Here is a 72,089-nt window from a genome sequence, read left to right on the forward strand (position 1 = left end):
AACCGGGATGAAACCAGAGGAGTTTGGTCAGTGCTGTAAAAAGCCAGCATCCCTTGTGCCATCCTGACTGGGAGCAAGCTGCCTGCCTTGGCATCGGCATCGGCACCGGCACTACTCCTTTGTCCTCATTTTATGGGGCAGTTCCTCCATGTACCCAAGCCCTCTGCTCTGCTGGAGGCACTATTATTTCTGTTGCCCCATCAACTGAGCATTTTAATTTTTGTTGCCCCATAAACCCCGCAACTCGCTGTAATTTGTTGGGACCCCGGGGCTGGAAGGGTCTGTGCGGGGCCACTGTGGCGTGCACCCCAACAGGCAGCAAGGACTTTCCCATGTTGCTGCCTCCACACTGGGTTTTTGTTTTCTCAACTGACTTCCTGAGTGCATTACCCAAACCGCATGCACTGCGGCGCCCGGCCCTGTGTCACAGCTCACAGTGAGAAAGAGCAGGAGCCCGGCGTGAGTGGGAAGCCATCCATATGCTCCCATAGGCTGTGCTCCAAGCATCAATGTTGTCAAATTACAGCTAACAGGAGCAGATTAATGCATAGCGTGCCCTGCGCCGCTGGAGGAATTACCGTGCGGATCAATGCGGCACAGAGCCTGTGGCCGCGGGCAGCCCCGGCTTCTGAAAATGCCACAAACTGGGTCTGCTCGGGAGAAAAGCACGGGCACAGCTATGGGGCCCACTGGAGTCATCTGGGGGTGCCACAGAAAAACAGTGAATATGGGTGGTGCGTCTTCTGGGCACAGGGAAGGGGGATATCCCCCCTTAATGGGTTAAATATAATGGAAAAAAGTGCTTTGAAAAATATTTGCTGTTCCTTAGGTGGCTTTTAGCAAGGTCTAGGATTTAGCATAACACTTGCCAAGCATTTTGCAGGCTGGAAGGGTGAAGCACAGCAAAATGGAGCAGCTCAGCTCAGGTCCCCCCTGGGATGCTGATGGGGAACCCCATCCATTTCTGTTCATGCTGGGCACTGGAGGCTAGGGGGGATGCGCTGTTTGGCAGATGCTGCGGGCAGCAATCAAGCAACACACTAAAACCGAGCAAAATCGGAGCTTCACACCAAAAGATTCTAGGGCAACTGGAAAATGAACAGTCCTTATTGCATCTCAGGGCTCAAAAACAATGCCCCCAACTCGCCAGGCACCATCGCAGCAGGCTTTCTGTGCACTAGGGCATAAGATGTGATTGTTCAAATATAATGAGAAAACGCTCGCTTTGCTTGCAGTGAACATTTGTCAGGCTTAAGGGCATTACTCAAGGGGAGTGTTGACAACAAAAATAAGATTATTCAGCATTTCTGTGACATTTTACATGTTCAAGATGCCTTTCAGGTACTAACCAGACATTAAGCATGTGCTAATCTCTTGTTACAGCTTCTCTGCAGCCGTTAGATGGGATTAGGGCTCAAATTGGGTGGATATTGAAAAAAAAAAAATCAATCAAAAATATTCAAGTTCTTTTAACAAATGTAAAAGGGCCTATAGCATGGTCCATGTGTTTCCTATTGCTGTTATGGACAATAATGAGCACTCACACACTTCACATGGGGCTTGTAAGCATATCCTAGGCAATACTGAGTCAGTGTAAGTCAAAACCTGGTCAAAATGGTGGCAAAATCAGAGATGCAAAAAAGTCCAGAAACCAAACCCCAATGCTCAGGGCCTGCATCTCATCTGGGCAGCATGCTGCCCCCAGGGACAATGGGACATGCCTTTGATGGAGCATGGGCTCTGACCACTGCTGCAGCCTGGTGCTGGGTCCCAGCGGAGTGGAAAATGGTCCGGCATCCCAGCGGAGATGGGTAACACTCCTGGGTGGTCCGGGACAAATCCCTAATACCTTGGCTCATCATCTGCAAAGTGTGAGTGGACGCACTTCCACAGGGATGTTACAAAATAGATGCAGTACTAAGGGTTATATACAGATCCCAGCTAATGAGTGAAAAAGTTAACTGTCACCAGTTTGCTTGAAGGCTGTTTTTTTCTGTCCTTATTGTGTTTGTGTGTAAATAGCATTAGGTAGCTGAGGGGACAGCAACACCCATGGGTGATCCCCCAGGGGATGACCACAGGGTGGCTGCCCTGCAGGGCAGCTTTCCCATGAAATCCATTCTGTTCATGGGAATTGCCCAGTTCCAGCCCCTCCTTGGACCGTGCGCCAGCCCAGATGCGCCCCAAGTGCCCCCAGCAGCACTGGGAAGCCACCATTTCCTTCGATGACTGATGGGTCAAGGAACCTCACTTTTGGGTTCAGTGTTCTCAGAACAAAAGCAGCCAAAGGCCATTAGTAACTTCCCAAAGCCGTCACTCGACTCTGAGTTGCCACACAGCTGACCACAGAAGGGCTTTAAAAGGCAGGAGCCAGCATCACCCAGGGTGAAGCAACTCGCCCAGTGCGACACGGGATGTCAGTGGCAATGCAGGGAGCTGACTCAGGAGATCCAGGTGCAGAGTCTGGTCCCTTAACCAGTCTTCTCCTTCCCCTGACCCTTCCAGCAGCATGGCGGCAGGGGCTGCTCCAGGAAGCGGCAATGCTGAAACACTCCTGGTGGTCCTGGCCGCAGGAACGATGGAGGGCACTCACAGTAGGGATTCATGGGACAGTTGAAGGGCTGCCCGATGTCCTCGTGTCCAGAGCAGACCCTGCCTGGGGGCTGCAGCATCACCTCCAAGTGGGGCAGAGCAACTGGCATGTGCTGTTATGTGTGCCCCATCATGGTCCGCTCCACGGCCCCACTTGGCTGGAAGACCCCCGTCCCCCTGGAGCTGGCGATCAGGAAGGCAGAGGGGAGCAGGAGAGAGCACATTCAATAATTCCCGGCCAGAACATTGCCAAGAGGAAATGCACTTCCCATAAAGTAGGCGCTGTTACCGACTTGTTTGCTGGAATTTCTTGAGTGGTAATTATGCTCCCTTAATATTGACATATTTAAATAGTTTCCAAGCATAAACCTTGCTTGGTTTAAACCTTGGGAGCCTTCCCTGCCCCCCCCCCCCCCTTTTCCAAATTTCTGTGGCAAGCTTTTACTTTGAACAATGGATTATCTGGAGGGGTGTGACTTGCCCACGTCTTGTTTATTATTCAGCATGTCCAGATGTTTTGCTCTTGCGCATGGTGCATTCAGATGTGCTGACTGTTTGAGGATGTGCTGCCCTGCAAAGGCGTTACAACCATCCATCAGGCAGAAAAAATATATACATGCAATTCCATTGTATTGCTTCATGCGGAGGCTGTCGCTGCCCACGAGCCTCTGGTCGCAACCCACAGCTCACACCATGATCCCGATGGGGTAATGTACCATGGCGTCAGCATCAGTCCCGAAACATTTGTCTTTCATTCATTATTTGTCAGAAGTACCGAGACACTCTGTCCCAAGCACAGCGTCCAAAAAGGTTGTTCTCTTCCTACACTGTTTCATGTGTAGGCCACTCTCATGAATGCTGCCGAAGGAGGCTTTTCTTCCCAGAAAGAACCTCTCATGCTAAACATGTGGTAGAAGTCTGGGTTACTCAATGTACGGAGCGGGCACTTGGACCAGCGCTTAGTACAGGGGAGTCTGTGAGCCGTAAATGAGTGACAGGTTGCGAGAGATGAAATCAGAGAAACACCTAATCCAGGCCTGAGATAGGGAAATAGTGGGGGTTAATGGTGCGCTCACCCTTCCTGCCCCGGCCGGCTCCTGGGGGCCCTGGTTTCCTTCAGGGATGTCCCACACTGGGACTTGTTTTGTAGATACAGAGCCCCGAATTCAACACCTTCCCTCGTCTCCCCCAAGAAAAATTCCCTTTTCTCCTACATGGCATTGCTGCATTTGTTGTCCCCATATCCCTCCATCCATCCACACAGAGAAATGCCCCGGGCACAGCTTATGTGGACTCCCACTCCTCCCAGCACTGTGCAGCCTCTGGACTGACTGGTGCCTGCAAACATCTCCTGGGGTTTTCCTCTCCACTCTGAGATGGGATTTTTCTGTCATCGCATGTGCTGTGAGCTGGGCTGACTCAAAGGTAACCCCTCTCTGACTTCTTTTGTTCCATACCCGGGCTTGTGGTCCCCATGCACAGAGGCTGGATGCCCCATGGGGCAGCTCTCCAGGGGACAGTGGTAGCAGTGAGGGGCCTGCGCCCTCCCCGTGGGTAGGACGGAGACCAAACCCCTGCAGAGCATCCTCCCTTCCCCAGGAGGCCGCGGCTTTGCAGCCACCAACGCTCACCTTGGTCTGAGGGCACTTTTCACTGAAGCTGAGCATCATGTTGGCCAATTTTCTATGTCCCCTTGGGGCTAAAAGAGTTTCCCATTCCTGTTTGATGAAAGCCAAAACAAGAACAACTCTCACATAGGACACAAACCACTACGGCAAAACTGGGCTAGAGAACGAGCTATTTCCCTGGGACTTTCTGTAAAGGACAAGAGGCTGCTCATTCTCCTGGGGCTCTGGTTGGGTTGCAGTTGCTTGCATGAAAGGAGGTGTGTGTGCATTTTTACTTTATGTCTGAGGGATGAGAAAGCAAAGAGAAAGCCAGCAAAATGCCAGGGCAGTAAAATGTACCAGAGCTAGGGAAATGCAACGTAAGGAGAGGGAGCGGGAAGGCACCCAAGGGTGCTGGGCACACAGGAGTGGGTCAGGGCAGGCTCGGGCTTGGGCTCAAGGCTGTTGCAGCCCATTGGGTCCTATGGTGTTCAGGGCAACGGGACTTTATGTACTTTCCCAACTAATACATGGAATTGCGTCAAAGAAATACCTGGCTGTTATCATCAGTGTATCCTCCCAGCAAAAACAATCTTGGCAAGATCTTGAGCAGGCCCAGCGTCTCAGGCCAAGAGCCAACAATATGTTCGGCATAAGTTTCTTCACCTCCCCGTCTTTCATCATCTCCCATACTCACCCCCACCAATGTGCTGTCCTAAAGGTTACTGGTGAGGTAGGAGAATGCTAATAGGTGAAGAAACTCTTAAAACTTGCAAGGGCAGAGCTGCAAAGGCACCAAGGAAGAGCCTGATGCCTCTCCACTCCATCTAGCCTTGCACTGGAAGTGCAGGGTGCCAAATCGTCCTCTGAGCTTTTTAAATCAAGAGGATTCTCTAGGCAATTTCCTTATGGTCCATAGTGAGGGATGGGGGCACTCCCTGGAAGAAGGGACAGGACTGCCTGGCCACAAGTCCCGACTTCATGGCCCCAGACCCAAGCCCCAGACCAAACAAAAAGCCGTGGGTCCACCAGTCACTGCCAGCAGGTCTCTGTGGGCGATGATTTGGGACATTTCAGAGAGGCTCTCCATCGTACTTGACCTTTTTTGGTGGGGATGAAGTAGGGTAGGAGCCTACCATGGCACAAACAGCTTTTTTTGGTGATGGCTGATGTCGAGTACACACATGAGGTGAAAGGAAGGGCTTCCCAGGACCAGTTCCTGAATTGTTTTGACCTGAAGACAACTGTCAGCCCTCAAAGCTTATCAGAGACGGCCATTTAGCTGAAATCATTTGGCTGAAATACCTCAGCATCGGCACAAGCTGTTTGCTCTCTGTGGGCTGCAGAGCAGGCCGAGGCCACAGGATAAGACATGGGATTTCAGGCCTGGGTTGGAGGGAGGGCGTTGGGCCCCGATGCTGCGGGCTGGGGATGAGCTGTGCTGCCATCCCTGGAGCACGAGGAGCCATCAAGGAGGGGGTTTCTTCCTTGCTCTTAATTTCAGCGGGAGCAGAGGGTTACACAACAGCGAGGCAGATGGAAATGTCACAACAGTGAGCTTGGCAGCTGCACAAACACAACTAATCTGCCCTCGTTTAATGCTCATAGCCACAACATAAACATACGTGCTGCACAAGGTAATAGATGAGGTAAATCTGTCGTTGGCAGCCTCATTACAAGGGGCGCTCTGCCGTGCCGCCTGCGGATCCCGCTCCCTGGCACCCTCCTGCTGCCTTCCCAAAGCCATGCGCCGCAGCCAGCTTGGCCACGAGGGCCAAATCCAGCCCCTTTCTGCCCCTGGTGTCCCCCAGATGTCCTGCCCCAAACCTCCTGCTTTCACTGCTACTGATAGTCTGTGCTCAACCATCACCTCTTTATAGAGAAAGACTGTGTAAGAGAGGGTCACCCAACCCAACCAGTGGTGTGCCTCTACTCATAGCCCTTCGACAGACAGGGTCATACCACAAAAGGGAGGCATTGTATAGAATAAAATAATTAATAATAATGGTATAGCATTTTGACAAACATGTAGATGTACATACTTGATACAAACATATATACATATGTGTGTCTGTGTATATATATATATATACACATATATATGCACAGCCAAGCTGCCTGTCTAGTCTCAGTCCCTTCCAGATCAATTTATTTTCTTACTGATTATAAGCTCTTGAGTCAGGACCATGGTTTCTGATTTATTCTCCAACACCATTCTCCCATGTACTAACTGGACTTTCATTTGTCTGCACAGAGTCCGTGACAACAAGTGGTGAAGTATTTCATGAAAATGGCTGTTTCTTACCCAAATAGTGGAGAAGCACCTTTCCCATCTGTCTCAAGTACACACCCACCATGGGCACACCAGCAGGAGGTCAGTACCCTGCAGTCGCAGCTGCGATTGCTCTGTAACAAGGCTTGGAGATGGCTCAGGTCTCTCAAGCCTCTGGCTTTAACCAGTGGGTGAACCCAGTACTGAGGGGCTCAGTTACATTTCCTTTGGTTCATTAGCAGCTTCTAGTAACTATAAAAATCAGTGAAAACAGCCCTGGGCATGAGTCTGGGCTGGTGCAGTTCAGGATGGGATGTCTGTATCTGCTTTTTTTGGTATCTATGATTTTGTGATACCTAATGTGGCCTTGAAAAGAGCTGTTCTTTTCAAAAAGTGAGAATTCAGAGTATTTTCTGTTGGTGTCTAGTTTCTCTTGAAGGGCTTCCCAGGTGGTTGAAGAACATCCGTACCCAGGAATACTGTAGAAGACAACACCAGTTTATCCCACGTTCTCATCCCTCGTCTCTCCCCATCCTGTCATCTTCCCACCCTTATCATGCTCCAGCCTCCCGCTTCCCTCCCTGCTTTGGGGAGCCATGGGCCAAAGTCTGCTCTCCTCACCTTGTTGCCCCTTTTCTAGGACAACATCATCTTGGGCCAGCTTGGGCCCCTGAACAAGCAGGTCCAAGACTGGCCAGACTCAAGAGGCTGCGTGAAGAGTGGGAGCATTTGTTAAACTTGATTCCTTTGGTCCTGGAATTTTAAGACAGTTTTTGAAGTGATGATGAAGGATTATGCTGTGCGCTTCAGCAGCATTAAAAAAATGTCCCTCTTTTTAAAATCTCATTCAAATTGTCCCACTTTGGCAGCTCGGTGGTGTATTTGATTTGTGATTTGGAGGGCTTCACTGACAGTGACATTTTCATTTATCTGAGTACATGATTGTGCTGGCACAATCCATGGGTGGTAGCACTGTCTTCAATATTAAATGTGGCTACTTGAAGTAATTCATTTGCAAGAAGGAAGTATAGGCCTAACATATGAAAAGTGTCCATCCAGCAATAACATAGCATCTATGATTAAATGCTTACAAGCTTTTTGTGCTGTAATCTCAGCTGGAGCCTTGCAGTTCGGGGTAACTGCTCTCAAGGAGCAAAGTATTTATAACACTGTTACTCCACAGAGGTCCCAGGTCTTCCCAGTCACGGGGAACACACAAAGGGATGGCAAAATTTCCAGTGACATGCTAAGGAGAGAGGTAGCTCACATGCTGATGCCTTTCACGCCTCAGCTAATGCAGTCATGCAGCCATGCCCATGATTACCTTTGGTTAACCTTCAACATTGCCCCTGCAGTACCTCCCTGCTCTGCTCCTACCGAATCGTTACACCCAAAGTCACAGCAGGAAGTATGGCTCTGCAGGTCCCGCAGTCAACGAGATTGTGAGGGTTGCCCTTTTGTCTTCGAACAGTCATTATTTTCCAATAACAGAACTGCTATCAGTGTAGCAACTAACCCCAGTGATGTAGCCGAAGTCTCACACACAAGGAGGAGCGCCCCAGGGCACTGGGGCTGTGTCGCGGCGATGCCACAGCAGCATGGGGATGTCCTGCCAATGGGATCCTTCCCTGGAAGGGGATCACCTTTGTGGTCCTTGCCCTGAATCCTGGTGCCATGCACATGCTGCTGCCCCCTGAGCATTGCTGATGAAGTTGTCATGAATGAACTGTGCAAAGCATTGTAAATGAACAAACATTAAAGTATTGCTTAGCCCAAAATAATTGCTGGCCCCATCCAGAATAACCCAGACAACAAACCCTGTGAAATCTGGGACATACTTCCCTGCAGAAATTAGCCTCAGTTCCCTTAAAGGGAAGAGATCCTTCTTGGAGCCTTTCAAGTGTGGGTATGTGTTTGATACAGAAATTAACGCAATGTTGGAGAAACCTCAAAGGTAACAACCCTGATGCAACTTTCAGGAAAGGTAAAAGCTCCCTAAACTGAAGGTCTCTAGCAAGATTAATGCCCTGATCCAGATCTTAGCGCCCTGATCTGGGCTTGGGGAGGAGGCGGGGATCCCATAGCTATGAAAAGGAACAGAATGAGTAAACATTTCCTTTCTCTGAATCTGATAACTCGGTCGAGGCAGTTATGTGTTGCTATCAGTTGCACAGCTGTTACTTAAACACTGCAATGGAAATGTTAGCAGAGTCTACTCTAGCAATTAGCCCTCCAGAGAACAAATCAACAACAACAAACAAAACACAAAAGCAGCTGGGACCCTGATTTTTACATATTACAGGCACCAGTGGTACAAACTTTTACAGCTAGCCAGATAAGGTGGCCAAGGCCTTGCTAACGGGTGAAGCCTGAACAAGATTTACAGTGGTCAGGCAACGATAGAATTGCTATTGTATAGACAGCTCCTGGTCTTCAAGCACAGAAGCTGGGGTTTTCACAGCCTGAGCCCAAATGATCAGGGGAGAGCACGGGGTTGACTACCTACAAGATGGCATTTGACCTTCAGATATCACAACATATAATAAAACTCAACTGCTCAGTAAGAGAGGTTGTAGGAAAGGCTTTTGAGTTTCCAAAGCAGTGAGGGGGATGTTTGCATCTCCCTTTCCTGTTTAGCTGGTAGATCAACAATCTAGCAGGCATGCTGGACACAGTTTGAAGAGTATTAGGCAAGTTACAGGAAAGAAACAGTTTTAGGCCAGTGCAGTCTTATTTTTTCTTGCCATCAAATCTGGAGGATTTTTGGACTGCTTCTGTCAAAGCTGATGATTCCTGTCACATTTGTAGGGCAGCAGGGAAAAGGAGTTGTAGCTTGCAACCTGCCACCCCATTTTCACAGGGAGACTGGAGTTTCTCTCGATTACCTGAAGTCCTTCCTCACATGCCCAGCCTCCCCTACACCAACAACACCTACAGTAACTTGGCTTCCTGCCTGTTCTCCTGAGAGCTTTGAATCCAAAGGAGACTCATGGGAGGGATCCTGAGTGAGGGCAGAGCAGACCTCCCTTCTCTTCCCCGCGCCAGAAGAAACTGACGCTACGCAAGGAGCCTCAGCAGGCAGTACCACTGGTGATCAGCACTTGGAGCAAGAATATGGGCAGATCAAGGCTCAGATCCGGGTATAACCCCCCCCCAAAACCAAAACAGGGAGACACCACCTGCCTAAACAGTGTGACCAGAACAACAGGAAAGAGCAACTGCAGGTGCAGCCCCCCTGTCGTGTCGGAAGGGGACAGCCCTGCTCCGCCCTGCTCCCCCAACAGCTGCACATCCCCGTGCCTGCCCTGAGCTGTCCCTGTCGCCACCCCAAAAGCTGCAGAGTCGGTGAGAACGCCCCGTTGGTGGGATTCAGCGTGATGCTGCAGCATGACACGTCCTCCCTTTCACCGAGCACAGATTTAAACAGTCGCCCACTTAATGCAATAAACACAGTGATGTTCTCTTCGTTGCACATCGCTGAGTGTGCCACAAAGCCTCACACACGCCAGCTCTGCGCAGCACGCAGGCTTGCAGGCCGAACGTCACTGTGTGGCAGCTAGTAGGTAAAACAAACACAACTAGAGCCTGCATTTACTGTTTTATTTATTTTTTATTACGCATAATAAATCTTTCATACTAATGAAAAGGATCCCTAAGGTGATACTTTACAGATCTGAAGGAAAACAGAGTATTTGTGAACATGCCAGATTGCAGACTTCAGGACACTGCCAGACCCATATAATGCTATACTTTTGGAAGAGCCAATCAGACTAGCATGGATTTCGGCATAAATCTTGGTCTGGCTCCACTGCTTTGACTTTGGATTGTAACTCCAGCTGTTCCATACCAGCTGGGCCCTGGGAGCATTGCATATTAATTAAATGCACAAGGAAATTATGCAATCAGAACAAACCTGCTCCTTTTGCACTTCAGTTCAATGTCATCAGAACAAGAGGACAGCAAGAAATAATTTACTGTGTGACTCCTACATTGATTTAGCAGCTGGTTTGACCTATTCTAGCAGAGTGCTGCTTTATGCACCCTTTTCTTTATAAAAAGCCTTTTCAAAGAAAATCAAGTTATCTCCAGCTTGACACCTGGCAGAAAAGCATCTGCTCGCTCTAAGCCCTCATTCATGAAGCTCCACTTCTGTGGAAGGCAGCAGGGTGGAGGGTGTTCACCTCGGAGCAGGATCAAGTGCTCACGGGTGGTTAAGTTGGATGAAAACTGAGCTACCCCAATAGTTTCAGAATCCAGTTTAAAAGTGCATCTTCAGACTCATTTTTCCAAAGGCTATACAGCTCTGCTGTCTCACAAACACTCTTAGTCTTAATAAAAAGACAAAATTGCAAATCACTACAATAACCAAGTAGAGTCATTCCCCTGTAACGTTTGCTCAAAGAAAAAAAATATACAAAAACGTAGCATAAACATACGTGCAGCACAGTTATGGAACATTCATTTCTCATATTTTCCTAAGAAAAAAATGCATCTCCAGTCTGACTGTTGCTTCATCTCAAAAGTTCCTGCCTTCTTTAAGTCTCAAATGCTCCTGAGCTGTATCTGTCTCTCCGTAGATAATATTTAAATAAATATAGAAAGCTTTTTTTTAAAAAATAAATAAATAAATAAATAACACAACAGCATTTCCATTTGTGTAGGACTCAAATGGACTTCCACCTCTAAATTAGCAGATAAAAGCAAAGTACAATTCTAGCATAACCTTTAGGAAAAAAAAAAAAAGAAAAAAAAAAAAAGGTGCAAGGAATTCTATTTAGAGCCACTCAAAGGACCACCTGAAAGCAATTACAGCCAATTCTTCAGGTTAGTAAACAGAACATGCTGGAGCAGGCAGTGAGTGCAGGGGGTTGCCATGTATGTTTAGATACTAATTCCTTGATGTTTCTGTTTTGGCATGCGATGCACTGGTGACAGTACTCCACACAGCAGCGTGTGGGATTAGGAGAGTGTTTGCATACATGTGCAATGAGCACTGTCAAGAACTTCCCCACAGAAGAAGCGATCCTCATTCTGAAAAATGAGATGTTCTTTCAAAATCAGGTCAACCCATTTCTTTTGTTCTTGCAACTGCAGAAACAGGTATATCAGGAAAGGACACTTAAAAAAAAAAAGGAAACAAAAAAACAGAAAAGAAGCATTCTACATTCAGATAAATTTATACTTCTGCCATAAAACCTTTACTAGCAAACGGGATTTTCAACAGAGAACTTTGCCAAGGATCCCCACAACACAGTGTCGCCATTACACATTTTTACAGGACATTGGTCTATTTTACAATCTTATAACTATTTTCTTTGGAGATTTTTTTCACACGTTCAACTTCCAGGGACAACTTTTGCACACAAGCACAGTAAAACAAGTCTGTAAGGGACTTTACTCTGAAAGCTGGTTTTTCTAGCCCTCTACAGAATATTTGTCAGTCAAACAAAAAAGAAAGACTTGCTATTGAAAATCCTCCCACAAACATTTTGACATCTAAATCAAGTGTTTTGAGCCTGCCTGGGAGCTAATTTGATTAATGTGCTGCTTGCTAGTTCACTTGGATGACAGTGTAGACACCAGCTGAAGGACTGCAGCCTTGACAGTGTCACCAAAATAAAGGGCTGTGAGTGAAAGCATGGTATTAGGTAATGAGCAATCCACGGCAGAATCCAACAGACCATAGAAAGCTTGACCCAAAGAAGCTGCCTCGCTTTAAAGAAATGAAAATACAAATGCTGCTTCCAAATCAAAGTCCACAATCTCTTTCCTCATTTACCCAGTTAAAAGAACAATCAGGTGTGTGGTCGGTAGTAACATTATACGCCATGTATAAGGCCTCATTTTCAAACAAGCTCCAGGTTATAGGACTATAAATACAAGGTTGCATATAAGCCATCAGTTCCTCACACCGTAGCCTGTTGCCAGGCTGTCTGTGGCAATCTGCTTCTGAAACACTGATGTTTGACTGTACACGAGCAGCAAGCTTCATTCTCTGTAAGCTCTGGGGTTGGAGGGTGCACACTGGAAGGGGTCACGTATTCACATGCAGTGCAGAGTTTCATTTTCTGTAAGACAATGGAGTTGAGCTGGCTCGGCTGGGGCATCTCCTTCAGCCAGAGTCCATAGTGAAGAGCTGGATGTCGTGAGGGTTCCAGTACAGGGCCACGGCGGAGTTGTAAGCCAGAGACCAAACATAGGGAATGAAGAACTCCTCAGGCTGCTCCTCCTCCACGTACTTAAACTTGAGCTCAGGGAACTTCTGCAACAAGAAACAAAAGGCCGCTGAGGGGAGGCTCGCGTGTCTGTTTGCAAACATGCGGCCCACATACACGCTGAAGAAAGAGGCCTGGTGAAAAAAAAAATGGAAGGAACTGAAACATTAGACCCAAAGGAAAATATTTACCATGAGGGATAAAGAGATCATTTATAATTTCTTCTTTGAACTGCATGCTACACTGGCATGTTGTACTCAGCCCTTTTACTGTTGGTCACACTGTTAACAAAGACTAAACGTGTGAAGCCTCTTGCACGTGTACAGGCCTGCTTACTCCAGTATTCCCTGAAAAGCATTAATATTAAATTAAAATTAAATTTTAAGTTTTTATTTTTTAATGATTTTTTTTAATGAAAAGCATTAATATTAATTGTAACCAGCCCCTTAGCAGAAGAATCCTTTGGAAAGACCCTAAGAATAACCAGTTTGCGGTGTGTTGTGAGTAACAGCATTAGGGCACGCTGACTTCTTCCCTCTAATTCTCCAAGATTTTCTATATGCCGAGGTTTGAGGACAGGAACACCTCCTCCACAGGGAGCACAGTGGGAAGCACGGTCAGGCTCCATGCATGGGTTCTGGCATCCTGGGTGCCCTTTCCAGTTTTGCTACAAGTTCCTCGTCTCTGTGTCTTGGCTTTCCGGTTGCTGAGGAGCACACAGAGTGACTCTAATGGCATTACTGTGCAATTAGGGGACAAAGTCCTGCAAGCTCTTCAACTGCAACGTGCTACGCATCTCTTCCACCTCAGCCCTGAAGGCCGTCATCACAGTACCTGTGTACATAGGCATTATTTATTGCCCATCCACGGAGGTACCTCCCTCTCCTGGACAACACAGGCTAGACAAAGTCATTTCCACAAAAGCCCTGTTTTTCAGTACCAGCTTTAAGCAAAGGACATCCAGAATTAACATGTGTTGGATGCGCCAGCCCAGCCTGTCCCAACTGGAGAGAGATGCTGCACCCTCAGCTTTCCCATTTTCTCCCATTTCTTCCCTCCCAAAGGCACACATAACACAGAGGTGGTTCAATGCAAAGCCACTGTGTTCACCCTTGGTATGTGCGTGCTTTGGGGAAAAGTGGAGCCTATTTTTGTGTTGTGTTATACAATCATTTTATCTATTTGTAAATGTTGCCTGTGTCAAGAGCTTGGCACAGTCTCAGATTAAAGCCGCATTACAACGATCACTGGGGTAAGATAAAACATGACTCTTTATTATTTATAAGGCTGTGGCTAAGACTAAGAATAAACGCTATGGGGTGACATGATCAGAACTAGTACAGCAATGGCTAAGAATCCTCTTTGCCCATTAATAATGAAGGGATGCCCTATCATCTTTCTCGAGTGTACTGTTTCCTCATGCTAGGGCACAGGACTCTTCTGGCTGGAATGGTCTCCTTTGAAGGAGCACTTCTTGGCCACTTGCCTGTCAGGGTTATTTATCTAACCTTTACACACCCAGGCTTTTTGTGTTCTTGGGAGTCACAAAACATGGAAACTATTCCACTCTTTCCTTGCGTCGCTGCTGTTATTAGAGCAGTTTGGTGCAAATACCAAGCACGCGGTTATGCCAAGCCACAAAGCTGCCACCTGCATCATGCTTTATGAGGAAGGCGTCTCCATAGGCAGCTTTTTCAGCTTCACTCAACCACAGACTTGGGTGACAATGTGTCATTGTACTGATGAGGACATCAGTGTCACCTTGCAGCGTGCTCCAGTGTTCTGGAGCTGCTGTGGTCTGGCCCTGCCAGGCTAACACTGGCACCCAGCTACACAGGGCCCATTTTGGGCATTGGTGTGGCTGTTATTGTATTTGCTGCCTTCAGAACAGGGGGCAGCTCATCCTTATAAGAGGCAGAGGGGGAAGAAGGGCGGTATGGTTTCCATCACTAGTATCTCTGTTTAAGGACCTGAAGCTGTTACAGGACAAGGTTGTTAAAGACACTTCTGTCTCTAAAAGTTCAAAGCCCAGAACTTCAAAGGTACATCAGCAAGTTTCATATCCTGTGTCAGACATGAAGCTTGTGGTAGAGAAACTCTCCTTTTGTGTCCCTACAACCTCTGTTGCCAAGTTTGTTTTGACCAGCCTGTTTATCCTTCCACATCATTTTGTTCCCTCACTTTTAGGTGTTCCTCCACTCATAGTCATACCCAATGCTTAATTTCCTGTCTCCTGGTCTACTCCCTTCCCCAACCCCATTCCTATACCGTTATGGCCTCTCTTTAGCATATCTTTCTATGTTGCAGTTGCCCACATTTTCTTTTTTCCTCATCAGCCTTGTGAGATCCTCTGTTCCATTCCCAGTCCTCAAGCCTGACTTCCCTATGACATCCCTCCTCTCAGGATGCCACAACTCTTTTGACAGGTTAAGCCTCACTCCAAACAAACCTCATGTAGATTTAAAAAAAACCAACCTGATATTCTACTCTGCTTATCCTCAACGTAATCTTCCCCACTTCCCTCCTAAATGCTTCCTGACTTGTGGTCAGTGTAGACAGGAACAGCATTACATCAGCAGAATGAATGGTTAAACCTCATGATTAAACCATTGTAACATTTCCTACCATAGAAAAGCCCTTACATAGCTGTCATTCTTTACCCCAAAGGTGGCTGCATGCCAGTACTGCAGTGTGTAGCAGTCCTTCTGTGAGGGAAGGGGAAAAAAGTGATTAAAGATGCTAATTTGACTTGAATTAAACACAGATAACTTTTCTCACTTTTAAGGCCATAGATTATAGCTACTGTTTTTGCAGGTACTCAGGGTACCAGTCTGGGATCATTCTGGACTGTCATGCAGCTTAACTAATGTCTTTAGCTTTAAAGCACAAAGTTAAATCATTGTATTAAAAATTCCAATAGCTGCATCTGAGATGCTCAGCTCTTACTATACCATCAGCTCTCTGCTGGAAAGACAGCATAAAATAAACCAGATAGCATTCACATTTTCAGGCAAGAACAGTCGTCCATTGATTTTATTATTAAGTCTTTCTTCAGACTGATCAATGTTGCCATCTACTGTGATCGTACCGTAGTAATTTAATAATCAATTTCAGATTAAAGACTCACTGAAATCAGCCTGGACACTCTCACACTCACCATATGCCTTGAATAGTCTGTAGTTTTATCTTGGGAATGCAGACAAGGATAATGAGATTTTTAAGGAGAGAGAGAATATTTTCTGTCAGTGACTATGTGCATTGCCGTTACATACACACAATTTCATATATATATTTAGAAAAAGAAGGTAAGTAATGGCAGAAATGTTCAGTTTTTTGACAGCCCACCTGAACAGTGCACCCAGGATAGCTCAATACATTGCAAAAAAAGACATGGAGAATTTGCCTTCCAGGTTGGTAACTCAAACCCAACTTCTTTACATGACTGCAATGATCCCTGGCTGCATGGTGGCCATGTTTCCACATTCATTAAGAATGAGAAATCCTAGAGGTCCAGCACAGAGAGAACTTCTGTATCAGCATCAGTCTTGCAAGGTTTGGCAGTCATCCATTTTTTAAGATTAAAAAAATACCCTACCAATACCATTTCATTTAGAATTACTAGGGTGTTCACTGAAAACAAAAATTGTTAATATTCAAAATCATCACATTTAAGTCACTTCAAAATGTTTCTGACTTAGCAGACTGACTTTAAAACAACTTATAACAGCAAGGACTAAATACCACATAAAAAGTTTGACCAACACTATAAAGCTTTAAGATTTTGACAGATGGTAGTTTAAGGAATGTTTAACTACAGCTCTGTGCCATTTATGTCTCCTGCATTTACTGCCTCAAAATGAGTGAGCCTTTGCCATGTGCTGCAGACATACAGGAGATGACACCAATGAATGTTTTAGGAGAGCTGTAAAACAACAAGGTCACAGGAGTCTCAGAGCACTCCTGGAAACACTGCAGACAGCACTGGTGAGGCTTTTATCATCAAGTATGGCTGCTAACAAAATTCCCAAAGCTGCAACGCAGAAAACCATTTTCTTCTGCTTTGCTGTTATTGTGTCCAACTTAATTCTAGAAAGGCATTTGCTCCCTACCTGGTGACACCTAAATGAACCTGATTTGTAGCACTTCCTGAAAAGAGGCACCACTCTAGGGCATCTTAAATGGTAGTCCTAATAATAGGGGAAAAGTCTTGGCATGTGATAAATCGCCTTCCTGTTTTTCCTTCACAGCCCTGTTCACTCAGCTGGATATGAACCATGGTGCTGAAAGATGCACACATTCTTCATCACCTCTGTGCTTTGCTGTTTAAGTTTTTGAACTCATTGCCCTGACATAAACGGGTCCAGTGGAGGCATTACCTGCATTTCTGTTCAGTCATTACCAGAGGAGAGAGCCCCGGCCAGTTTAAAACAAACCAACCTGAGACATTACTTCAAACTTCAGAGCTGGAGGTAACACTAGGATTTGAGCTGCACAATTTAAATATAGACAACACTTATCAGCTCTGGGGAATCAACTTACCACAGCACCCTATCTTGTTTTCTTCTGCCAGACAAAGCAGAAGTCAGATTTAGTGGTTGGGACAGGGGTATAAACTAGGCAGACCAAGAACTTTGCAGACGGTCTGCACTGTCAATCATACGATTCAATGAAAAACCACAGGAAGTCCGATGAACAGATGCAGAACTGAACTGCAATAACTCCGCCACCACAAAAGTTCAACATCTTTTTTGCAGTTAACAATTAGGAAGATAGCATCACAGCCAGCCAACAGCACCTGGCATGGCTCCAGGCAACTCAGTGGCATTTGAGCTAGAAGACTTGAGCCATACATTTAAAAAAAAATAAATCCCCTTCCCTTCACAAATTAACCATCCGAGCTGCTGTTGGGCTGCAGTGTCACATCAGTGGGTGATCTCCAGTCAGATAACATAAGCTGGAGCTGCTTTAGGAGAGAGAGTGAATCTCTTTCTTTGCTTTTTGGTGATCTAGATATTTCACTGAATGAAAAGCAGAGCAAATAAAAGAAGAGGGGCAGCTACTGTGGAAAAGAAAAAAATCAAAGAGTTGGATTAACATAAAACTGGAGAATCCTCTTTTCCTCAAGTGCTTGGTTAGAAACACTTGTTTCTGGAACAGCAATTCAATGTGAGTCAGTATTTTCAAAAACATGTGAATGGTTTAGGAGAAAAATACCATTTTCAAAGGAGTCTTACACATCTGAGAGTCAAATTGACATTAACTTTCAATGAATCTGAAACTTCAAAGTCTTTCTGAAAGACATTTTCATTTGCGTGCATTTGAAAATCTTACCATGAACCTTGTTTGGTAACCTAATGACATGCTGGCAAATTATGTTTCACATTGCTTCAGCTAAATATAGTAGCATTGCCTGGGGAACATCTACAGGATTGGACCTTATTAGCAATATACACAAACTGGAAAAAAAAATGAAAAAAAAAAAAACACAACCAAACAACAACAACAAACCAAACACGCAAACAAAAAAAACACCTCAGATTCAGCACCATACCAGGTTTTCATTAGAGATGCCAAGCAACGTTAAGTTTTACAACCTGCCTTGAACCAAAAGTACCAAACTGTAAGGAGTTTGGGCAGAGGAGGAACATTTGTATTTGTCTGCAAAATGCACAAATGTAGTGGGTTTACGCGGCAAGGTTTTGGTAGCAGGGGGTCATGGGGGGGGGGCTTCTGTGAGCAGAATCTAGAAGCTGCCCCATGTTAGGTAAGGGCCCCACTGCTGACCAGAGCTGAGCCAATAAGCGATGTTGTTTGTGCCTCTGTGAGAGCATATTTAAGACAGGGAAAAAAAAAAAACTGCTACGGAACAGCAGCTGGGAGAGTGAGAGGAGTGAGAAACAGCCTTGCAGGTGCCAAGGTCAGTAAAGAAGGAGGGGGAGAGGTGCTCCAGGCACCAGAGCAGAAATCCCCTGCGGCCTGTGGTGAAGACCATGGTGAAGCAGGCTGTCCCCCTGCAGCCCATGTGTGGTGGTTTTACTCAGGTGGGCAGCTGAGTTCCACCATGGCTGCTCTCTCACTCCCCCCTCCTCAAAGAGGAAGGGGGAGAAAATACGACACAAAAAGCTCGAGGTTTGAGATCAGAATGATTTAATTAAAGGGAAAGTGAAAGTGAATGGGGAAAAAAAAAACAAAAAAACAAAACAAACAAACAAAAAAAAAAGAACAAGGCCGTACGGAAGCACAGAGAGAAAGGGGAAAAAAAAGTTATTCTCTACTTCCCATCAACGAGTGATGTTCGGCCACGTCCTGGGAAGCAGGGCCTCAAAACGTGTAGCGGTTGTTCAGGAGGACAGCCCCCTCCCCCACGAGAGCCCCCCTTTTTATTGCTGAGTGTGACATCAGGTGTTATGGAATATCCCTTTGGTCGGTTTAGGTCAGCTGCCCTGGTGATGTCCCCTCCCCATCACTTGCCCACCCCCAGCCTGCTGGCTCTTGGGGGCTTGGAGGGAGTCCTGATGCTGTGCCAGCACTATGCAGCAATAGACACAACACTGGAGTGATACCAGTGCTGTTCCAGCTACGAGTGCAGAGCACAGCACTGTGTGGGCTGCTGCAGGGAAAGGTGACTCCATCCTAGACAGACTCAACACACCGTGGAGTACCACAGCAAGGTTCCACGCTGCAGCCCATGGAGGAGACCATGGTGGAGCAGGTGGACCTGCACTAATGGAGGCTGCGGCCTGTGGAGGACCCCTGCCGGAGCAGATTCTGGGCCAGACCCGTGGAGAGGAGCCCGTGGAGAGGAGTCCACGCAGGAGCAGGTGACCTGGCAGGAGCTGCCGCCCGTGGGGAACCCAGGTTGGAGCAGTTTGCTCCTGATGGATGGACCCTGTGGTACGGACCCATATCTGCAGCAGTTCTTGAAGAGCTGCTGCCTGTGGGAAGCCCACGCCGGATCAGTTTGGGAAGGACTGCATCCCGTGGGAGGGACCTCACTTTGGAGCAGGGGACGAGAGTGACCGAGAAGGAGCGGTAGAGACAAAGTGCTATAGACTGACCATAACCCCCATTCCCCCGTTCCCCTGTGCCGCTCGGGGGGAGGAGGTGGAAGAGGGTGGATGGAGGGAAGGCATTATTGATTTCCTTCCTTTGTTTCTCACTTCTCTAGCTTGTTAGTAATAGGCAATAAATATTACTATCTCCCTACTCTGAGCCTATTTTGCCCGTCACGATAATTGTTGAGTGATCTTCCCGTCCTTATCTCAACCCTTGAGCCCTTTGCATTTTATTTTCTCCCATTTCCCTTTGAGGAGGAGGAGTGAGAGAGCGGTTGTGGTGGAACTTGGCTGCCCACCTGAGTAAAGCCACCACAGCAGCACACCACTTTAAAATCCTGTCCCCAGAATCCCAATCTGTGTTAAATTAATGGCCAAAGAAAAACAATTCAACAGTCATGCCTGGCCCTCTGTTCCTGGTACAGATACAAACATACATATGTAAATATTTGTATATTTCTTTTTTATATAAGTATTTAAGTGCTTTGACAGCACAATTTATTGAATAACATTTTCCAGTACTTGTTCTAAGATACTGATAGTGACTTGCAGAAAATGGACTCCACAATCAGTAAGATTGTAAAGTAGGTATGTTTATTCCGCGCTGGGCAGCACGGGGGGGGTAGTCCCGCCAAAGTCGTGCGCGCCTGACGCGGCAACTTGCCTTGGTTATATGCAGTAAAGAGTTACATATGCATGAAGTTTCACAATACGCCTATACACATTCATAACCTGTCCCCGCTTCGTATTAAAATTAGTTCCAAGGAGTCATTTCCATAAACTCCTCCCATCTGCGCTTGCGCAGTGTATTCTGGTGGTGGTCGTCGGGGGTCGTGGGGATGAAGATTGATGACGCTTCCTCGTCACCGCTAGCTGACCTCTTGTCTTTGCACAGACTCAGTTGCTCCTTGGCTCTTGTCCATCCGCAGGACCAGTTTCTACCAGTTTCTTAAGACAGGCTCACTCTCTTATTAGGAGACTGACCTCGGTAAGGGGCCCAAGGCTTCCTGCTTTAGTTAATTTGCACAATGCACCATAGTTAGCAAAGACACTAAGTAGCATCCTAGTTTAATGCCATCAGCGCTCTATCTCTACTTGATAAGATTCTCCTAACTCCCTCTCTCAGTCCCCCCTTTTCTAAAAAGTTAGTAAATTCTTTCACTATTTCTACTGTCAATATAGTGTTTCTCTATCTAACACTCTTTCAAAATATCTGTTAGACTCCAGTTTCCGTCTGAGTTGGTTCTTTTTTCACTCGCTGTAGGAGTTTCCCGTACTCTTAAAACACCATAAGGTACATCGGATCACTACACAAAGAACCATGAACAAAACCACGACCACGATTATTGTGATAAACAACTGTTTCAGCCAGGTTAGGTTTGGCAACCAGGAAGTTAATTTTTCTACCAAGTCTGTAAATCCCCAGGATGTATCATCCTGAGCTACTGCATGCAAAATTTTATTCTTTTCCCAAATCTTCTCCAGGTCAGTCTCAATCTGTTCTTGTTGACATATACACAGCAAGTTTGGTTTATGACTGTACACAATCCTCCCTCCTTGGCTAAAAGTATATCTAATCCCATCCTATTCTGAAGCACTACTTTGTGTAGGGAGGAAATTTCTTCTGAAAGAGCATCGGCTGTGGCATTTTCACTAATTTCTAATGTGGCTGAGATATTTACGACAGCTTTTTCTAATTCACTTATTCCCAGGGATGGAATCAACCACCTTACAAAACTATGGAATCCCGTGGGTCTCATCATGAGGGAGTTATTTGAAACAGTACGTGTTTGTCTCCATTAGGTCCGGACTGTTCCCGGAGGTGGTTCAGTGAATATACCCCCTCGAGGGCTAAGATAGCCCCCAATACAATGACCCTTCCAATTTAAGGATAAGCTTTTTCTAGCATGATCATCTCCACATAGCCAATAGAATCCTTTTTGTAGCTTGCAGATTTGCGTGAGAAAATTGAGGCCGTGAGATCCTGAGTTCGTTGACACCTACACCATAATCTCTAATTTTAGTAAGATTAAAAGTTCCTACATATTCTGCCATACTACAGTTGTCAGGTTCCTGGGCTAAATAACTAAGCGGACCTGTACCTATGCATGGGGTTTTATCGTTTAAGCATCTGGTGTATATGTTAACATTTTCGCGTGGGAGTAGTTCAAATCTCTCCCCTAGATGTTCATGATGCCAAATGGACATGTTCCATTTCTTGGGTGCGCAAAGGTCAATGTCCAATTCATACTGGGTATGCCCCATACGGGGAATTCTAGGTTGCCTCTAGGCTGCACTGTGCACACCCAACAGTCAGAAAGGTTGAAACTATCACTCACTGCCTGGGTGAGTTTCACATAGGTATTGTGCACCCACTGTTCAGTTTCCTTGACCAATGATACCATTAAGACCGTGAGAAATGTAACCTTCCAGGTCGCACCTGAGTAACCTTCCATGGGGCCTTGGGTGCCTTTTTCACTCTGTTGTGATGGATCCAGGCATTCTGCTCCTTGATTCTGATCGCTGTGACCTGGAACGGTCCTTCCCACTGAGGTTCCAAGGTCTTCTCTGCAAGAGACTTGACATATACATAATCTCTAGGTTGTATATTGTGCACTGGTCCATCTAACCCTCTACCCGGAGTCCCACTCACATGCTTTCCAATTTCATTGAGCTGTTTACCTAAGGCCACCATATAGGAGGTCATAATTTCATCCCCAGCTTGCATGGATATCCCTCTTTGTATTCCATAGGGTTGTCCATACAAGATTTCAAAGGAGCTTAGCCCTTCCTTTGCCCTTGGTATACGCAAAAGGGCTAAAGGAAGAGACTGAGGCCAGACCAAATTTGCATCTTGTCCCAGTTTCACAATTTGCTGTTTGATTAAGTGGTTCATTTTTCTACTTGGCCACTCGACTGAGGGCGATATGGAGTATGAAGTTGCCAGTCTATACCCAAATGGTGGCTAATTTCTTGTACCACTCTTGAGATAAAGTGTGGTCCCCTGTCAGAGGATATAGCTTCTGGAACTCCAAAACGTGGTATTATTTCTTGTATCTTAATTACCTCCTGAGCCTTGGCTGTTCTAGTCGGGAATGCTTCTGGCCATCCTGAAAAGGTGTCAGTTAATACTGATAAATACTGATACCCCCCTTTTCTTGGGAGTTCAAAAAAAAAAAATTGTTGCTGTTTGGAGCTTGATTACTTTTATACCTGTCTAACAATGGTATACAAATTAGGCCCTATCCATTTTCTATTTAAAAACTCTTATACTACTTCAGCTCTCCAGCATGCTTTATTATGTTCTCCAATTACCATTCAATTTAATATGGTATCACAATTCTCCCATCGGTTATTTACGTTAAACCTGCAGGTAACATTTTCCATTTACATCTTAGAATATTCTACTTCATTTTCTAAAGCTTTTGTTAATTCCTGGTTTTCTGTTCCTGGTACTGGTACTGGTGCCAAAATTTGAATCTCAGATGCCCGTTCTGCCACCCCTTTGGCTCCTGCATCAGCCAATCTATTTCCCTTTTCAATATCAGTATCCCCTAGTTGATGTCCTTTAATGTCAACTTTAGTAGGCAGGTATACTGCTTGGAGTAATTTCATTATCTCTTCTGCATGTTTAATTGAGGAAGATAAAAGTCCTCTCTCTCCTTCCAAATTGCCCTGTGTGCATGCACCACACCAAAGGCATATTTCAAATCTGTCCAAACGTTTGCCAGCTCAAAAGCTCTTAGCAAGGTGATGATTTCCACCTTTGGGGCTGATGTTTGTTACCGCATATCCTGTGAGGCGAAGTCCCTGGCGGACGAAGCTGCTGCCATCTATATACCAATCCTCCGCATCTTCTAGGGGTGTATCCTTTAGGTCTGGTCAGCTGGAGTATACGGTGTCCATGGTCTTGATGCAATCATGAATGGGTAATCTGGAAACTCCGTTACTAAGGAAAGAGGCTGGGTTCACAGTATTAGTGCCGAAAAAAAATTAGTAAACTAATAGTCCATTATACACATTCCTTTTCTTCTTCGTATTGCAACAGTGTCCCCTTTTCCCGAAGGGGACTTTCAAGCTTCAAGATCACAGGCTAGTTGTTTCCCGAATATGGTGGGGCTATTCTTGAACCCCTGTGGTAACACTGTCCACGTACGCTGAGTTTTCCGTCCTCTATTAGGATTTTCCCATTCAAAGGCAAAGAGTTTCTGGCTTTCAGTTGCCATGGGCAGGCAGAAAAAGGCATCCTTTAAATCTAGTACCATGAACCAAACTTGACTGTTTTTCTCAGTTTGTAATTCCAATCATTTTTCCCAATTTAAATTTCAAGCACTGCAAAAAAAAAACGCCTTTTCCTGTTGGCCAGTTGCTCCTATTACATTTACAGACTAATTAACACAGAGAAAGAAGCTCCCGTAACCAACAAAAAATTCAAGCCTCTGTCTTCGTTTCCTAGCTTTATTTCAACTAGTGGACCTGCTAGGCTAGATGCCCCAGGTCCCCGTCATTCCTGACTGTTGTAAGTTTGTCCTGCGGCCTAAGACAATTTCTTTCTGATATCAGGGGCCGATTGCCCTAGAAAGAGGCTAGCCAATTGCCTCTGTTTGTTTTCTGAAGCCAGGTCCAAATTTTTGTCTGTTTGTTTTAGTTTTTTTTTTTCTTCATTGCATTTCAAAGTTGGTCCAAAAGTTCAAAAATTCCATAGGGGTTTCTTTTGGACCTTGTTGGAACAGATTCTCAATTCCCAGTTTAACCAGACTTTGGTATTTACATAATTTCCGGGGTGATCAGGGTCTCGGTGGGGGGCGTCGGTCAGGGGAATGCAATCGTTGACAGTTCCCTGAGCGGTCCCATTGGCAATCTGAGCTCACACATGAACTCAGGTTGCTTTAAGAGTTAGCTGCTTTTCTGTTTCCATGACAACTCTCTCGGACCCATCACGGTCCCTCTGCCCCAGAGGGCTCACACCCGCGATTTTGAGATCTCAGCCTCGGGTTGAGGCGGAACTATTAACATTCCTACATGCTCTCTCCCTGCTCATTCAACTTCAAACAGCTCTGTTAAATACTACATGCCACACAACCTTTAACGCCTTCAACAACCCTTTTAACACTTCCTTTATCTTTCTCCAGCCTGTACTTTTCTAATGCCAACACCAAAGGCTCAGTCAGGGGCCAACTTAATCCCATACCTTTTCCCTCCACGATGCTGAAACAACATATCAGTATACAACATTTCATCCTATTTTCCTTCTCTCCTCAAAAACAACATTAATTGCAAGATAGTGTTATAGTCGATTGATCCATAAAGTGGCCATTTAGTTCATATAGTGGCCACCGTTGACTGCAATACTTAGTGGAAGTCCTCTTGCTTTCTGTGCCCCCATTTCTAATAATATCCTTCCAATGTTCCAATATGCACCCAAGGAGGCTTTTTTTTTAGGACGTCTTTGTTTTGGATTTTACCCATTTCCTTGATTTCCCATTCCCTTTTATTTATTTATATTAGTTACTGTCCCTTGTTTCAATTTCCGTGCAAACCTTTTTGTTGCAGGTTTTTACTACCTTTTCCTAATCTTCTTCCCAAATGTCCCAGTTCTCTGGGATTAAACTCTTCTTTCCACATACAGACTGTTATAAATTAGTAGCTATATCGGGGGTTGTTACATCTACAGTGCACTGCCTCTATTCCATAATCCTTCCAACAATCATAACAGGGGAACTCGGTTAAATCCTTCCCACAGGATGGGCAATCTTTCCGATTCTCCTTGGTATATATCATCATCAGCGCTGCCCTTTTGGCTTCCTGATCAGCTAGGTTGTTTCCCCTAACTAATGGGTTCAGTCCCTTTTGGTGTCCTCTCAAATGTACTACTGCTATTCCTATTGGCCCTCTCAAAGCCTGCAAAATTTCAGTGATCAATTCCTGATGAATCAATCCCTTACCTTGAGAGTTTATTAGGCCCCTCTCTTCCCAAATTTTTCCAAAAGTATGCACTACCCCAAAAGCATACTTGGAATCAGTGTATATGGTTCCAATTTTACCTTTTAACATTTGTAAGGCCCTTAATACTGCATATAGTTTGCATGCTTGGGCCGACCAACTGGGACTCAGAGGTCCTGACTCTATAACAAAGAAGTTTTCTCCATTGATAATGGCATATCCTGACCTCCTTTTTCCCTCGACCACCCTCGACGAACCATCCACAAACAGCTTCTCCCCTTCGGCTAGTTCCTCCTCCTCTAGGTCTGGCCTAATTTTTGTCTGTTCTTCTATATTACGCAAGCAGTCGTGGGATATGTCTCCTTTTGGTTCCCCATATAAGAATTGCGCCGGGTTTTGTAGAGCTGTCGTTTCAAGCTCCAATTTAGGTGAGGAGATTAAGATGCCTTCATATTTCAGGAGCCGCGCATCAGTTATCCATTTGTCAGCCTTTTGCTGCAGGATCCCCCTTATATTGTGAGGTGACAATACGCTTAATTCACCCCCAAAGGTGATTTTATGCGCTTCTTCCACCAAGAGCGCAGCAGCGACCACTGCCTGGAGACAGGTGGGCCATCCCCTACTCACGGGGTCCAAAAGTTTAGAAAGATATCCCACGGGTTTCTTTTTTCCTGCCCAATCTTGAGTTAAGACCCCGAACGCTGTCCCCTCCTCTGTGTTAATAAATAGATAAAAGGGTCTCTTCACATCGGGTAAATTTAACACGGGAGCATTCACTAAATCCATTTTTAAGTCTATTAGGCTTTGCTCATTGCTTTGGCTCCATTTCATTAATCCTTCCCCAACCAGTTTCTGATACAAAAACTTCACCTTACTACTATAATTTTCAATCCATTGCCGACAATATCCTAACAATCCCAGAAGCTGCCTAACTTGTCTTTTGCTTTTTGGCGCTTGTAGTGACAAAATCCCATTTACCCGTTCGGCGTCTAGTTTCTTAGTGCCCTTACTTAGCCAATGTCCTAAATATTTCACCTCTTCCTCCGTAAATTGTAATTTTGACTTTGCTACTTTTAGTCCCTTTAAGCTCAAGAAGTTTAGTAGCTTGATACTTTCTGTCCTGACTGCCTCCTGACTCTCTCCTGCTAACAACAAATCATCCACATATTGGACTAAGGTTACTTCAGGATTCGGTTCATAGTTCTCTAATACTTGTTCTAATGCCTGACCAAATAGGTTCGGTGATTCTGTGAATCCTTGGGGAAGCACGGTCCATCTTAATTGTTGTTTCCGATGGGTTGCAGGGTCTTCCCACTCGAAGGCGAAATAATCCCTGCATTCCCTTTTTAAAGGACATGCCCAAAACGCATCTTTTAAGTCTATGACACTATACCATTTCTGCGCTGGGGACAGCTGGCTTAGCAAGGTATGTGGGTTAGCTACTACAGGAAATCTGGGTATTGTTCTTTTGTTGACCTCCCTCAAGTCTTGGACTAGCCGATAAGAGCCATCAGGTTTCTTGATAGGTAATATAGGAGTGTTATGAGGTGACATGCAAGGCTCCAGTAATCCCTGTTGTAGTAATCTCTTAATTACTGGGTGCAGCCCCTCCCTGCCTTCTTGAGACATTGGGTATTGTTTTACCCTGATGGGAATCTCAGGATTCCTGATAGAGACTTCAAAGGGACTAATATTTAAGCGGCCTACTGATTCGGGAGAATACCACACCTCGGGATTTATTTTTGCCTCATCCTCTACCGTGAGGGTGTATAATTTAACTTCAATCCCTTTATTCTTCACCTCCAAATTAATTTTTAGCTTAATCATTAGGTCTCTTCCCAACAGGTTATATTCAGCTTCTGGTACTAATAAAAAGGATCCTGTGCAACTTTGGGCTGGGGTCTCTATTTCCACCCCTTTTATTACTGAGACCCTAAAGGGCTCTCCTTTGGCTCCTATCACCTGTAATTTCTCCGAGGAAGGTTGACATCCCCGGGGTACCATTTGAACAGTCGATCTTTCTGCCCCAGAGTCCACAAGGAACTCCACTTCTTGATGCTGGGGACCTAACTTCAATTTTATCAAGGGCTCCGTTATACCAGAAGTCCCCAGCAGATGGAGCCCCTGACTCCCCTAATCTTCTTTAAACATTCGCTCATCTTGTAAGCGTTTTCTGCAGTCCTTTTTCATGTGTCCCTTCTTTTGGCAATAAAAACATTCTACCCGTCTTAGATCCCTCTGATCACTCTGGCTCCTCGGAGGTCTTTTTCGTGGTAGCGGAACACCCATTGGGCGAAGGGGGAGCCCTTTTTGTCCTTCCCGGACCGCTGCCACTAGAATCCTGGCCTGCCTTTTCTGAGTCTCTTCTTCTCTTCGCACATATACCTTCTGAGCTTCTCTCAGCAGTTCATCCATCCCTCTATCCTGCCAATCCTCTAACTTTTCTAATTTCCGCCTGATATCCCCCCATGATTTTGCCACAAATTGCGTTTTTAACAAGGCCTGTCCCACCGGTGTACCAGGGTCCAGTCCCGAATAAAGCTGGAGGTTCTTCCTTAATCTCTCCAGCCATTCTGTGGGAGTTTCATCCTTCTTCTGATGTTCACTAAAGGCCTTATTTATATTTTGTCCTCTAGGGACTGACTCCCTTATACCTTGTACAATAATAGTCCTTAAATCCTGCATATGACCCCTATCTTGTTCATTTTGGTTATTCCAGTTAGGCCTCTGTAGGGGCCATTTAAGATCTCCCGCAGGACCCTGCTGGTGTTGCTGGTCCCAAATTCGCATTCCAGCCCTCCGAATCATGTTCCTCTCTTCTGCAGTGAATAATATACCTAAAATGGCCTGGAGTTCTTCCCAGGTGTAAACATTAGGCCCCAAGAACTGGTCTACTCGCTCAGAGACTCCAAGAGGATCTTCTAAGAGATTTCCCATTTCCTTCTTGAATTCTCTGACGTCTCCCATATTTAGGGGGATGGAGACGTATCCCATGCTGGGTTGGGGCCCTCCCATTGCAACCTCTCTTAGGGGATATAGTCTACCCCCATCTTCTCGATTTCTAGTTTGGCTCCAAGTTACCCGTCTAGTCCTCCGAGGGGTGTCTGTGGTCAAATCGGGATCAATATGGTAATTTGGAGCCGTGGGGGGGGTTGGAGGTGGAGAAGGAGATAGATAAGGGGGGGGTGAAAGTGGGACTTCCTCCTCATTTCGTTCATTCCTTCTCCTCCCCCCTTTTTCTCTTAATGGGTATAAGTTGGCTCGGGTCTCAGATCCTATCCATAAGGATGCATACTCACTCTCCTCTAGGCTGAAAGGCTCCTTCGAATTCACATAAATGTTTAGAGCCTGACAGATCCAATCCTCAAGGGATCCAAATACTGGCCAATATAAGGGGTCTCTCCTAATTTGCTTCCCACCCCAGACTTCCATACAATAATGTATCATCTTAACTTTATCCTTACCCCGCCTAGAGGGGTAATCGTTCTAATTTTTAATCATTAACCCTAATGGGCTTTCCGGTGGTATCGGGGGCAACCTAGCCTTGGGTTCCGACCCACCCATGGGACCAGAAGACTTGCTCTTCTTCTGTCCCATCTTCCAGAGTGCCTTCACACACATACACAGTCTTCACCTCCCGTTCGTGGCCCAGTCCCTTGTGGGAGGTGGGAACCGCACTACCAGGGAGTCCGCACTCACTTCGTCCTCGATTGGACGTCTCACACAGGCACACTCTGGGCTTCCCAACCCCAACCGAACGGATAACCGGCCTATACTTACTCACTCCCGAGTCTTCGTTCGGAGCTTCGTGCACAAAGATTAAGGGGTTACCGGTTGTTTATTTACTTATCGCTGGAACTTTAGGTTCGTCGGTAGGGGTGCGTTGGCTTGGGGACCTCCAGACAGGGACCGCAAAATCAGCGGGGCGCGCCTCCCCTGGGAGGGATCCAGCCAAGCTACCACTATCCGAGTCACGGCACCAATTTGTTATAAATTAGTTTTGGTAGAAATCATTCCCAACACATCGTGGGTAGGGTAGATCGAATTTTAATTTATTCGAGCAATTCAGCAAGCAGTGATAAATAAAACAGCGCTGGGCGGCTGGGGAGTCTCCTGCTCCGCCAACGGCACACACCTAAGCCCACCAGAGTCTTGATTTATAGCCTAGTAGTTCTGGGTTTAGTAGCACATCCTGGTGTCTTCTACGACTGCGCGGCCTGTTGCTAGGGGGTCTTCATCAGTCCTCTGGTGGTCGTGGGGATGAAGATCGTCGTCGGGATGAAGATCGTCGTCTTCCTCTGTGTTGGGGTCATGTCTTTACTGCGGTATGTGTGTTCCCATGCAAGGAGGAATGCCATTTTGCCCTTATTTGGAGCTGGTTTCTATTGCAATTGTTAACAGGAAGTTCCCATACTTGTTTTTTTCCTTCAACAAGATATTGGGGGTATAAGCAGTCAACCGTTGAAACCCCCCTATCAGCAACATTTAATGAACAAACAAGGCTTTACCCATTACACAGACTTTACTATTTCAGATTATTAATGAGCCCCGTTCCAATCATAAATCCGCAGGACTTCGGGAAAACACCTGAAGCACTCAGCCTTCCATCTTCTGGACAAACAATAACACCTTTTCCACAAAATTTACATTTCAACAGGACCGAATTTCAAGCCGAATGCTAATTTTTCTCATGCACTTTGTTAGTAAGCCCACACAAAACAAGGAATCACTCCTGCGTATCCGTCAAGATGGGGGTTTAAAAGGTATTGAGGCCTAAATAAATTCGCTCTCCCCCTTCTTACCAAATTCCCAGGGCTCAGGCCCGAACCACCAAAGAAGTGACTCTCCATTCTACTGCTTTGATAATCAGTCAGCCCCCCCGCCCCCCATACTTGGGAAACTGACCAAACACCACTGCAGATATACCAAAACTTTTAAACTGTTACTTAGATAATGCTCCCACCTTCCTCCTTGTCACACTCAAAACATTTAAGAACAAAATAGGATTACAAGATGCACCGCCGGGCCCGTATATTGGGCACCACTGGGTGCCCAATCAACACTGGGATCCCAATCAACACTGGGATAAAACAGCACTCCTTTTCGGTCTGTCATGCGCTTCATTTGTCTCCAGCCGCTCCCCTTGCGGAGAATACCGAACCGCGGATCCGAACTCCGCACTCGCTTTGCAGCGATGCTGCGTCTCACTTACTCACACAGCACAATCACGCAATCACACAGAGAGGCCCCTTGCACTTCTCGTTCATACCACAAGAATATATCACTTAAAACAATAACCAAACTTGTTTGTATCGTCTCCAGCCGTGTTCCTCGTGGAGTAATTCACTTCACAACAATACTTTGTCTCAAACACATACACAAATGCTTTCAACATGAGATATCCAGACATCCGCAAATAAGACATACAATTATTAACACTCCAATTAATATCCCTCCAGCAGCGGCAAATATTACCCAGATAACCTTGTCACAATTTTGGGAGGCCCGCTTACCCTTCTCCTGCTTCTTATACAGTCATTAGCAGGTCCGTCCTGGCTCCCAAAACTGGGATGCAGCGGTAACCTCGGATTTGCTCGATCTACTCCCAAGATTGCTAGCGGCCGCTCTATCGGTAAGCAAATCCCCCTTGACTATCAGCCACCAAATCTCCCTTGACCGCTCTATCGGTCAGCCTGTAGGGTACCCTCCTCCCTTACGGGGACTATGCTGCACGCCAGATGTCTCTGCGCGATTTACCAGCTGCCCCGGCCATGCGTACGACTTACAGGCCCTTCCTGTACTGTAAAACATACCGTTTGTCCGCAGCTTCAGGAGGTCCTTGTCTGCTCCCGCGGTGAGCGGCTGAGAGTGGAGGCTTCTCCGAGGAAAATACTCGGGGTGCACCTGGGGGCATCCGCTCCGCAGTCGATCCCGCAGCTGAGCAGAGCGCCTCCTGCCTGGCTCGCCAAACGGACTTGCGGAAAACGGACTCCACAAACAGTAAGATTGTAAAGTAGGTATGTTTATTCAGCGCTGGGCAGCACGGGGGGGGTAGTCCCGCCAAAGTCGTGCGCGCCTGACGCGGCAACTTGCCTTGGTTATATGCAGTAAAGAGTTACATATGCATGAAGTTTCACAATACGCCTATACACATTCATAACCTGTCCCCGCTTCGTATTAAAATTAGTTCCAAGGAGTCATTTCCATAAACTCCTCCCATCTGCGCTTGCGCAGTGTATTCTGGTGGTGGTCGTCGGGGGTCGTGGGGATGAAGATTGATGACGCTTCCTCGTCACCGCTAGCTGACCTCTTGTCTTTGCACAGACTCAGTTGCTCCTTGGCTCTTGTCCATCCGCAGGACCAGTTTCTACCAGTTTCTTAAGACAGGCTCACTCTCTTATTAGGAGACTGACCTCGGTAAGGGGCCCAAGGCTTCCTGCTTTAGTTAATTTGCACAATGCACCATAGTTAGCAAAGACACTAAGTAGCATCCTAGTTTAATGCCATCAGCGCTCTATCTCTACTTGATAAGATTCTCCTAACTCCCTCTCTCAGTAGCACCTTTATGTGCCTCTGAAAATTTATCATGCATTTGTCTTTTGAAGTGTGTATATCTGCACGTCAGTGCTATTTGCACAAAAGTAGCATTTTCAACAAATGTCTCTTTTCGAAGAAATGATGTGTAGCTGTATGTGTGTGTATACATTTATGTTATACCAAGTCAAGTAATGGGATTTCATGATAAATTACCATGCATTTTTCGTAGCAAGTTTTATTCTCTGTTCCTTCCAACATCTTCCATGTCCAACTTGACTTATTCAGAAAGGAATGCATAACTAAAATTTTTGAATTGCCTAGAAATTCTGTATTTGCTGTATTTGGTTTCCTTGGGAAACCTACTTTACAGATCTCAGTCACTCAAATTAAGATTTTTTTTTTTTTAATGTGGCTAGAGAGAATGTCTTTGGATTGAGACCAATCTCCTTCCTCTTGGGAGGTGAAGGGTGGGAATACTTAAATACAAAATTTGAAATTGCAGTTTGTGTACCAAGAAGGAACATCCTTCTGAACAACTGCCTGGTGAGATTGTAGGGGAACAAACCAACTGTCTCTCTGAATTGAGCTTGTTAGTAGCAGCTCAAACAACCTTTTTTTTTGTGCACAGCTGCATGTGTATGAAATATGTTTCAAATATAGTTCAAACTAGACTTTTGAGCCAAAATCATTATCACTAGGTAGGTGGAGGTACTCTGCTAAAATAGGTTGTAATGCATTGTCAAATCAACATACTGTGTTTTACGCACTTCTTACATAAAAACAAAAAAATGTTTTTTTTTTATTGCTTTTTCCTTTTTTATGGCCTCAGAGCACACTGAACACATGCCATCTAAACTTTTTGGAAGACAACAAATATTCATATCCTTAATTACTGATCTTAGATTCCTGTGGTACTCATAAGACTATCTCAGTGGTTCACAAATGTGAAAAGTGGTTCAGTCCAGAAAAAGCGAAATATGCCTGGATTTGGATTTGTAAAACATTATTCTTCATCATGAACAATTTAGAAGTTATCTACAAATGCACGTGCAGAATCTTTCAGAATTTCTTCCATTATAGGGTTTTAGAAGTCTAGAAAAAATGCATTGTTATGCAAGAGACATTCCTTGCATTGAAGTTTGTTTGGGAGCACTTCTTAATGGTGAGACCTATGTCTGGTTTGGGTCTTTGGTTGTTTGTCTAACATCTTTGGCAATAGCTTTATTGTAGAGTTCTGATAGGCCCAACTGATTTCTTCATTTCCTCTAGAAAATGTTTCAAGTTTGTTAAAATTTGAGAGAGGCTTCATGTCAATAGTGTAAAGAGATCTTTTTGGATGCAGTTTTGAAGAAAAAGAAAGGGGCGGGGGAAAGGAAGCAAAGGCATAAGACGAAGCCAGAGTGTACTCCTAGCAACGTTTTTTCCTACTACTTCTGTATTTAAATTGTTTTACAGAACTAGGACAAATCCATGACATAATTTCCAAGGTTCAAAGGCCAATGCAATTAACAATTCATTTTAACAGTGTGGGGGCAGTGAAAAGTTGGAATGGCATGGAGCACATCACTGCAAAGAAGGTGTAGGCGATCTGCAGTGCCAGGGGTGGGGAGGTTTTGCAATGGAAGCACGGTTTAAAACTCATGTTTTGCTCAAGCCTTAGTGTAAAGAGGACTGTTAGCAATGCCTATACTCTGTGATCCTCAGTGTATGGAATGAGTCTGTTAATTCCTAACGTGGATCCAGGTTCATTTCCACGAGAGTGAGTACCGAGAAGCACAGCAATTTTCTTTGTAAGCGCAGCAGTGACCTGAATACGAGTGCACACAGTGCATTTGAGCAAACCTGATTCGTGGAAAAACTCTACAACTCAAAGCAAATGAGTTATAAAGTAGGTATGTGGTTTATTTCGGCGCCGGGCGCATGTGGGATAGCTCCCAAAGGCATGCGCGCCCTAATGCGGCAACTTGCCTTGGTTATATGCAGTAAAGAGTTACATATGCATGAAGTTTCCCAGTACGCCTATACATATTCATAACCTATCCCCGCTTTGTATTAAAATTAGCTCCAAGGAGTCATTTCCATAAACTCCTCCCATCTGTGCCTGCGCAGTGCCTTCTGGTGGTGGTCGTTGAGGGGTCGTGGGGACGAAGGCTGATAACTCTTCTTCATCACCACTAGTTGACCCCCTGCCTTTGTACAGACTCAGTTGCTCCTTGGCTCTTGTCCAAACCACAAGGTCGATCTCAGCTGGTTTTTGAGACAGGTTCCCCATTTTTGTCAGGAAACATCCTCTGTGAGGGGCCCCGAGACTCCTTGTTTCGGTTAATTTGCACAGTAGTAAGCAAAGACACTCAGCAACATCTATTTTAATGTGATTAAACAAGCCCCCATTCTTCTAACCCTGGCTTCAAACCAATATCAAGTAAAAGTTGCTCAAAGGATAAGGATTTGTCCTTAGGTTGCATGACAGTGATGTTTCTTTCATTTTCTTCTTGTTGTTTCATTGTTCAGAGTCTGTGTTGGGGGGGGGGGGGGGGGGGAGTTTTGCTCAGACTGCTTTCTCCAGCAATTTCCTCTGATTCTCACCCACAGAGTTTTGTCCTAATTCAAGACAAATGTCTTCTCTCAGCAGCTATGAAATGCTTACTCTGTTGAATTAAGAGCGAGTGGAAGAAATGGAAGAATTGTGAACCCTGTTGTCTGTTCAATTTTCTTATAAAATATTACCAGGACAAGTACAGGGAATGCTAAAAGGAAAATAGAATCACAGAATCACAGAATCATCTAGGTTGGAAGAGACCTCCAAGATCACCTAGTCCAACCTCTGACCTAACACTAACAAGTCCCCCACTAAACCTTATCACTAAGCTCTACATCTAAACGTCTTTTAAAGACCTCCAGGGATGGTGACTCAACCACTTCCCTGGGCAGCCTATTCCAATGCCTGTCGGTAAAGAAGTTCTTCCTAATATCCAACCTAAACCTCCCCTGGCGCAACTTTAGCCCATTCCCCCTCGTCCTGCCACCAGGCACGTGGGAGAATAGACCAACTCCCACCTCGCTACAGCCTCCTTTAAGGTACCTGTAGAGTGCGATAAGGTCGCCCCTGAGCCTCCTCTTCTCCAGGCTGAACAATCCCAGCTCCCTCAGCCGCTCCTCATAAGACTTGTTCTCCAGACCCCTCACCAGCTTCGTTGCCCTTCTCTGGACTCGCTCAAGCACCTCCATGTCCTTCTTGTAGTGAGGGGCCCAAAACTGAACACAGTACTCGAGGTGCGACCTCACCAGAGCCGAGTACAGGGGGACAATCACTTCCCTAGCCCTGCTGGCCACGCTGCTTCTTATACAAGCCAGGATGCTGTTGGCCTTCTTGGCCACCTGAGCGCACTGCTGGCTCATATTCAGCCGACTATCAACCAGTACTCCCAGGTCCTTCTCTGCCAGGCAGCTTTCCAACCACTCATCTCCCAGCCTGTAGCGCTGCTTGGGGTTGTTGTGCCCCAGGTGCAGGACCCGGCACTTGGCCTTGTTGAACTTCATACAGCTGACCTCAGCCCATCGGTCCAGCCTATCCAGATCCTCCTGCAGAGCCTTCCTACCCTCGGGCAGATCGACACACGCACCTAACTTGGTGTCATCTGCAAACTTACTGAGGGTGCACTCGATCCCCTCATCCAGACCACTGATAAAGATATTTAAAGAGAACTGGCCCTAGTACTGAGCCCTGGGGGACTCCACTAGTGACCGGCCTCCAACTGGATTTAACTCCATTCACATTCATGCCTTGGAACTCCTATGCCAGATTCAAGGATATTGTGCTATGAACGAACCTTATAATCAGTTTGACCCTTCCTGAGTTTTTACAAACGTATTCTGTTTATTCTGGACTGCATACATTTTCCCCCATAGCTTTAAGCCTTTCTGAGTTTAGTTTGCCACATGCCACTCTGTTAGAGAAAAATACAGCAGATGCATAGCACTTGGCTAAGTGTTCTGTCAAAATCTGAAACTTCTGTGGGATTTGCATGGGGGACTTTAGTCTGTTGTAGATAGCTGTCGTGTTGTTCAGTTTATACTTCAATACACTATGGAGTTAGTAAGATGTTGTTGTTTCCAGGTAGTACTCCTCATCATTGCCTGATTCCATCCTTTAAGTAGAATTACAAGGATGCTATTTGGCATGCCAGACAAAAGAGGAATGAGATTATCTGTACCCATATACAGGGGAAGGATTTGCTGCTTTCTGTTCCTTCTCTAGCAATAGGAGCATTCATTGGGAAGTGGCCATGAACTGCCTAACATTAATTTAGGCCTTCAGTTGAAAAATACATTTCCTGCTCTCTGCAGATTAAACTCTAGGCTTACTTTTGTAAATATATACTTCTGTCTCACTAGATCAAATTCCTTGCTTGCATGTTTTTTCTAGTCTCTTTGTCTTTCTGATTCCATTTTAACAGGAAATCCTGTTTGTTAGTGCAAAACCTCCATTAATTGTTCTAAGCTGCTTCTGAATTTGCTTATATACTTTTGTCACAAGTGTGTGGTGACTGCATGCTTTTCTGCTTTATTAGTAAGAAAATTTCTTCTTCTTTCCTCTGGGAGGCAGAATTTGGAATGTCTTTAGCACATCAGTTATAGATCTCTGCTCACTTGTAAGCAGTGGCAGATACAAGTATACTCTTTAAAATTAATGAGAAGCTTTTGCCATGAACTAAAGATATCTTGAAGTACTTCATTTATTACGATCACGTTTAGGACTATAGAATTAAAAGAGTGGTATGCAATGTTTGCTGTTGAACAGGAAGATGGGATGGAAATCATTTGTTTACTCAGTTTACCCAGGTTGCATTAAAATCATTTGTGGTGTTTTGAGATTTGCCCAGAAATAGCAGGCAGCTGAGGTACACAGGGTATTTCCAAGGGGACAAAGTTTATATTTTTGAGGAAGTACTAGAAAAGCCAGAAAAGGTCTGATCACTGAGCTGCAGAGTCAGTACTTGGCAATACCAGCCTAACATGGATGGACCCTTTGCTACCAATAAGTGCTTTTCATTCCTTGGTCCTTTAAATGCTCAGTGGTGAATAAGTCCATCAGTGATGTCTGTACAAATCATTTTATTTGCATAGATGACCTTTGTGGAGGTCGCACACCCTAAGTTTATTGCCTTTGCATCATCTCCACGAGTCAGATGGACCTAATAGTAAGCGTAGCAGACAGTTTTTCAGCAGAAATTCGTGTTTATGCTTCAGTTTTACAAGATTAGAAAGATATGAAGTATGTTACTCCTTTCTGCCTAGCAATTTGATATCTTAATCAGTCAGCTTCTCTTACCTGGGAGCCTAAATCTGCCAGGCATTAGAGTGAATAAGAGCAATGCCTGCTTCCAGTGCTTCCCCCTGCTCTGAGCATCCTCCTGGGTAGACTGTTTACCTCATCCTCACCCACCACTCTCTCAAGCCCCAGGGGCTCAAACCTGTTGTGTAAGGGCACCTGTGAAGGCAGGGCTGGTGGGGAGGGGGGTTGCCTGCGACGTCGAGCATGGACCTGTTTCCATTCCTCCTCATCTCCTAGGCCCCCTCCCTCTGCTCGACAGGGCAGGGGGTCCACCACTGTTTGGGGTGTCTCACCCCGGTGCCTTTCCTTCAGGCCTTGCAGGGAGTTGCTCCACCAGTCTATCTCCCTGATGGCCCTCAACCTCTCCACCTCCTCCTTGAGCTCTGCCACCAGGCTGAGCAGGTCGTCCACCTGCTCACACCTCGCACACACTGTCTCTGCCACCCTCAGAGGGCAGCAACTGGCCCAGGCACTCCGTGCATCCAGAGACCTGAACTGACGCATTTTTAAGCAGGCACTCAGTCTGGGTGGCCACAGACTTTCTAAAAAGAGCTCTCCGCATAGTGATGACCATGGTGGTTTACCTATAGGTAGGTAGCCGGTAGATGAGTCGTTCTTGTGAGCAGGGCGGAACACTCTGCCCTGCCTGAGCAAACTGCCACGCCTCGTACTAGTACTCCCTTGTGAGGGCTGCCGGGTCCTGGCGGCTCCCTTGGCTGCTTCGAGTGGCCTCGATGCCTCAAAAAAACCCTGCCTGTCTCGATTCCCCGCTCCGCAGCAGAACGCGTCTGCCCCGGTACCGGTCACCTCAGCGAGTGTTTAAAATGTTTAATGTTTAAAATTATTCTATATGTTCCAAGTACGGAATTACTTGAGAACTAAAGCACTGCTCAAAATCTTTATTTGAAGCTTGGAATTCCAGACATTCTGTACCTTCTCACCTTCTCACTCTCTTAGTTCAGAAGTAGACTGTAAATAAACTGAACAGCACACAAAACACTATCTTGTGATGGAAAAACAGTTCCATGGATCAAAAAAAATTGATGATGAATGTTCTCAGACATTTCAGCAAAAACTCTGAGCTGTTCCTTCTCTCCACTCTCATACACGTGCCAAAAGTATTATTGTTCTCAATTTTAAAGAATTAAATGTCATAAACACTGAAACATCATGTTATGTAAATACTCCTTAAACAATAGGATTTTACAGTGCCTGCATGAACACCACAATCTCTTATTAGAAGACCACCCCTCTAAACAGCAAGCCCTAAAAATACCTTAGGTTTGAGACCTGAGGTCTAGACGTTAAAACCATACCTTAAGTCCTCATATTTTAGGAACACTTCTTCATTTCAACTTACTGCTTAATGTATTAGAGCAAAAAAAAATAGCGTTATGGCATGAGAACTGTTCTCATGTACTGGATACGACATCTGAGCAGACATTTCCAAGCAAATCACTCGTCTGCTTTAATAGTGATGCATTTACAGTCTCCTTAGAAAGTTGGTAACACACAGAAGGTCATGTCAGAACAAATGCAGCATACTGCCTCATCTGAATCGCAATAAATGCATCACTAGGCCAGCATGGAAGAACTGTGCCTGGGTAAGTGCAGTACTGGCACTTTGGCAGACTTTCTATGGGCATTAGAGAAGTGATCTGTAAGCACTTTAGGAACTAGGCCCTGGGAGAAATCCATTTAACATGAACGAGTGGAGAAAAATCACTAAGTCCCCAAATGCCCATGCCTATTGAAGAGACCTTGAAGCATTTTGCATTTGAATTATCCAAGCTGTAATGTCAGACAAATGGAAATGAGTGAAAATAGCCATGGAGAACTCAAGTGCCTTTCAGGGCAGAGTACTGCGTGGAGGTGCCAATCGGTGCCACAGAGGAGACAGGCTCAGAGCAGGGGGAAGCACTGGAAGCAGGCATTGCTCTTATTCACTCTAATGCCTGGCAGATTTAGGCTCCCAGGTAAGAGAAGCTGACTGATTAAGATATCAAATTGCTAGGCAGAAAGGAGTAACATACTTCATATCTTTCTAATCTTGTAAAACTGAAGCATAAACACGAATTTCTGCTGAAAAACTGTCTGCTACGCTTACTATTAGGTCCATCTGACTCGTGGAGATGATGCAAAGGCAATAAACTTAGGGTGTGCGACCTCCACAAAGGTCATCTATGCAAATAAAATGATTTGTACAGACATCACTGATGGACTTATTCACCACTGAGCATTTAAAGGACCAAGGAATGAAAAGCACTTATTGGTAGCAAAGGGTCCATCCATGTTAGGCTGGTATTGCCAAGTACTGACTCTGCAGCTCAGTGATCAGACCTTTTCTGGCTTTTCTAGTACTTCCTCAAAAATATAAACTTTGTCCCCTTGGAAATACCCTGTGTACCTCAGCTGCCTGCTATTTCTGGGCAAATCTCAAAACACCACAAATGATTTTAATGCAACCTGGGTAAACTGAGTAAACAAATGATTTCCATCCCATCTTCCTGTTCAACAGCAAACATTGCATACCACTCTTTTAATTCTATAGTCCTAAACGTGATCGTAATAAATGAAGTACTTCAAGATATCTTTAGTTCATGGCAAAAGCTTCTCATTAATTTTAAAGAGTATACTTGTATCTGCCACTGCTTACAAGTGAGCAGAGATCTATAACTGATGTGCTAAAGACATTCCAAATTCTGCCTCCCAGAGGAAAGAAGAAGAAATTTTCTTACTAATAAAGCAGAAAAGCATGCAGTCACCACACACTTGTGACAAAAGTATATAAGCAAATTCAGAAGCAGCTTAGAACAATTAATGGAGGTTTTGCACTAACAAACAGGATTTCCTGTTAAAATGGAATCAGAAAGACAAAGAGACTAGAAAAAACATGCAAGCAAGGAATTTGATCTAGTGAGACAGAAGTATATATTTACAAAAGTAAGCCTAGAGTTTAATCTGCAGAGAGCAGGAAATGTATTTTTCAACTGAAGGCCTAAATTAATGTTAGGCAGTTCATGGCCACTTCCCAATGAATGCTCCTATTGCTAGAGAAGGAACAGAAAGCAGCAAATCCTTCCCCTGTATATGGGTACAGATAATCTCATTCCTCTTTTGTCTGGCATGCCAAATAGCATCCTTGTAATTCTACTTAAAGGATGGAATCAGGCAATGATGAGGAGTACTACCTGGAAACAACAACATCTTACTAACTCCATAGTGTATTGAAGTATAAACTGAACAACACGACAGCTATCTACAACAGACTAAAGTCCCCCATGCAAATCCCACAGAAGTTTCAGATTTTGACAGAACACTTAGCCAAGTGCTATGCATCTGCTGTATTTTTCTCTAACAGAGTGGCATGTGGCAAACTAAACTCAGAAAGGCTTAAAGCTATGGGGGAAAATGTATGCAGTCCAGAATAAACAGAATACGTTTGTAAAAACTCAGGAAGGGTCAAACTGATTATAAGGTTCGTTCATAGCACAATATCCTTGAATCTGGCATAGGAGTTCCAAGGCATGAATGTGAATGGAGTTAAATCCAGTTGGAGGCCGGTCACTAGTGGAGTCCCCCAGGGCTCAGTACTAGGGCCAGTTCTCTTTAAATATCTTTATCAGTGGTCTGGATGAGGGGATCGAGTGCACCCTCAGTAAGTTTGCAGATGACACCAAGTTAGGTGCGTGTGTCGATCTGCCCGAGGGTAGGAAGGCTCTGCAGGAGGATCTGGATAGGCTGGACCGATGGGCTGAGGTCAGCTGTATGAAGTTCAACAAGGCCAAGTGCCGGGTCCTGCACCTGGGGCACAACAACCCCAAGCAGCGCTACAGGCTGGGAGATGAGTGGTTGGAAAGCTGCCTGGCAGAGAAGGACCTGGGAGTACTGGTTGATAGTCGGCTGAATACGAGCCAGCAGTGCGCTCAGGTGGCCAAGAAGGCCAACAGCATCCTGGCTTGTATAAGAAGCAGCGTGGCCAGCAGGGCTAGGGAAGTGATTGTCCCCCTGTACTCGGCTCTGGTGAGGTCGCACCTCGAGTACTGTGTTCAGTTTTGGGCCCCTCACTACAAGAAGGACATGGAGGTGCTTGAGCGAGTCCAGAGAAGGGCAACGAAGCTGGTGAGGGGTCTGGAGAACAAGTCTTATGAGGAGCGGCTGAGGGAGCTGGGATTGTTCAGCCTGGAGAAGAGGAGGCTCAGGGGCGACCTTATCGCACTCTACAGGTACCTTAAAGGAGGCTGTAGCGAGGTGGGAGTTGGTCTATTCTCCCACGTGCCTGGTGGCAGGACGAGGGGGAATGGGCTAAAGTTGCGCCAGGGGAGGTTTAGGTTGGATATTAGGAAGAACTTCTTTACCGACAGGCATTGGAATAGGCTGCCCAGGGAAGTGGTTGAGTCACCATCCCTGGAGGTCTTTAAAAGACGTTTAGATGTAGAGCTTAGTGATAAGGTTTAGTGGGGGACTTGTTAGTGTTAGGTCAGAGGTTGGACTAGGTGATCTTGGAGGTCTCTTCCAACCTAGATGATTCTGTGATTCTGTGATTCTATTTTCCTTTTAGCATTCCCTGTACTTGTCCTGGTAATATTTTATAAGAAAATTGAACAGACAACAGGGTTCACAATTCTTCCATTTCTTCCACTCGCTCTTAATTCAACAGAGTAAGCATTTCATAGCTGCTGAGAGAAGACATTTGTCTTGAATTAGGACAAAACTCTGTGGGTGAGAATCAGAGGAAATTGCTGGAGAAAGCAGTCTGATCAAAACTCCCCCCCCCCCCCCCCCCCCAACACAGACTCTGAACAATGAAACAACAAGAAGAAAATGAAAGAAACATCACTGTCATGCAACCTAAGGACAAATCCTTATCCTTTGAGCAACTTTTACTTGATATTGGTTTGAAGCCAGGGTTAGAAGAATGGGGGCTTGTTTAATCACATTAAAATAGATGTTGCTGAGTGTCTTTGCTTACTACTGTGCAAATTAACCGAAACAAGGAGTCTCGGGGCCCCTCACAGAGGATGTTTCCTGACAAAAATGGGGAACCTGTCTCAAAAACCAGCTGAGATCGACCTTGTGGTTTGGACAAGAGCCAAGGAGCAACTGAGTCTGTACAAAGGCAGGGGGTCAACTAGTGGTGATGAAGAAGAGTTATCAGCCTTCGTCCCCACGACCCCTCAACGACCACCACCAGAAGGCACTGCGCAGGCACAGATGGGAGGAGTTTATGGAAATGACTCCTTGGAGCTAATTTTAATACAAAGCGGGGATAGGTTATGAATATGTATAGGCGTACTGGGAAACTTCATGCATATGTAACTCTTTACTGCATATAACCAAGGCAAGTTGCCGCATTAGGGCGCGCATGCCTTTGGGAGCTATCCCACATGCGCCCGGCGCCGAAATAAACCACATACCTACTTTATAACTCATTTGCTTTGAGTTGTAGAGTTTTTCCACGAATCAGGTTTGCTCAAATGCACTGTGTGCACTCGTATTCAGGTCACTGCTGCGCTTACAAAGAAAATTGCTGTGCTTCTCGGTACTCACTCTCGTGGAAATGAACCTGGATCCACGTTAGGAATTAACAGACTCATTCCATACACTGAGGATCACAGAGTATAGGCATTGCTAACAGTCCTCTTTACACTAAGGCTTGAGCAAAACATGAGTTTTAAACCGTGCTTCCATTGCAAAACCTCCCCACCCCTGGCACTGCAGATCGCCTACACCTTCTTTGCAGTGATGTGCTCCATGCCATTCCAACTTTTCACTGCCCCCACACTGTTAAAATGAATTGTTAATTGCATTGGCCTTTGAACCTTGGAAATTATGTCATGGATTTGTCCTAGTTCTGTAAAACAATTTAAATACAGAAGTAGTAGGAAAAAACGTTGCTAGGAGTACACTCTGGCTTCGTCTTATGCCTTTGCTTCCTTTCCCCCGCCCCTTTCTTTTTCTTCAAAACTGCATCCAAAAAGATCTCTTTACACTATTGACATGAAGCCTCTCTCAAATTTTAACAAACTTGAAACATTTTCTAGAGGAAATGAAGAAATCAGTTGGGCCTATCAGAACTCTACAATAAAGCTATTGCCAAAGATGTTAGACAAACAACCAAAGACCCAAACCAGACATAGGTCTCACCATTAAGAAGTGCTCCCAAACAAACTTCAATGCAAGGAATGTCTCTTGCATAACAATGCATTTTTTCTAGACTTCTAAAACCCTATAATGGAAGAAATTCTGAAAGATTCTGCACGTGCATTTGTAGATAACTTCTAAATTGTTCATGATGAAGAATAATGTTTTACAAATCCAAATCCAGGCATATTTCGCTTTTTCTGGACTGAACCACTTTTCACATTTGTGAACCACTGAGATAGTCTTATGAGTACCACAGGAATCTAAGATCAGTAATTAAGGATATGAATATTTGTTGTCTTCCAAAAAGTTTAGATGGCATGTGTTCAGTGTGCTCTGAGGCCATAAAAAAGGAAAAAGCAATAAAAAAAAAACATTTTTTTGTTTTTATGTAAGAAGTGCGTAAAACACAGTATGTTGATTTGACAATGCATTACAACCTATTTTAGCAGAGTACCTCCACCTACCTAGTGATAATGATTTTGGCTCAAAAGTCTAGTTTGAACTATATTTGAAACATATTTCATACACATGCAGCTGTGCACAAAAAAAAAGGTTGTTTGAGCTGCTACTAACAAGCTCAATTCAGAGAGACAGTTGGTTTGTTCCCCTACAATCTCACCAGGCAGTTGTTCAGAAGGATGTTCCTTCTTGGTACACAAACTGCAATTTCAAATTTTGTATTTAAGTATTCCCACCCTTCACCTCCCAAGAGGAAGGAGATTGGTCTCAATCCAAAGACATTCTCTCTAGCCACATTAAAAAAAAAAAAATCTTAATTTGAGTGACTGAGATCTGTAAAGTAGGTTTCCCAAGGAAACCAAATACAGCAAATACAGAATTTCTAGGCAATTCAAAAATTTTAGTTATGCATTCCTTTCTGAATAAGTCAAGTTGGACATGGAAGATGTTGGAAGGAACAGAGAATAAAACTTGCTACGAAAAATGCATGGTAATTTATCATGAAATCCCATTACTTGACTTGGTATAACATAAATGTATACACACACATACAGCTACACATCATTTCTTCGAAAAGAGACATTTGTTGAAAATGCTACTTTTGTGCAAATAGCACTGACGTGCAGATATACACACTTCAAAAGACAAATGCATGATAAATTTTCAGAGGCACATAAAGGTGCTACTGAGAGAGGGAGTTAGGAGAATCTTATCAAGTAGAGATAGAGCGCTGATGGCATTAAACTAGGATGCTACTTAGTGTCTTTGCTAACTATGGTGCATTGTGCAAATTAACTAAAGCAGGAAGCCTTGGGCCCCTTACCGAGGTCAGTCTCCTAATAAGAGAGTGAGCCTGTCTTAAGAAACTGGTAGAAACTGGTCCTGCGGATGGACAAGAGCCAAGGAGCAACTGAGTCTGTGCAAAGACAAGAGGTCAGCTAGCGGTGACGAGGAAGCGTCATCAATCTTCATCCCCACGACCCCTCAACGACCACCACCAGAATACACTGCGCAAGCGCAGATGGGAGGAGTTTATGGAAATGACTCCTTGGAACTAATTTTAATACGAAGCGGGGACAGGTTATGAATGTGTATAGGCGTATTGTGAAACTTCATGCATATGTAACTCTTTACTGCATATAACCAAGGCAAGTTGCCGCGTCAGGCGCGCACGACTTTGGCGGGACTACCCCCCCGTGCTGCCCAGCGCGGAATAAACATACCTATTTTACAATCTTACTGATTGTGGAGTCCGTTTTCCGCAAGTCACTACTACTTAAAAAAAAAGGGGGGGGGGGGGGAAATGCAGGATAACATCAAATAAAATAGTATATTAAGTAGTTCTCAATACCGAGATCAAGTACAATCCCTATTACTAAACATTTCCTGTAAAAGCATAACAATGTACTTCAAAAAGAAATATCGCATGTAAGAATGGTCTATATTGTTCACTGTAATGTCAACATTAATTCCCTTTGTTGACTTTCTGTCAATTTATGTACCTATGTATAAACGTGCAAAATTGCAGCTAGTCATAAATAAATCTCTTTCCAAAGGAAAATTAATGTCAAAATAGATAGGAAATAAAAATCACGTCTTTTCATCCTGAAAAATATCCTCGTCATTGCATTGAAAGAAAACATTTACTAAGAACGCCAATTGGGAAAGTATAGTTTTTGATAGAACTCAGTCTGCCCAAGCCCAGGCAGTGAACACTGTTCTGTTAAATGCTTCACATGTAGATGTGTGCTGCATTCAGAGTTCAGGTACTAGAGGATAGAAATGATCCTATCAGCTAGAAACAAAATACACATTTTTGTGATGTAGGTGATTATAATGTCTACAAACAAACACAAAACAGGAAAGCAATTGTGAAACTTTTTCTTTCCTTTCTTCTTTTTTTTTTTTAAAAAAAAAAAAAAGGATGCTAATATCCAGTCAGATTCTGACTGGAACAGATACTGAACAAAACATAATGAGGCATTTCATAAGAGTTCAATTCACTATGGAAAAGCTATAGTTAATGATCTGCATGGAGGTCAGTTTGGCTTTAAGAAGCCCAAGCCTGGCCTTGCCCACGTCAGTAGAAGTGCTGTGTCAGCTTCATGGGAAGCAAGCCCACAGCATTTTCTTAATTCCTGTTATTCAACCTTTTCCTTTAGAAGACTTTTTATCAGATACAGCCCCTCAGCAGCACACACGCCCATTCCTATGTGTCTGTTAGAACATAACTACAGTGCCTTTCATCTGCTTCATTTTCTGTGCATTTTTATTATGAACAGTAAAGCTGACCTTCCTAACATTGCCAGTTGAAAGCTGGGGTGATTTTGGAGAGTTCAGTGATTTCCCCCCTCGTTCTATGGCTCTTGAAAAACATAAAAGAGAAAAACGACCTGTGCAATTGTAGAGCAAGGACCTGTAATGGTTACAAATGCAACTCCCACGCACTCCCCTGAGTGCAGCATATACATATCAAGAATGTAATGCAGTCTGTAGCATTTACACAACATTTTGGGAAATATATTGCAGACACTTGGAAACTCTCTGAACTCCTTGTCATAGCAGGAAGATGGCAGGAACAGAACAGATCATCTGGAACCCTTTAAGGAAGAAAAATGTTTGGAGTCCTGAATTTGCACAGCTTGTCTCCATCACTGATATTCCTCTCACAGAAATGACAAATGCATGCAATCAAAATCCCTGCAGCACATAGCAGGAAAAGGTTTGTCAGTGCTACTGAAGGAGCTCAGCCTTAGACTTTCCCTCCATCTTTTATAAAAGTAGTTCCTATGTTTAGCAAAAAGCACATCTTATCCACGCTTCATAATCCAACCTCGACAGAGGTTGTAATCACATTTCTTCACTGTAATCTGCCTATTTGGTTTTTCAGGTTTGTTATTGAGTTTAAAAGATCTTAGAGACATTACCAACAAGATTTAGAAACATTATATGGGCATGAAGAACCCTTATGCAAGAGAAAGCTGATTTTATTTTAGGTACCACTTCGAAATTATTGATCGTTACTTTTTCAATAGGAAAAAGGTTATTTCCCACATACACTGACATCCTAAATAACCTTATTCATTACTGAATTTCACATCCTAAAGAGAAGTTATTTTATTGCCCTTAGACAAACACATGCAGCCCTCACAATTGGTGGGAAAATTGATACAGATTTGATTTAATGATTCATTTCAGCATACCTGCAGTTGTGCAATATTTTTCCATCTTGAGAACCAACATGGTATTTTTTTATTTTTATATTTTTTAAGTCCCAGTCCCTCAAGTTGCTCAGTAATTAAATTTACATTGTCTCCAATCTATTCGGAAATTAACCTCATTCCCACAGAGAAAAGAGGTTGGGCTTTTGCACTTTGCCTCCCACACAGATTCATACATCTTATTCCCTCGTGTAATTCTCTCTGCCTCTATCAGCTCAAAAATCCTCCCAAACTCCTGAAACATGTCCTCCCTAAAATGTACTTTTTCAAAGACAAAATTCAGTGATGTTCCAGGTCATTCTGTGTTTTCCCCAAAACAAAGGAAACACAACCAAGAAGAGAATTAACATCACCAACCGTTTTCTCTTCTATACTGTACAAAAAGCAAGTACAGACCTCCTGGGATGTTAATGCCCCTCCACCTTAGGAATCAAATGATAGAGTAGGAGCATGGGACCCAAATACAAACTGTATGACAATGGGATATAAAGACAGTTATTCAGAGGAGTCAACATGGCTTTCTAGACACATGCAAATGTATGTCTGAATTTAAATTTATCTAGGTGACAACAAAAGGTGTGCAGGGATCCATTTTTACAACCCTGCTGGTGCGATCTGTGGCCCAAACTATCTGGATAGTAAAGCCATTTGCAAATGTAATTATCTACACAAACTCTTGAAAGAACAATCAAGACAATCACAGTATTTTCAAATTCAGCCAAATTGTGGCAGATGCTACAATTGCTACAGATGAAGCAGAGGCTAAGTGGACAGGGAGGTGGCTCACTGGCTGGACTTGGAGAGCTATGGTGAGCAGCACAAAGCCCAGCTGGAGGCCAGTCAGTGATGATGTACCCTATGTGTTGATACTGGGGCCAATGCTGTGTGGGAAGACCTGGACATGCTAGAGACACTGGCCAGCAGGAGCCTCATGAAGCTCAACAAAAGGGAAATAGAAGATCCTGCATGCTGGGGGCTGTCCAGCTGGAGAGCAGCTTTGCAGAAAAGGACCTGGGGGTCCTGGTGGGCACCCAGTTGAATGTAAGCCAGCAACGTGCCCTCGTGGCAAAGAAAGTTAATGGCACCATGGGCCATTAACATTTAAAAAAAAGGTTGCCCAGATTGTCCAAACCTGGACAACCAGCCCTGCCTTGGGCAGGGGGATGGATGTGACAGTCTCCAGAGATGCATTCCAACCTCAGCCATTTGGTGACTAAAATCACCATGAGCATGGCTAAACATTTATCACAGCTGCAGCAAACAAATGCAGTAAATGCTGCCTGTTGGAGATGAACAAGTCAATGTAGAAACTTCCGCAAAACCACAATTACACTACAAAACATCTTGGGAAGAATAGGAAATCTATTTCAGGATAAAATCCTACAGTAGCAAGAGGGTGGCTTGGTGATTAATTGGAAGAATACAACATCAAAAGGTCTGGTTTTTTTTTTAAATCTAATTACCAATTTTTAATTTCTGCTAGGCAAAAACCAGATTGAAAGTCATTCCAAGGACTTGCATCTTCTTGCACTGTGGAGAAAAGTAACATACCTACATTGAATTCTCTTAAAAACTACTCTGCAAAACTGAGGAGCAATCACAACAGAGTTGACGGTAAAACTCTTATGTAAAGAAGCACAGCACTTTGTAGAACTGTGTGCGACAAACACATATCAAGAGCTTTAGTGATGTCCAACAGTCAGTAGCGTAGAGGTTTGCCTTTCTGAACCCACTGTTCCCAGGAAGACCACTAAGCTAGACTGCACTTCAATCTGGCTGTTTATACAGCGTAGGGGCAGAAATTTCACCAACTGATGGTCAAAAAATCCCATCACTCTATTCCTGATAAGGCTGCCCTGATGGGTCACTTTCCCTTAATGTACCTTGCTTTATCCTACCCACAAAATTGGATTTTCTTCTTCCATATAAATGTTTTGTTAACTAATAAGAAATACAGATGCAACGTGATACTGTGCACTATGCACCCAGAAGTATTTAGAGTAACAGAGTACATGAGGCAGGATCATTACATAGGAACTTAAAAAAATCTTCTCTCATTAATGTACACGTATTGAACTAGTTTTCAGCTAGGCTGATGCCCCAGAAAACTTTTCCAGCATTTAGAAGAAAAGCCAAATACTAATCACTGTCCTGGAGGTTACACTGGGGCTGCAGGATTAGTCATCTTTGGAAACCAGTTGTGGTTGTTCTTATTTTCCTCTCCCACTGTTTTTTCTGATCTGCGGCTGATGCAGTGGGAGCATTCTCATCAATGTTTTCTCACAAGTTCAGCGTACAAACATGAAAGAACAAAAACACTTAAGAACAGCTCACAGCTCTCAGCCGCTACATCCTGCTGTACCGTGGGGATCCAAAACCTCCTTACACAAATTAAATCAATCCTTTGGAGGATTAGAAACAAAGAACTGACTAGTTTCACCCCTTTTTTTCACCTCCCCATTTCTCAGTCAAATAGGCTGTGATTATGAATGGTATTACCAAAATGCAAGAAGAAATGATGGTTCTTACTGTTTGATGTTCTCATTAGAAGCTGGACACAAAAAATGCAAGAAATAGTTCTTACAGTATTACTAATTCTGCAAAACTGGAATGGTCTGGGTAATTTAGATCGGTATGAATGGATCTGGATGCCAGTTTCCAAATCTTCAGCAGCTACACCTCAGTGAAGCAAGCTAGAAATGTTCCCTGCTCACCCCATGCAGCTCCTTTCCTCCCCAGCATCCTGGGCGCTGTGCAGCCTCTGTGTCCTCTCCTGAGCAGCCGGGCCAGGTCTGCAGGATGCACCTTTTCTGCAATGTGCCAGCAGCAACCCTCGGGTGACACTTTGCCTGCCTCTTGCATGCTCAACTACTCGTGCTAGTTGGAGCAAGCAGTTAATTAGGAAAATGAAAACTCTCGGGTGTTTTCACTAAGTAGTTCTAGCCTGTGGCTCCTTGCAGCCCATCTCTGCAGCATGTCACAGCTTCTGCTTTGAGAGAGTCTGAGCTTACTGAAAAAAAATCTGGATTTTTACTATAAAAGGTTTATCTTTTGGACTCTCACAGACAATATTACTTCTAACATGCCATTAAGCATCCTGAAGTCAGCCAGTACCTGTAGAACAACTGGGTGTGCTTGCACAAATCAACCCCAAAGCAGTAAATTACTCAGTCACACATCTTGCACACACTAAACCCAATAACCAAATTATACTTCAAGTGAAAGCCACCTACAGTGTTAAGACTAAGTTGTCTGTTTTTCCTTTTCTCCTCTTTCTCTTTAACTGCACTATTGATTGTTGGGTTTATTGATTAAAAATTACCACTGAACTAAGATTTTGTGAGATACCTTGCATGCAACCTTAAAAACAAATGCCTCCTACATTAATGGCATAAATCTCGTTTGGTTCTTTGGAGTCCTTTGCCAAAACTCCATTCATCATCAATGCTCATATGCATGATTTGAATCCCTTAACCACCTACATCTTTGTCTCCAAGAGATAGCTACAATTTCTGGAAATTTATTTGCTCCGTCGTTCTTCTGGGGTACTCATTAATCATTTGCTGCTCAGGTTTATGAAGTTCCTTGGAATATTTTAGTATGTAAGGCTCTGCGCAGTGCAGGTAGATACCCAAATATGTCTGTAGGCATCCATGTGTGTGGATTAAACATTCAGTTCTCAATTTCACTGGGGGAAGTAAGTAATTCACAGTATTCAGAGGAAAAAAAAAGTATATATTTTGATGCTTAACTTCAGGCATTCTGGTTGAAACATCTTAATCACAATTATCAGTGTATATGCTAGCTGCAGCCAGTAGTTTCCAGTAGTTTCATCTGAACATAATGAGTCCTGGAATCACAGCTATAGCCTGTTCATTTGCAACAAGAGCTCATGATGAAGAGGACTTCTGCATAAGCCAAAATGTAGCTTTGGTGAGAATCTGTGCTTTAATTTGACAAATCAGAAGATGTTTTGAATCAGTAACATATGTTTGTTATTTTCCAAGTGAATAATTCTCTATATTTAGGAAATAATTACACATTTTACTAAGCTTCCTTCACTAACCAAAATTCATGCAACGCTGTCTGGGAAACCAAAACAGATAAAAGTGCATCACCTAGGTGGACAAAACAAAGAATACACACACAGAACATGCTGCCAGTGACGACATCTTATTAAAGCTGCTGGAGAGGCAATGTTCTGCACCCTAGGAAAGTCAGCAGATACTATAGAGGCATAGAACTTAAGGAAAGTTTTTTGGTCTGAGCAGAAGATTGCCTTACATGAGCAAAAATTCTGATTTCTGCTATAAACTATTAAACTACATTCAATCTAACATTCATTTTTATTAGCATTCTCCTGAACTCTTTCGGCAAGCTATAGAACGTTTCTCTTTTTAGTCCACAAGCAATAGCTTATTTACGTATTTTATAAAAGAATAAAGTAAAGTACCCTCCCAATCCTGATTAATTGCCAGACATTACATATGAATGCAACCCCCCCAGTCTCTGAACATACTGCTACAATGGAAATGTGTGAAAGTAATTTTGTTCCAGTTTCATCTCATGGGAATGTGGGCTCATAAGCATTCAATTAAAAATAATTCTGTCTCATCAGGATGTGTTTTAATTTCACATGCTAATGTGGTAGAATGCATCTAGATCATGTCTGTGATAAATTTTTACCAGGGTGGAAGAAATAAAGAAAATATTATATAGAAAGAACATAGCTCTGGCAATTTTTTCCCCTCTTTTTTTTTTTTTTTTTTTTTTTTTTTGGTGCATGAGAATGTAGCACTTTGGTAGCATGTGCTGTTTTGCACTATTTGGGTCCATTCACCTGGGGGACAGTACCTGGGATGACAGCATTTGTATTAACAGGAAAGCTCTAAATCAATATGCAGTCTTTTAACGAAAACCATAAGACAAACAAAACAAAATCCTGCATAGCAATCTGCCTGTAACTCAGATTTTTAATGCCAAAAGAAGCCACTTTGATCTGCTAGTCTGACACAAACCATAGGAATTCCCTCAGCTACTTCCTTTTTCGAGTTCAATAGCTGTGGCTGGACTTGGACATATCTTTTCGGAAAACATCCAATCTCATTTAAAAATTCCAGTCTTGGTAAATCCAGAACCCTTGTTAAACTATTCCAATAAATCATGCACCATGTAAAAAATACGAACGAGTCTGAATTGGTTTTGCTTCAATTTCCAGCTACTGGAATGCATTATGCTTGTGCATTCTGAACAGAAGGGCCCCTTATTGGAGAATTTCTTTACCTTTAATCTCCTGAAGTAAATCTCTCTCAGAGCAAACTCATAAAACCGCCCAAGACAACTTCTAAGTCATTTCAAAGTCAACGCTTTCTGGAACTTTTTATCCAAATGCATGACCTATGTGCATGAAATTATACTGGCTCTGAAAATACATCTTGCTGACACAAAGCTTAGTTGGGTACTTTTTTGGTATCAGCAATCTTTCCCTTTCATTGATCACTAATTCCCTAAAAAATATGCTCAATATGATGTTTTAAATAGGTTAGGAGTTAATAAACCAGTTGCCCTGGTTTCAGTTAGGACAGAGTTAATTTTCCTCCTAGTAGCTGGCAGGGTGCTATGTTTTGGATTAGGATGAGAAGAGCGCTGATAACATGCTGATGTTTTAGTTGTTGCAGAGCAGTGCTTACACCAAGCCAAGGACTTTTCAGCTTCTCGCTCTGTCCTGCCAGCGGGCAGGCTAGGGGTGCAGCAGGAGCTGGGAGGGGAGACCCAGGACAGCTGACCCAAACTGGCCAAAGGAGTATTCCATACTATCTGACATCATGCTGAATAATTAATATGGGGGGGCTGGCCGGGGATAGGCTGGGCATCCGTTAGCGGGTGGTCAGCAATTGCATTGTACATTACTTGTTTTGTACACATTAGTAGTAGTAGTAGTGCTATTATCATTATTATTATTTTTTTCCTTTCTTTTCTGTCCTAATAAACTGTCTCTTTCTCAGCCCACAGGCTTCATTTTCCTGATTCTCTCCTCCATCCCAGAGAGGGAAGGGGGAGGGTGAGCAAATGACTGTGTGGTGCTTAGCTGCTGACCGGGTTAAACCACAACAACACCAGTGCACAAGGGCTTCTAGTAGACATGCACCCACTTGATGAATAGCCAGTTGAACTGTATTTTGAGATCTACAATTTTTCACCCACCGTATGGCCACTGCACTGATTTTATATCTCACTGGTTTCTTGATCAATATGCTGTGCAGTATGAAGACAAATAATTTGTAATAGATTTATCAACAATTTCCTTCTACCAAGTCACTCAATGTTGAGTGTAAAGTGATCTTTCCATAATTAAAAAAAAACTCTTCAAGAAAATCACCAGCAGCTGACTAAAAAATTACAATCAAAAAGCAATAAAACATTAAATTGTAGTAACTCAACAGACCTCTGCAGAAATTTCATGGTTTGTTGTTTTTCTTTTTTTGTCCCAAAGGAAAATAATTAATTGAACTGGATTTCAGGGAAATGTTGCTCCACAGCATTGCGGTGGCCAGAGAAAAAGCCTCATCTCCTCACCTGTGACCCCAGATCAGGAACTGAACCCACTAAACATCTTTAGTTTAGCTCAGTTTCCATTAAAACTTAGAGGCTGCTCTATAGAAATCTCAGCGTGATAATAGTATCAAAAAACCCTGCATCCTCAAAGAAATATTAACATAGCTTGTCTTTTTTTTTTCCTTTGATGATTTTACTTTATTGCTACTTTTATTGACTTATTAGGTTAATTTAATTTTGTCACTTGTGCCATGGTCTACCTAGGATTGAAATTTAAATACCATGTACTGTAACCTCTGAAATTAGTGATCATTACAGCAACCCACAGCACAATTTGCACAGAAAACAAAGTAAAACAATGGATGTTAAGCCCTTGAGGTAAAAGGCCATTTTGAAGTCTTCAGGCAGAACACAGGCAACTGCAGCAGCTGAAATTTGTCAGTGTACAGGTGACCATGTGAACAATTACAGCAGCCCCTCACACAAAGCTTAATTTGGAGGAAGTAAATGACAGAATGGACTTGGCCTATCAATTTCCTGCAGATGAATTTTCTCCTTTGTATCTCACAGACTTTCCTATAAGATAACAGGCATCTCTGCCCGATAAAAACCTCTCCCTGCATTGCAATGCACACAAAAGTGACTATTAAAAAAGAAATGTTGATTTAGAGGTGTCTGTACAGAAAGATTTTGTTAATTGTCACAAAAACGTGTAATCTCCAGCTTCTTCATTAGTAGCTGGATGAATAACAGCAAATGTCTCAAAAAAAATTCCCAGCCAACCCATAATTACACACTATGATAATGCAATGATATTGAAATTCCTGAATGGGTACCAATTCTGTTCTCATCAGCCTTCTGGCTTGGCAGATGCAGAGCGGCGTGCACAGAGTAGTGCTTGAGGTAGCAGAGAGGAAAAAAGGGAAGGAGAAGGGCTTCCCATAGACCACGCTGGGCCTGGATGGCTCATTCAGATGCCAGTTAAAGATGCAATGTGCAGAACCTTACTAAAATGTCCTGCAGAAAAAACTTTTACTGGTATTTTCCAAAAAAAAAGAGCATCAAGTTAGTCTACTATAGGGAAATACTTAAATCTACCAAAATTTTTAGACATTTTATTGCAAAAATAAAACTTTGTTGAAAAAGAAGAAATTCAAATTTTAAACTAAGTTATCCCCCAATCCAAAAAGTTTGCTTTAGTGATAAATGAAGCGATTCCTCCCCTGTGACAGGTCCAGACTCCCATTTTCATTATTCTATTTTGAATCCTACGATGCAAGTGAGGCTATGCATAAAATGTGAGAAAAAACAAGCCATTTGCCAAAACTTATTAAGACTTCAAAGCTTTTTAGATAAGGTCCAATTACTCCATCACAAATTATTTTGCTTCTCTCACAGATTTTTACTGAGTTATTTACTAATAAATGTTTTCAGTAATTCCCGTGACTGGGGAGCTGTGAGTCTTATCTTCCAAAGCAGCTCTGCCTCAAGTTCAGCAGGACATAAGCACTTAGAGCACAATTTTCCTGCAAAAGTGACATTTTGTCACCTTTGGAAACTCTTTCAATCTCAATCAATTTCATCTGCCTACAGCAATTTACTACATCCTTTTTGTTTTCACGCACAACTGTGGATGAAAGCCTGCTCGCACCAACTCCACATTGCTCGGGAGACTTGTTTACCAAAGGTTTCATACCAACTGGACACCTTTCCACTGAAGGATCCTAAAGTCAAAATAATATTGCTCCTCTTGTTGATTTCTGTCAGTCCTCTCATAGCAGAAGGCAGAGCTCAGTTCTGTGTCTATACTTTGTCCCACCCATTAGATGCTTATGATACAATTGATAAGCTCCCAGTGAAGTAAGGACCAATATTTCACACTTTGTATTTAAAATATCACAAACAGCTGGTATCAGAAGCAATTCAATGTATTCTCAAAAGTTATAAATAACCTTGAGTGCTTTAACTGGTAATAGCAGGAAAATAGGAAAGGACCAGGTTTCAGCAGGCTGAAGGGTATTTTGGAGAACACCTCGGCTCTTCTACCATCCAGCTATTACTTATGCAAGGCTGAAGTATTGACTGTTTTATTTGCTCTAACTTAGGGTGAGACTTTTACATTAACTGCTTAAAACCTGAAGGCAAACAAATGCTCAAAATGCAGTACAGAATCAGAGAAAACAATTCACAGCAGTCCAATCCAATTTTAAACAGCACTAAATAATCAATGCGCTTCTCCATATTGTGCAAGTCCACACAAAAATCATTTGAGGTTCAAAAACAAACACATCTCTTTCTCCCAATCTTCCCTACAGAGACTAAAGCCAAAGAAAACATGTCAGACTCACAAATGTTTTAGCTGTTTTCAAGGACAATACTCTGACACCTTTCCTGTTTGTACTCAAGGTCGGGCCAGTAATCTGCATCATGATGTGGGATGGTCTATATGTTCCTCGAATCCAGCCCCAAGCCCCAGCACAGCTCCCACTCAGGGGAAAAAAGAAGTTTGAAACCGGATAATGAACACAAGTTGGCTTTAAGCAGTACTTCACCATTGCATTGCAGCTACAGAAACATTCCTGGTAATCAGTAGTATTTTTCAAAGCTAACCTCCAAGGCCCTGATCCCGCAAAGACTGCACATTCTTAAATTAATGTAATTGCATAATTCCATTGAATATGATGGCATGGGAGGAATATGGTTGCAAAGCTTATCCGCTACAAGCTTCAGACAATGTGCCAAAACACTTCTGAAAGGGAGTATTAAAATCTTATTAGATATGTTTTGCTGTTTAAACAAACCTAGTATTAAGTAATAAAAGATAGGAAAATGGGTAAACCGTGCAAATTTGACATCGCATTTCTTTGCCTTTCTTCTCTGGGCGAAAAACTTAATTCACATGAATCCATATAATTTTTCCTTTTGCTCTACTGCTTCACGAACATGTTTACTCAATTTACAAAGCTCAGCAAAACCATTTTTCCTATTTTCACACAATGTCAAGCTAGCTATGAAAATAAAACCATCCTTAATTTGTTTGGCATCCCAAAATAAATCATTGCTTGTTAGCTGCCTTTTGCTAGTACATGCACTAAGCCAGTTTCATTTTCAAAAATGATTTCCTGGGATTGATTACAGCCCAAACAGGTTTAAAACAGACAAGTAACACACACACGAGCATTAAAACATCACACAATGAACATGCAATTCAAAAGGAAACTATAAAGAACATATTCCACATCACGAGGCAGAGTTACTACAATAATCAATAATAGCACAGCCACAACAGAATTATCAGACAGTAGCAATGACAGATTACAATCCCAGCCTTGATATTTATGTTATGCTAATGCACAGCACAATAAAATGGGCATTGCCTCTCCTCTCCTTTTTAGAGGAAATTTAGAAAAGCCACCAAAAGCAACACTGGCACTAAATTCCAGTCAATGCCACAACCTGCTGCTGGCTGCCTGGAGACCTGGTGCTGCATGCTTAAGGCATGTGCGGTGCTGATACAAGTACTTAGATATGTACACACACACTTTTTTTTCCCCTCTCCTCCAACAAATTCACTTTAACCAATGTTACTTGTTCAGTAAGTGTGGCATGAGATTTGTCTGCAGATTTCACAGGTGACCAGTATGTTGCACAAATCCACGGTAGCTTGAACAACATTGATCAGGGCAAAGTCTTATGCTTTTTACCAGTAGTCCTGCAAAAAGGCATGCAATGGGATGGTTGTGATTTATAAATCATCATAATTAATTATCATCCTGCCTTTAGAGGAGAGATGGAATGCATAAAATACTAGCAGGTTGTTCACAGCGTAAAACAGCACTGTAATTAATACAGGACACATGCACAGATTCACACAAGAAAACCTTTTTTGCCATCTCCAGTTATGCCACTATATTTGATAGTATTTACAGACTGATGCAGGAAAGCTTTTCTGAGTACACACTCTAGAAGGTGTTTGAATTTTCTAATCATACATTACCAGAACAAAAAAAATAATTAGCTACTAAAATGTGCTACATGTATGTTTTCCCGAGCAGCAATTTCAATTTCACAGAATCACAGAATCACAGAATCACAATTTCAAATACTCTGTTCTTCTTGTATCTCAGAAAAGAACAGCCTGTCATGAAAATCTGAAATTTTGCAATCTCCCAGCCTGATATATTCTATTCTATTTCAACTGGTGCGTAACTTCAGAAAGTAATAACAGCAAAATATCTCTCCATCAGTTTCAGTATGGGAATTAACTAGATGTACTTTTTGCTCTAAAAACTTCATGAGCTTGTTATATGAAAATACAGTATAGGCTTATCAGTGCTTACTTTCATCCATAAAGCCACCATACAAACCAGAGAGATTTCAGAAGGAGGTGAATAATAGCAGAGGAGCAGAAAGTATTGGCAGCCTGCAGGTCAAGGACTACACATGAAAACCACCTGTGTTAGCCATAATTGGTGGTTTCATCTCCAGTCTTTCTAAAGGATGCAATATCCATGGAGTAGTGCTCAGCCTCCTAAGGAGGACTTTGCCAACAGAATGTTGTAGTGTTTCCATTGTACAGAGTACCAAAATTTCATTTAAACAAGCTGGAATAATTAAGCTATCTCTCTCTTTCATGTTTTCCGGATATTATTCCTGCACATAAAACATTCCATCTTTAACAAGTGTGCACTGCCCTCATTATTATTATTCATTTTTAAATAACGTCTGTGAAATCTTATGGTTTTTTTCCTACTTTAATACTGTATCCCTGTTTCAAATTAATCTGGAGAACGCCCTTTGGGACAGCTAGATTTTCATCTCCTGTTGAGATCCTTCAGTGTAACTCTCCATTATTATGTACTGCTATAATTTTTTTTTGTACCAGAAGAGCTATTTCAACTTGCATGCCATATTTTCTTCACTTGACAATCAAGCTGGTTTTACTTATGTTTACTGTGTGGTCTGTTGCTATTGTATGCTGGCTTAACTGGGAAGCTGCATTTCCAGTCTGGATGCTTTCCATCTTCTCGTCAATTTTGTCATGCAATTTTTAACTTGTTTTCCTAAAGCTTCTAGTATTTTGGTTAAAATATTTAATTATTCATAGCATCAACAGTGAAATAGTAAAACTTAATTTTTACTTGGAATAAACATCTTAGAGGAAATATCTGGGCATTGCAAGTAAAATTAATTTTTAAATTCCTACTCTTTTACAATTTCTGTGGAGCATCTACAATTCTGCATCATGAACATGATGTTATATTGTTAGCTTGGGCTGACATTCTTCTCATTTGGCATAATCAAAACTGATAAGGCATATAAAAAAAGATAAATTAAGAAGGATCTGCAAGTGCCATGACAATTTACTGAATTTGAGGGAAAAGTTCATCCTCATTCTTGAAAAACAAATTACATACAGTATTACTGAAATAATGAGCATCAGGAAAGTATTAGACACTTACATGTCAGACAGCTTATATTGCTGCACTAATTCCAAACAAACTACATAACTGCATGAAAGCTTTGTGAATCACAGCTCACAGTTGTTATGTCACAGCTTTGGAAAAGGATTAAAATATTTTTACTCTAACATAAAAAGGATTTAAAACTCCCAAAGGCCACGCATTAATTCCAGAAGTGGTGTTTAATCTTTGATGACGGATAAAGTATTCTGAATCAAAAAATATATATATATTAAACTTCCACTTCTACCACACTTCTTAGGACACAAAGATTCTTAGGACACAAAGAGGTTCTTCACCGAAAGGGTGGTTGCACACTGGAACAGGCTCCCCAGTGAAGTAGTCACTGCACCAAGCCTGTCTGAATTTAAGAAGAGATTGGACTGTGCACTTAGTCACATGGCCTAAACTTTTGGGCAGACCTGTGTGGTCCCAGGAGTTGGACTTGATGATCCTTATGGGTCCCTTCCAACTCGGGATATTCTATGATTCTATGCCATAGACATAAACCATCCCTATTGCCATTTCATGATTTCATGTTATCCATCAGTTTACTCAGAACATGCACAGATCAGTCACAGAGCATGAAGCGTGCAGTAAATGGAGAGCAGAGGTTAACAACCTGGAAGCATAGGATCTGAGAATGTGAGAACAAGTTAAAGACAAGAGTTCCTCTCCATTGTCACTGAGGGTCGAGAAGCAATGCTGCAGCGTAGAGCAGTGAGAGTGGGGGAAATACAGTTTGTCCAAGACATATACATATCTCCGCAAGTGGTGGCAGGTATAACTGAAAGACAAGGGTAAAGGGAGAAAAACTGAAAAAGAGGTATTTTCCTTTAAGAAAGCTAATTCATGTTTTAAAGTCCAAAGAGGTTTTTGTGCCAAGAGTCGATGGAAGATGCCTAAGTAAGCAATGTAGCACTTTGGCATAAAACAACAGTTTCACAAGACAGAAGGAACTGCTAGCCTGTGGCCATACACTGGTTCTGTCAGTACTGCAAAGGAAATTTGCCAAGTCTCGTGTTAGAGATGCAAATAATTGGGCCTTTTTTTTTCATTTTGGTTGACAGTATTAAAAAAAAAAAATGCCTCTCTCAATTTGCCCTGAAAATAAAAATGCGTGAATTTGAACCTAGTTTACAAAGTCTAGCATAAGAAACCAACAGAGTATTCACAAAATGTAGCAGTACAGTACGTGATAGCTCAGGTCACAGAGGAACTCTGGGGCAGGGTACAGTGTGTGGCACATCCTAGAGAAAGTATCTTAAGCAGCCTAATACATTAGGAGACAGATGAGACAGACCTTCATAAGCATCAGGATGCTCCTACCAGAGGCTTGCTGTCCCCACTGCAGCCTGGGCATGGGTATCTCTCCTGTTTGGACATGCCCTTGGAGTGCTGAACTGGCAAAGCTACGCATGCACAGACTGAATAACAAGTTATTTTTGAAGTTGAGTCTCTTTCACTGACTTTGGAATGAAGAAAAACATCTGAACTCTAGTCTGCAGCATCCTTACCAAATGAACACCCATCATTTCATAGTTTTATAGGTTAAAACTCATTAAATTTTCTACCCCAGTTGTCTGTATTTCATGGGCTACAATCCTCTGTCTACAATCCTTCAACTATGTGGAGCTAAAACACTTTCAGGAGACTAAAATCACTTGTGTATCTTAGGTGAAGAACAGGACGGCTGATCCTGGGTACAGTCAGTGGGCCTCAGCTTAAGACTTTATCAGGACCAATATCTCTGACTGCTTTAGTTTACATAGAATTCACTACTGGGTTAAAATAAACTACCTACCTTTGCAGAGAAAGTTGAGAAACACAACCCTTTTTGGCAGTTTGTAGAAATGCTAACTTTCATTAGAGGAAGCAGCTGCTAGGAGGCAATTCTTAATCCATCATACCTTTTTTGACTACAGTTGTAAATGTTATCAGCATGCTGTGAGCTACACAGGCCATCCTCTTCACTCCGCAGGCCGGGGATGGAGAGGATAAGGAATGACATTTAAAGAACTCTGCACTGAGGGGAACCCTCAAAACACTAGCCTGCCCCTCCAGCTACCCACAGAGGCCGTGGGATTTTTTCCAAAACCAGATTAAAGACCATCTCTTCAAGTGTTTCTGCTTTGAAGATTTAAATCATCGTGAATCCGCTGCTTACAGTAAGTTGTTCTAACATTTTATCACCATTGTTACTTGAAAATTATACCTTATTTCAAGCCTGTAAAGGTCTCAGTTCCAGTTATTTCATCTGAGACTTTTGTCAAGAAATTGAGAGCATGCTATAATTTATCTTCGATTCCCATCAATGCTGTCATAGGAATATACATCTAAACTTACATAACAATAAACTTTCACTCTCCTGTTTTTGAGGCACTGAAAGTAATAAAACTCTTCCAATGCCTTCTCACTACGTAAATATTACTGTAGCTATATTCTCCACGTTTAAACTTATTAAAGAAAAAATCTCATATCACAGAATCACAGAATATGTTCAATTAAAGCTTAAATTAAGAACATTTTTTGTATTTAATAGCTACTGTTAAATGAGAATCAAAAGAATCCCTCCCCCTCCCCAATTTTCAGATGCAAACCAATACAGAATAGCAGAATAGCAACAATACTTGGAAGACTAAAGCCACAGGAATCTTTCTGTCTGGTAAAAATCCATCTCTACCATCAGATCATCGGTGATTCCCAAATAAAAACTGGCTGGAAATGAGCATGACAAAGATGGAAAGCCAACGACATCTTTAAGATAAATGCAGATGCTCAAAACTGACAGGGATCAAGTCAAAGCACCAGATTCCCTCCTCAGCTACGCTAATGGAATCCTTTGATTTGCACTTTGACGTCAAAGGTAGCTGAAGTCAGAAAGTGGCATTTAGAAATCTCCAAGGGTTTATTCCCAAGGGTGTTTATTTGTGGGTTTCTTGTTTGTCTTTCACTTTCTCCAGCACAGCACAAAAACTTCCACCAAACACAGCGGGTGGGGAACTGAAAGAAAGAGCAAAACTAAACGAAACACCAAAACCAACACAGAAAAGACTCATCTGCTAACCATGAAGAACACATATTTTTGAATAAAAACATACCTAAAATACTTTGATACTACAAAAGAGAACAGAACCTGACATCGGTGAACAGACCAGTAAACTACCTATTACTTGAGAACTTTCTTCTACTCAAGTTTCCGGCATTTGTGAAAATGTTTCCTTCCCTGATCCTGGCATTGCCTAATCTTGCCCAAAGGCAAGGTATAAAATGAGAAGGGAGAGAGAAAACGTCAGTATTGCTGGGCAAATGAGGAAAAAAATGGAAAAAAAAAGGAGAAAAGGCAAATCAAGTCAAATCACAGTCAACTACATAACTCTTAGAAAAAGAAAAAACAAAACAAACACACAAACAAAACAAACACACAAACAAAAAAAACTTTTCTAAGGAGAGAATTGCTCTTTCCAGTAACTCTCCCCAAACTTCTCTTCCTTTCTTACTGCCACTCCACAAGGACAGCTTGTTCTCATAGATCTTCAGACAGGTGAAAACCTACACTCAACTGTGCTGAGAATACTCTCACCTGCTCATATCAGTCTCCCAGTAATTCTGGAGTTCTGGTCCTCTCCTTTCTGAGAGCTTTTTCGATTTGTCTGAATCAGCAGTAATTACAAAAATGGATGCTCCCATCATCACTAACCTCAGAGAAAGTTCCTATACACACTACTCACTAACTGCCACCCAAGGTCATGTAGAGAAAATGTATAATTCATAAACACACAATAAAAATAAACCCAATATATCTGCATTTTATTTTGAATTTAGTGCAACTTTAATGAAGGGGAAAAAAAAGTTTCCTTTCTAGAGTCTGGTCAATCCTGATTGGTAAAGGTTTTCTGGTGACTTTTACTTAAGCAAGGGCATAAAAGAAACACTTTAAAATCAATGGGAATTAGGTGTCTACAGCCCTGGGGAGCTGGAGGTTAGCTGGGAGCTGTGCTGCTGCTTGTGTGACAGCAGAACCACATCCCACATGAATGGGTGCAGAGGCTTTCTGCAGCTGTAGGGAGTATCTCTCTTCCCTGATTGCCTGGAAGTCCTCAGAAGACGCTGTATGAAACACGCTGATAAAAAAAGAAATTACACTTTGCTGAAGATCTTCCAAACCTGCTCTTTTTTATGTTTCTCTGAAGAAAATTCAGTGTCCTAAATTGTCCCATTCTTTGTCCAAAGAGCCAGTCTAAACTCTCACATGCAGAGGATGGAAAGAAGCCTCACCTGTCCATCAGCAGCAGCTCTATGCAGTTTCTAGCACTTGTAAATTAAGTCAATAGGAAACATCTAAATCATTAGAGAACGATGAAGCAGAAACAAGACGTGGCCTGCATGACTGCCAGCTGACACAGTAAAATCAGAAAAGCAAGCTGTGTAGTTGCTACTTGTTGCAAATATTTTGGTTTAGGTGATCACATCACTTCAAATTTTTAACTTCAACTCCCCGTAATCCAAGAGGTGTACACAAGACTACAGCCACAGTCTAAAAACTTAGCAAAATTAACAGTTAAAAAATAATAAGTGCTCAAATTCATGATATGCTTAGATCAGTTTTTGTTTTTTTAACTAAAACATAAGGACAGTTTTGCACAGGAAAATAGCACTAAGTAAAACATGCAAAGCCACTTACATCCTTATTTATTTATAAACCAGAAAGTAAATATTTTCTCTACTGAAGTCAAGTGAATTTTAAAATAAATATATAAAAGACAAAAAAAAAAAAAACAGCAGCAAGCCAACATCTTTTTAGCAACACAGAAATGAAGCAAATTGGGCAGAGTATAGAAGAACCGTCTAAACACTAAGCTCTCTGTAAATACAATATAGACTGAAACTACATATACAGGATTCAAAAGAAAAATTCCCAATGTTAATGTTTAAGTAACAGTAATTCACAATCTTCATCTCAGTGCATGCCAGATTTTATGAAGGTTATAAATCTTCAACTTTATTGAGAAAAAATAAGTTCTTGAAAATGTACATACCCTGTGTATTAGCTCAGAGAAACTAGATTAACCTGCAGCAATAAAAAAGCCAATTTTGCTAAGCCTGATTAAATATTTAGGTCATATTGTTTCTGCAGTAGAATTCGAAAAATGCACACCAAACATCTTTTGCTAAGTTTGAAGACTTAATCATTATACTTTCAAAAGGGAGTTACGCTACAACATGACTCTATGGGAAAGCCAGAATTGAATAATTTTTATAAAAAACAATCGAAGTATAATCTAATTAAACTGCAGCACAAGTTAGTCAGCATCCCAAACTATCTGTATACATACTGGGAGAATGTCGTGACGTGCTACGAAGATTTTACTACTGTTCATGTCAAACAACCTATGTTCTAGGAAGCGTATTAGACATTACTTTTATGTTCCCAAAGACAAATGCAACAAAAATGTATACTACACTCACTCAAATACTACAGAGAGGATGACATTAACTCACTAGATCAACCACTCTGTGAGAATGGCTAATTCATTCTCTGCCTAAAATATTGTTAATGCTGTTTCATACAGTGCAAACAGCAGAAATGCAACCCATCAAAAGCATACCTGCTTTCTTGCCAACAGAAAAAGTACAATATAAAATCAGAATTTTGGACAAATTGTCAGTTCTGTTTAGTATTCTGCTATTTATGATGCTATGAAATATGGTACTGATGAACTACAGTAGAAATAACACTACCTAAGTATTACTTGTATTACTATTTTTTTTAGTACCAAGACTATTATGAATGACTGACATGCATGCATCAACAGAAAGGTGGTTTGGGGTGGGTTTCTGCCACTGTGGTGGTGGTAGCAACAGCTAAGCTGCTTAAGATACTATTAAAGTCAGCACCACAGATGCAGGTGATCACACTGGCTTTACTGTTTATACTAGAGCACTTAAAATTTAATTCCTTCTTTTTCAGACAGTTTCAATTTTTTTTCTTCTTATCCTAGAATGATAATTAAGGTTGAAAAGGACCTTGGGAGGTCCCTAGTCCAACACCCTGCTCTAAGCAGAATTAACACTGAATTCAGACCAGACCAGGGTTTTGTTCATATGGATCTTGAAAGCCTCCAGGGATGGAGACTCTACAGTCTCCCTGGGCTCCTGTGACAGTGTTTGACTGAAAATTTTTCACTGTCATTTTTCATAGTCATTTTTTCATGACTATGAAAAATTGCCATCTTTCATCAGGATGGAACCTTCGAATACAGTCTATGACCATTCTCTCTCACCTTTCTGCCACAGACCTCTATAATAAACCTTGGTCTACCTTCTCAGTAACCTTCTCCTAGGTATGGGAAAGCTCCTCTCAGGTCCTACAACTCTTTCTCAGGATTCCTGAGGAAGGAATCTTTGGCAAAGGTAGCTTTGCCTCAAAGTCTTCTCTTCTCAAGGCTAAAGAAGCCCTTCCCTCAGCCCCTCCCCAAACACCAGGTCCTCCAGCTCCCAACGTTGTGGCAGCCCTCCACTGAACTTGCTCCAGTTTATCAACACCTTTCTCAAGTCCAAGGGCCCCAAACCTGGATACAGATCTCTAGATGTGATCCAAGGAACGCCAAACAAAGCAGAAGTAGCACTTCCCTACATTTAGCAGCTATACTCCTGTCTTACAGTCCCGCATGCTGATGGCCTCCCGGGCCACCAAGACACACAGCCAGCTCCTGCTCAGCTTCACTGAGGACCTTCCCCAATTTCTGTGGCTTGTCAAAAATGACAGCTAGTGGTCTTGCAATGGCCCAAGTCAGCTCTCACACAGCAGACAGTTTCACTGGGTCCCATGGATGTCTTTGTGTCAACTGTCAAGTAATCCCTGACTTCATCCTTTTTTACTACTGGTAGTTTCCTTCCTCCTTGATCCCTGCCAAACTTCCTAATCTAAGCAACAGTGTGACTTCTTAGCCTTCTAAAAATAGTTCATTCTTTCAAGCCTTCTTTTCAGATACAAGTATCTAAAAATCACTAAATTTACATCTCACAGCATAGAGTGATGACAGGATTTTAAACTACATCATTCCAAACAGCAGCTGGGGGGGTTGCAGGGTTGAAGGTGCCATAACAACACAGAACAGAGAAGCATGTTAAATACTTAAGAGGAGATTATTTATGATAACGCGTCATAGACATAAGTTTCCATGCCCTGATAAGGCACTCTGTCGCTGTGCTGGCCAAATGTACACAAAAGGCTTATGAGAGGAGTAACAACTTTATGTATAGAAGTATTTATAATGAAGAAAGACAAGGAAATGAAAAACAAAAATTCTGCAGATACTCGATAGACTGCAAATCAAATGATAAATATACGATTCTTATACAGAAAGGCAAAATTACCTCTTTACAGATGAAATTGTGTTAAAAAGAACACAAGGATTTGTATATTAGAATCAGACACAAGGAACTGATAACCCATAAGAAAAAAGTTATGGAAGAGCTCTGAGGAAGTGTTTATTGGGGACCAATGTTTGAGACAAAGAATGAAGGCATTACTCACCCAGATATACCAATTCCTTGGAAGGCACATATCCATGGCAGCTTAATAAATGATAGGAATGGTGCTTTTGAAATGTTCTGTGCATTTGCCCTTTGGCCAGTGTTGTGGTTTAGCCCGGCTGGCAGCTAAACACCACACAGCCGTTTGCTCACCCTCCCCCCTCCCTCTCTGGGATGGGGGAGAGAAACGGGAAAGTGAAGCCTGTGAGTTGAGATAAAGACAGTTTATTAAGACAGGAAAATAATAACAATAATAATAATAATAATAATAGTATTAATAGTAATAATGTGTACGAAATAAGTGATGCACAATGCAATTGCTCACCACCCGTTGACCGATGCCCAGCCTATCCCCGAGCAGCCAGCACCCCCACCCACCCCGGCTAGCCACCCCTATATATTGTTCAGCATGACGTCAGACGGTATGGAATACCCCTTTGGCCAGTTTGGGTCAGCTGTCCTGGGTCTGTCCCCTCCCAGCTCCTGCTGCATCCCTAGCCTGCTCGCTAGCAGGACAGAGCGAGAAGCTGAAAAGTCCTTGGCTTGGTGTAAGCACTGCTCTACAACAATTAAAACATCAGCATGTTATCAGCGCTCTTCTCATCCTAATCCAAAACATAGCACCCTGCCAGCTACTAGGAGGAAAATTAACTCTGTCCTAGCTGAAACCAGGACAGATATCCACCCCTTTTTCCATACCATTTATGTCATGCTCAGGTTACACTCTTTCCAATGCATTCTAATTAATCACCATTTTCATCTATGGTATATAGCAATCATGGTAGTGATGACATACAGTATTATATGATAATTAACATAATACAATTCAACTCATGGGCTATTCTCACCCAATATTAGGTCCCCTTGAGGTACACACCGGACCTCCCCATTCTTTTGCATTACCCACCAAGTGCATCCAGGTCCCTGAGCAAAAGCAATCCCACAAATGGGTTTGCCTTTTCCTGAGGCAGGAGTAGCCCAGACTGTCTTACCCAGCATGTTTCTTACGTGCACTACAGGAACTTTATCCCCTTCTACAGTGCATAACAGGTTTGATTGGGCAGGTCCAGCTCGGTTGGCAGATCCTCTAGTATTGACTAACCAGGTGGCCTTTGCCAAATGCGTTTCCCAATTTTTGAATGTCCCAGCACCCATTGCTTTCAGTGTAGTCTTTAACAGTCCATTGTATCGCTCGATTTTCCCGGAGGCTGGTGCATGATAGGGGATGTGATACACCCACTCAATACCATGTTCTTTGGCCCGAGTGTCTATAAGGTTGTTTCGGAAATGAGTCCCATTGTCTGACTCAATTCTTTCTGGGGTGCCATGTCGCCATAGGACTTGCTTTTCAAGGCCCAGGATAGTGTTCCGGGCGGTGGCATGGGGCACAGGATATGTTTCCAGCCATCCGGTGGTTGCTTCCACCATTGTAAGTACGTGGCACTTGCCATTGCGGGTTTGAGGGAGTGTGATGTAATCAATCTGCCAGGCCTCTCCATATTTGTATTTCAGCCATTGTCCTCCATACCAAAGAGGCTTTGACCATTTGGCTTTCTTGATTGTAGCACGTGTTTCACAATCATGAATAACTTGTGCTATAGTGTCCATGGTCAGGTCCTCTCCTCGATCACGAGCCCATCTGTATGTTGCATCTCTGCCTTGATGGCCTGAGGTGTCATGGGCCCATCGGGCTATAAATAATTCACCTTTATGTTGCCAGTCCAGGTCCACCTGAGCCGCTTCAATCTTAGCAGCCTGATTCACCTGCTGGTTGTTTTGATGTTCTTCAGTAGCCCGATTCTTGGGCACATGAGCATCTACATGGCGTACCTTTACAACCAGGTTCTCTACCCGGGCAGCAATATCTTGCCACAGTGCAGCAGCCCAGATGGGTTTGCCCCTGCGCTCCCAGTTGTTCTGCTTCCATTGCTGTAACCACTCCCACAGGGCATTTGCTACCATCCATGAATCAGTATAGTGAGAGAGACCTGGCCACTTTTCTCGTTCAGCAATATCTAAGGCCAGCTGAATGGCTTTCACTTCTGCAAACTGACTCGATTCACCTTCTCCCTCAGCAGCTTCTGCAACTCGTCGTGTAGGACTCCATACAGCAGCTTTCCATCTCCGATGCTTTCCCACAATACGACAGGACCCATCAGTGAACAGGGCATATTTCTTCTCGTTTTCTGGGAGCTTGTTGTACAGTGGGGCTTCTTCAGCACGGACCACCTCCTCCTCTGATGATATCCCAAAGTACTTGCCTTCTGGCCAGTCCACAATCACTTCCAGGATTCCTGGGCGACTGGGGTTTCCTATTCGAGCCCGCTGAGTAATCAGTGCAACCCACTTGCTCCATGTAGCATCAGTTGCATGATGTGTAGAGGGGACCCTTCCTTTGAACATCCAACCTAGTACCGGCAGTCGGGGTGCCAGGAGGAGCTGCGCTTCAGTACCGACCACTTCCGAAGCAGATCGAACTCCTTCATATGCTGCCAATATCTCCTTTTCGGTTGGAGTATAGCGGGCCTCAGATCCTCTGTATCCCTGACTCCAAAACCCCAGGGGTCGACCTCGAGTTTCCCCAGGTTCTTTCTGCCAGAGGCTCCAGGTGGGGCCATTCTCCCCGGCTGTGGTGTAGAGCACATTCTTTACATCTGGTCCTGTTCGGACTGGCCCAAGGGCTACTGCATGAACTATTTCCTGCTTAATTTGTTCAAAGGCTTGTCGTTGCTCAGGGCCCCATTCAAAAGCATTCTTCTTACGAGTTACTTGGTAGAGCGGGTTTACAATCAGACTGTAATTTGGAATGTGCATTCTCCAAAACCCCACGACACCTAGGAAAGTCTGTGTTTCCTTTTTGCTAGTTGGTGGAGACATAGCTGTTATTTTGTTGATCACATCCATTGGGATTTGACGACGTCCATCTTGCCATTTTATTCCTAAAAACTGGATCTCTCGTGCAGGTCCTTTGACTTTATTTTGTCTTATGGCAAAACCGGCCTTCAGAAGGATTTGGACTATTTTCTTCCCTTTCTCGAAAACTTCCTCTGCAGTGTCACCCCACACAATGATGTCATCGATGTACTGCAGGTGTTCAGGAGCTTCCCCCTGTTCCAGCGCAGACTGGATCAGGCCATGGCAAATGGTAGGGCTGTGTTTCCACCCCTGGGGCAGCTGATTCCAAGTATATTGGACTCCCCTCCAAGTGAAAGCAAACTGTGGCCTGCACTCTGCTGCTAGAGGGATGGAGAAAAAATGCATTAGCAATATCAGTTGTGGCATACCACTTGGCTGCCTTTGATTCCAGTTCGTACTGGAGTTCTAGCATGTCCGGCACTGCAGCACTCAGTGGTGGCGTGACTTCGTTCAGGCCACGATAGTCCACTGTTAGTCTCCACTCACCATTAGACTTTCGCACTGGCCATATGGGACTATTAAAAGGTGAATGAGTCTTGCTGATCACTCCTTGGTTCTCCAGTTGACGAATTAGCTTATGGATGGGAATCAGGGAGTCTCGGTTGGTGCGATATTGCCGCCGGTGCACAGTTGTGGTAGCGATTGGCACTTGCTGTTCTTCAACCCTCAGCAACCCCACAACAGAAGGGTCCTCTGAGAGACCGGGCAAGGTAGACAACTGTTTAATGTCCTCTGTCTCTAAGGCAGCTATGCCAAAAGCCCAGCGGAACACTTTTGGGTCCTTGAAATATCCTCTTCTGAGACTATGCCAAGGATGCACGGAGCATCCGGGCCAGTCACAATACGGTGCTTTTGCCACTCATTTCCGGTTAGACTCACTTCAGCCTCCAATACAGTTAACTGCTGGGATCCCCCTGTCACGCCATTGTCCTGGTTTCAGTCAGGACAGAGTTAATTTTCCTCCTAGTAGCTGGCAGGGTGCTATGTTTTGGATTAGAATGAGAAGAGCGCTGATAACATGCTGATGTTTTAATTGTTGTAGAGCAGTGCTTACACCAAGCCAAGGACTTTTCAGCCTCTCTCTGTCCTGCTAGCGAGCAGGCTAGGGATGCAGCAGAAGCTGGGAGGGGACAGACCCAGGACAGCTGACCCAAACTGGCCAAAGGGGTATTCCATACCATCTGACGTCATGCTGAACAATATATAGGGGTGGCTAGCCGGGGTGGAGGGGTGGCCGGCTGCTCGGGGATAGGCTGGGCATCGGTCAACGGGTGGTGAGCAATTGCATTGTGCATCACTTATTTCGTACACATTATTACTATTAATACTATTATTATTATTATTATTGTTGTTATTCTTTTCCCTGTCTTAATAAACTGTCTTTATCTCAACTCACAGGCTTCACTTTCCCGTTTCTCTCCCCCATCCCGGAGAGGGAGGGGGGAGGGTGAGCGAACGGCTGTGTGGTGTTTGACTGCCAGCCGGGCTAAACCACAACAGCCATAAATACAGATGGGCTCTGGCCCTTTACAGCTTGATGGCATTAGAGTACATTGTGCACCAGTGTCTACTAAAGCCTTATACTTCTGTGCGTCAGATGTGCCAGGCCATCGAATCCACACAGTCCAATAAACTCGGTTGTCCCTTTCCTCCCCCTGGCTGGAGGCAGGGCCCCTCTAGTCCTGGTCAGAATATTCATCACTGTGTTTAAAGGACTGCCTGCTGGAAGTTGGAGCAGCAAACTTTTCAGAGAACCCCTTTTTCCCAATTGTTTTCTTTTGCCACTCACATACCCGTGCCTCTAGGGTCGCGGTAGATTTTCCATCCCATTTTCTCATGTCCTCTCCATGGTCACGTAGGTAAAACCACAGGGTGGCGCGGGGTGTGTACCCACCATATTGTCTTCCTTGCATGGATGAACGTTTACCCCTAATAGCTGAGACACTGGTTTGCACAGGTGGGGAAGAAAATAAATTCTCTTTAAGTTGGTGGAACTCTTCAGAAAGTTTCTCCACAGCCGAGACGCAGGCCTGTAGGGAAGAGGAGAGACTTCCTTTGTACTGCCGGAGTTGTTTAGCCACTTCATCCACTGTGGGTTCGTCACCATCTTTCCAGGTTATTATTGCCAATGAGCTGGCCCATGATGATGGTGCATTCCGTACAAACGTCCGCCACATGGGTCGAGTACACTGGACTTCATCTGGATCTGTGGATGTTTGTGCGTCGTCTAGGTC

General features: G+C 43.5%; 1 long non-coding RNA gene across 1 annotated transcript; it reads right to left on the reverse strand.

Annotated features, from left to right (window-relative positions):
• Nucleotides 1–25,193: 25,193 nt before the first annotated feature.
• On the reverse strand, nt 25,194–30,725 carry LOC121062957. The gene is made up of 3 exons (XR_005815757.1): nt 30,211–30,725; nt 28,729–28,734; nt 25,194–25,371 (listed from the first exon to the last, which is right to left on the reverse strand). It is a non-coding gene; the product is annotated as an uncharacterized LOC121062957 (long non-coding RNA).
• Between the last annotated feature and the right edge of the window lie 41,364 nt (nt 30,726–72,089).

The sequence above is a fragment of the Cygnus olor genome (genome assembly GCF_009769625.2).
Source record: "Cygnus olor isolate bCygOlo1 chromosome W unlocalized genomic scaffold, bCygOlo1.pri.v2 SUPER_W4, whole genome shotgun sequence".
NCBI classification, from domain to species: Eukaryota; Metazoa; Chordata; class Aves; order Anseriformes; family Anatidae; genus Cygnus; species Cygnus olor.